The sequence below is a fragment of the Chroicocephalus ridibundus genome, chromosome 1, assembly GCF_963924245.1.
Source record: "Chroicocephalus ridibundus chromosome 1, bChrRid1.1, whole genome shotgun sequence".
NCBI classification, from domain to species: Eukaryota; Metazoa; Chordata; class Aves; order Charadriiformes; family Laridae; genus Chroicocephalus; species Chroicocephalus ridibundus.
Genome location: NC_086284.1, coordinates 10,494,166 through 10,550,919, shown reverse-complemented (window position 1 = coordinate 10,550,919; position 56,754 = coordinate 10,494,166). Strand labels below are relative to the sequence as shown.

Below are 56,754 nucleotides of genomic sequence, written 5' to 3'. Positions count from 1 at the left end.
AGCACAGGCCACATCCTTTAACTTTTTGGCCTTCGGTCTAGCTAAACAGTGAAATGGTCTCCGCTGCTGAAGTTCAAGTGCCCAGTCTGGGCAGGGCTGGGAGTGCTCAGCCTGGAGAAGAGGCGGCTCAGGGGGATCTCCTCCACGCACATCAATACCTGCAGGGAGGGTGCCAAGAGGACGGAGGCTGGAGCTGGTCATCACCACCGTGAGCAGTGGCAGCAGCTCGGGGCGCTGCTGAGTTCATGGGAGGTTTTGGGATGGTGTGAGACCCGTGAAGGGGTAATCCCAAGTCCTCCTGTCCCTTTGCTGAACATCTCCTTCTCTCCCTTTGGGGCGCACAGGCCTCAGACTTGTGCTCCCACACTTTTCTGTGGGCCCAGAAGGCAAATGTGTGGAGCCTCTGAAAGCATTTTGCCTGGAAGGGATCGACTCAAAGGTGTGTCTTCTCAGGGATGCCCGCACCTCCCCTTCTATCCCTTGCTGACCCTCCACCCCCTTCCCTTTCTGTCCGCAAGCCTTCCCTCTTGTGTCTGCTCTTCCCCAGGCTGCTCCTGCCTGCCCCTGTGTCCGTGTCCCTGTCCTTGTTCACGTCTGCATCTGCGTCCATGTCCCTGTCTGCCCCCAGCCCCAGTTGCTCCCTCCCAAGGCACTGGGGTGTCACGCTTTCGGCTGGGGTGGGGATGACTTCCTTGCGAGCAGGTGGTGTAGCGCTGTGTTTTGGATTTGGGATGAAAACAGTGTTGGTAGCGCACTGGTGGTTTTAGCTGTTGCTGAGCTCTCAAGGCCTTTTCTGCTCCTCACGCTGCCCGACCGACAGTGGCCTGGGGGGCACAGGGAGTTGGGAGGGGACAGAGCCAGGACAGCTGACCCCGACTGAGCAAAGGGACATTCCGTGCCATTTGACGTCACGCTCAGTATATAAAGCCGGGGAAAGAAGAAGGAAGGGCTGATGTTCAGAGTGATGGCGTTTGTCTTCCCAAGTCCCCCTCACGCTGCCGGAGCCCGGCTTTCCTGGAGACGGCTGAACCCCCGCCTGCAATGGGAAGCAGCCAACGGGTTCCTTGTTTGGCTTTGCTTGTGCGCGCGGCTTTTGCTTTGCGTATTAAACTGCCTTTCTCTCACGCCACGACTTTCCTCCCTTTCCCACTTCCCATTCTGTGTGTCCAGAGAAGGGCAAGGGAGCTGCTGAGGGCTCTGGAGCACAGGCCACGGCGCCGGGCCCTCAGCCGCCCCACAGCCGGGCGCAGCCCCGCCCCAGGCCCCGGCCCCGGCCCCGGTCCGGCCCGGCCCGGCCCGGCCCGGCCCACAGCGGCGGCCGATGGCGGCGCTCGGGGGTTCCCTCCCAGGAGGCGGCGGTGTTCCCCCCGCATATCCCTGCAACGTGATCAGGAACTAGTGCTGAAGGGCCGTCTGTGTCTTCTCGCGAATTCTCACTCGCCAAGGGACAGCTTCGGGGCAGGTACGTCCGCAAGGGAGCGGGGGTTGGTGGCGAAAAAAGGCAAAAAAGGGGCTATTCCGGAGCTGCCCGGGGCCGGGGAAAGGCCGGGAGGGCGCAGGCCGGCCGCGAGGGCCGGCAGCTGGCGGGGGGGCGCTGACGGGCCGGGCCGGGGCGAGCAGGAACGGCGCTCAATTTAAACGGGGTGTAACGGCCCCCACCGGTCGCTTCCCGAGGGACAGCTTCGGGGCAGGTACGTCCGCAAGGGAGCGGGGGTTGGTGGCGAAAAAAGGCAAAACAGGGGCTTTTCCGGAGCTGGGGAAAGGCCGGGAGAGCGCAGGCCGCCCAGCAGAGCCAGCAGCTCCCAGGGGGGCTGCTGACAAGATGGGGGACACAGCAGATTCCCCGCCCTCCCTCTGCCTAGCTGAAGAAGGTAACGAAGAGGACAGGGGGCTGTGGGAACATGTTCCTGCCCGGCGAAGCAGGCGTGTCTCCCCAGTAACTCCCTGGCCTTCCAGGTACCCTGAAAAACCAGGTACGAGGCTCTGCGAGGGGAACCTAATGCTGACGAGGAAGATAATGCAGTGTCCACAGAGGTGTTGCCAAGGTTAAGCCAAACCACACCTCGCATCAAAACGTCTTCAGTTAAGAAGAAAAGACGGGTCACTGTTGTAGGCGACTCCATCCTGAAGGGAGCGCAAGGCCCGATGTGCAGACCAGACCCACTTCTCAGGGAAGTGTGCTCAGGGAAGGGGCCCGGGTTAAAGATACCAGAAGAAAACTTCTCTCCCTGGTAAGCCCCTCCGATTATTAACCGCTCCTCATTTTTCAGACAGGCAGAGATGATCTGTTACCGAGAATCCCAAGGGAGATCAAGAGAGACTTCTGGGCCTTGGGATGACTAGGAAAGGGCTCAGGAGCGCAAGTCGTGCTCTCCTCTGTCGTTGCAGGCACAGGGAAGGATGAGGAAAGCAACAGGAAGAGCCCGCAGATCAATACCTGGCTGCGAGCCTGGTGTCAGCGGCAGGACTTTGGGGTTTTTGATCACAGCATGGTTTGACAGGACAGCAGGCCTGTTGGAGACAGATGGGATACACCTGCCTCAAAAGGGGAAAAGGATCCTTGCACAGGAGTTGGCAGGGCTCCTCAAAGGGGCTTTCAAGTAGATTTGAAGGGGGAAAGGGATGAATCCGGCAGCAGAGACGCAAGGGTCGTTGATGGGTTAGAAGCTACGGCTGCGCCTGGGAATGGTCAGGTAGGAGTGAAGCCTTCTTCCAGCAAAAAGGTGTCAGGATCAGCAGGCCAGCTGAAGTGCTTCCACACTCATGCCTGCAGCATGGGCAAGAAAGAGGAGGAGCTGGAAGCCATTGTGCAGCAGGACAGCTATGACATAGTCGCCGTCACGGAAACGTGGTGGGCTGAGTTGCACACCCTGCGGGAGCACAGCACTCGTTCCCTGTGCACCTTGAATATCCAGTGTCATATCCACGACCCTCATGGGCAACTGGTCAGGGGAATGTCATGGGCCAACTTGGCCAAGAGAGCCCCAAAACTGTGCGTGAACCTCTTCTTTGAAAGAGTCACGAAGCACGATCACCTAGCCAGGATCCTGCTAGCGGAGATGCCAGTCAGCAGCATAAGAGTCTGCGGAGCTACAGTTTCAGAGACCCAGGCTGGAGAATGAGACGCACCCTCACCAACCTCCTCCCAGCCTCCTGGCGTGTTCTGCAGGTACGGGAACCCAGAGTGACATCTCACCGCGGTATCACAAAGCTAAGCAAAGTGATCCTCCAGGCCTTCTGCATAGCAGCGCTCAGCAGGAGGAATTCCTGACCACTTCAGTGTTATGGCCAGAGGGTCATTTTCATAAGCGAGCCACTGCGGTGTTCCACTCTAGCCTGGTTGAGGTCGTTGTCCTTGTCCAGTTGCGATGCCCGTTACGCCAGTCTTCACTGTCAGGCTGATGTCAGGTTGCCCTCATAAAAAGCTAAAACGCCCAAAATACTGGTGCTGGGATGTCAGCTGTGAGCAAAAAGAGCTTTTCAGGCAGGAAAACCTCAATTTTGTGAAAAAGCTTTAGGCTTCTTCTAGTAACTGACAACTTTCTTATCCTTTCCGATTTTTCTGAACCCCACCCTTTTGCAGGGCAATCTGCTCATGAGGAGAGGAGTCCATGCGGCCTGTTTGCTTGCAGAGCTGTAGCCTGCGTCAGCCTGCACTCATGGTTCTGCTCCCTTTTGGCAAAACACAAACGTCTAGAGCAGATGTAAATTAAGTGGTGCCCATGTCAGAGCCCTTTGGTGTCACGGAAGATGTGTGTTCCTGGACCCACACTTCCCAGCCATTGGGGGAAATTGCTGAAGCAGACGCGGCGTGGCCGGCAGCAGCGTCTCCACCAGTCCTTCAGGCGGTGGCAGAGCCGGGTGCAGCAGTGACACAGGCACCGTCCTAGCGGGCACAGCCCTGGGGACGCCTGGTCACACTCCCTGTCCACGGGCTCGCTGTGGTGCTGCCCCTCCTCCTCCAAGGTCTTGACAGTGTCCAAGAGCTCCAAGTAGAGCTCCCTCTCGTCTGTGGCCTTGGCTGGGGGGCTGCTGCATGTTCACGGGGCTCTGCGCCCTGTCCATCCTCCCTTCCACATCCATGGGGGTGCTCCTGCCTGAGCCTGGGGGGCTGCTGGTGCTTGGCCCCATGGAGTTGTTCTCGCCCGGCCCCATCTTGCTGTTTCTCTTCACTTCTGCCAGGCTCCTCCTGCCGAGCTCCACGGGGCTGCTCCTTTCCTTCTCCTTCACACTTGTGTCTGCTCCCGTGTCCTTCTCCTTGTCCATGTCCCCATCCTCAGCCTTATCTGTGTTTGCATCCACTCACGGCCACTCCACTCCCAGGTGCTGGGGCTTCACTGTGGCCCCCAGCTGCTCCTGCACCACCATCCTGCCCAGGGGATGGAAGGGCTCCCCGGGGAATTTCTGGTCACAGGCTCCCGCTGCCCCTTGCCAACGGGCCTGCAGCACCTTCAGCATCTCACAGCACTGCCTGGCCATCTCCTGGGTGGACTCAAAAGGGTGGAGGAGCTCCATGATCAGCTCCCCTTGGTCTGTGGCCATGGCTGGGGGGCTGCAGGGTGAAGGCTGCGTGTGCACAGGGCTCTGCGCCCTGTCCCTGCTTTACTGGGGACCACTCTTGCTTAGTCCTTGTTGGCAGTTCCTGTGGGGACTCCTGGCAGAGGGCTGGCCCTGGCTCCTCCACCCTCCTCTTGACAGCCCTGGGGGTACAGCGGGGTCTTGAGCGGTTGAGCGCTGCCAGGTCCACCATCCCACCAGGCCAGGGCTCTGGGAAGGAGTAGAGGGAGCTGAAGGAAGAGGAGCCTCTGTCTGTCAGAGAGTCCATGGTGGCCAGCGGGGCCCATGGGGAGAGGGGCTTCCTGCTTGAGTCCTCCACACTCGCCCTGCAGAGGAGGAGAAAGAGACCCCGCTGCACCCCGGAGCCCAGCGGGACCCGCGGGCAGCACCCCTCCTTGGCCGGTGGGCAGGGCTGCCCAGCGCAGGCAGGGGCAGGGCACGGGGTGAGGGTCTGGGGCAGCATCTGGGGTCTCCCCCACACTCACCGCTTCTCCTGCTTGGGCCGGGATTTCCTAACTCCTCTATCCACTGGCTGAGAAGCTGCAGAGGGAGGAGACAGAGTGAGCGGCCAGCAGCTGCCGGCACAGCCCCGGCTCAGGGCTGCCGTGGGGTGTCGGCCGTTTGCAGGGTGCTCGATGCTGGGGCCACTCACCACTCTGCTTCTCTGTCTGGGCTCTTGTCTTCCTTTTCCGACGCTTCTTCTTGTTCTTCTTCCACCACTTCTGCAAGGTCCCTAGGAGCTGGGTGAGACGGGATCACCTCCCAGTCCCACACCACAGCCCCCCACGGCACCCCACACCACCCCACGCCATCCCTCGCCACCCCACGCTGCAGCACAGTGTGGTGCAACAGTCACCTACCTGAAGCCGCTTGCTCTGCAGCACAGATGAGAATACGCTGAGCCCCATCACAATCAGGAGGAGAGGGCCCAGGGGAGACACGGCGTCAGAGCGCCCCATGGCACCGACTCCGGTGTGGCTGCGGTGCTCCGAGTCACCAGCACAGAACCGCGATGCGGCTCCCCAGTGTCCTCCTGGGTCCCCAGTGACGGGACCCGCAAGACTGCTGGGGGGTCAGAGGCCGAGGCTGCAGTCTGCCCAGACAATGCCAGACTGCGGTGCCCAGCATCCGCTGACGGCTCCAGCGGGGACCGCGTCCCCCTTTTATAGTGTGGCAGGGGGGCACATCCCCCTTTGTGACATCATGGGGCAGTCAGAGCCCCCCTTGGTGACACTCAGCAGGGGATGAGGCAGAGCAAGAGAAGGAGGGCACTTGCCCCAAGCTGCCAACAGGACTATGTCATAGCATGAACATCACGTTCAATATAAATTATAAAGTCTGCTGTGTAGTTTGACTCTCCCGTGATGGCGGTGGTCCAGAGAACTCCTTGCCACAGTCTCGGAGCCCTGAGCCCTTCCCTTCCTCGTGAAGCTGCAGCGCTTGCAGTGCCCACCATTGGCTGTCCCCTGCTGGGAGTGCACGGCTTCCTGCTGATGGAATGGGCTGGGTGTAGTCCTTGGGTATTTTATATTGATATCGGGATTGACACTGCTTCTTTAGCATTATTAATGTTAATTCTTTAGTTTTATCCTATTAAATCGATTTCTATTGCAACCCTCCTGTTTCCTTGTTTTTCCCCAATTCCCCTTCCCCGGTGGGGAGGGGTCATCGGGTGAGAGAGTAATTGTCTAAAGGACAATAAATTGTGGTGGGTTTCTCAAACCATAACAAGAAGGGAGGGAGAAGGAGGAGAAAAGGAGAAGGAGAAGGGCCCCACCCATTCCGGGCATGGTTTGGGTAGGAACCGACCTTAAAGGCCACCCAGTGCCACCCCCTGCCCTGGGCAGGGACATCTCCCACCAGCCCAGCTTGCTCCAAGCCCTGTCCAACCTGGCCTTGATCCCCTCCAGGGATGGGGCAGCCACAGCTTCTCTGGGCAACCTGGGCCAGGGGCTCACCGCCCTCACAGCCAAGAATTTCTGCCCGAGATCTCAGCTCCATCTCCCCTCTTGCAGTGGAAACCCCTTCCCCCTCCTCCCATGGCTCCCCTCCCTCATCCAGAGTCCCTCCCCAGCTTTCCTTGAGCCCCCTGACGGACTGGAAGGGGCTCCAAGGTCTCCGCGGAGCCTTCTCTTCTCCAGGCTGAACTTTTATAGATATTATTCAGTATTCCTGCTAAAAAATGAGACCCTTGTCTGACCGTCTGGTTTCATTTCAGTCAGTATCTGGGAATGATTTCCCACAAAAGTGCTTTGACCATTCCTGGGGGATCAGCTTTCCTGGTAGGAAAAGCTTCTGCTCCTCCTGAGGGTGGATCCATGATTACCAGCAGGTGCTTAACGCCTTCCACAGGAGGCATGTCAGCATAACCCATCTGCAGCCTTTGGAATGTGTTTCTTTCCCATCTATAAGAAGGGTCGGAAGGAGGATCTGGGAAACTACAGGCCTGTGAGCCTGACGTCGGTACCAGAGAAGATCGTGGAGAGGATCATCTTGAGTGAGCTCTCACGGCAAGTGCAGGGCAGCCACGGAATCAGGGCCAGCCAGCATGGGTTTAGGAAAGGGAGGTCCTGCTTAACCAACCTGATCTCTCTCTCTATGACCATGTGAGCCGCCTGCTGGATGCGGGGAAGGCTGTGGACGTTGTCTCTCTGGACTTTGGTAAGGCCTTTGACACCGTCCCCCACAGCATTGTCCTGGAGAAGCTGGCGAATCGTGGCATAGACAAGTGCACTCTTTGCTGGGTTAAAAACTGACTGGATGGCCGTGCCCAGAGAGTTGCGATTAGTGGGGTGAAATCCTCTTGGTGGCCGGTCACCAGTGGTGTCCCTCAGGGCTCAGTTTTGGGGCCAGTTTTGTTTAAAATCTTTATCAATGATCTGGATGAGGGGATTGAGTGCACCCTCGGTAGGTTTGCAGATGACACCAAACTAGGTGGGAGTGTTGATCTGCTTGAGGGAAGGAAGGCTCTACAGAGGGCCCTGGACAGGCTGGAGGGATGGGCCAAGGCCAATTGGATGAGGTTTAATAAGGCCAAGGGCCGGGTCCTGCATTTTGGTCACAACAACCCCAAGCAACGCCAGGGGCTTGGGGAAGAGTGGCTGGAAAGCTGCCCCGCAGAAAAGGACCTGGGGGTGCTGGTGGCCGGCCAGCTTAACATGAGCCAGCAGTGTGCCCAGGTGGCCAAGAAGGCCAACAGCATTCTGGCTTGTATGAGGAATAGCGTGGCCAGCAGGAGTAGGGAAGGGATCGTGCCTCTGTACTCGGCACTGGTGAGGCCTCACCTCGAGTGCTGTGTTCAGTTCTGGGCCCCTCTGTACAAGAGGGACCTTGAAGTGCTGGAGCGTGTCCAGAGGAGAGCTACCAGGCTGGTGAGGGGTCTGGAGACCAAGTCCTATGAGGAGAGGCTGAGGGAGCTGGGCATGTTTAGTTTGGAGAAGAGGAGGCTGAGGGGAGACCTCATTGCCCTCCACAAGTCCCTGAAAGGAGGCTGGAGAGAGGTGGGTGTTGGCCTCTTCTCCCAGGTGAATAATGACAGGACCAGAGGAAATGGTCTGAAGCTGCAGCAGGGGAGGTTTAGATTAGATAGTAGGAAGAATTACTTCACTGAAAGAGTGGTCAGGCACTGGAATGACCTGCCCGGGGAGGTGGTTGAGTCACCATCCCTAGAGGTGTTTAAGAAACGCCTAGATTTGGCACTTCAGGGCATGCTCTAGTGACAGAGATTGTAGGGGGGGTTTGTGTGTGTGTATGGTTGGACTCGATGATCTCAAAGGTCCTTTCCAGCCATGAAGAGTCTCTGATTCTATGATTCCCAGTTAGGCTTACTTCCGCCTCCAGTACAGTCAACTCTTGGGATCCCCCTGTGACCCCAGAAATACAAATGGGTTCTGACCCTCTATAGCTTGACGGTATTAGAGCGCACTGTGCACCTGTGTCCGCTAGAGCCTTATACTCCTGAGGGTCTGATGTGCCAGGCCATCGAGCCCACACCGTCCAATAAACCCGGTTGTCCCTTTCTTCCACCTGGCCGGAGGCAGGGCCCCTCTAATACCAGTCATAGTATCCGTTACTCACTCACTTCTTGCAGAAATGACTTGGAAGTTCCTTCTAGAGGATCAGAAGCAAGATCAGGCCTTCTGCTCTGTCTGGGGAACTGCCCGCTGGAAAGTGGGGCGGCACTTTTCCTGGAGGGATCCCCTTTTGTGGTTGTCCTTCCTTGCAACTCCTGTACCCGTGTCCGCAGGATCCAAGTAGGTTGTCCATCCCACTTCCTCATGTCCTCCCCGTGGTCACGCAGGTAGAAGAACCACAGGGTGCCTCGTGGTGTGTACCTGAGATGCTGGCCCGTACAGGTGGGGAGTAGGACGTATTCTCTTCAAGTTGCTGGACCTTTCGGGACAGTTTCTCCACAGCTGGGACAAGGCGGGAAGAGAGACTTTCTTCATATCGCTGGAGCCGGCCAGCCACCTCATCCACCGTTGGTCCCTCTTCGCCTTTCCATTCCGTTACTGCCAGTGAGTTGGCATATGACGACGGTGCGCTTCGTACAAACTTCCGCCACATGGGCCTTGTGCATTGCACCTCATCAGGGTCTGTGGGTAAGTCTGCATTGTCCGAGTCATAATAAATCATCTCCCGCACGGCTAATTCTCTCAGGTACTGGATACCTCTTTCCATGGTAGTCCACTTGCTTGGTTGACATACAACATCTTCACTGAAGGGGTACCTCTCCCTCACGCCTGACAGGAGTCGTTGCCAGAGGCTGAGGGCTTGGGTCTTCTTTCCAATTGCCTTGTCAATGCCGCCTTCCCTAGAGAGGGATCCCAGCTGCCTGGCTTCCCTACCCTCTAATTCCAGGCTACTGGCCCCGTTATCCCAACACCGAAGCAGCCAGGTGACAATGTGCTCGCCTGAAAGTGGGCTAAAATCTTCTCGCATATCCCACGGCTCACTCAAGGATAGGGATCGGGTAATTATCTCTGGTTCTGCCCCTTCCTCCTCTTCTCATGATGGCCCTGGTTCATCATCATCTCTTACTAAGCGAACTGATTTCTTCATGTACTTCTTCTGTATGGGGGCAACTGATACTGGCACGGGTTGGTTCCCTGGTTCAGCGGCAGTGTCTGCCACAGGGCTTGCAGTAGCCACAGTGTCTGCCACAGGGCTTGCAGTAGCCGCAGTGTCTGTCACGGCATCGCGGAATCTTCAGAGTTGGAAGGGACCTCTAGAGATCATCTAGTCCAACTCCCCTGCTAGAGCAGGATTGCCTAAAGCACATCCCTCAGGGCTGCATCCAGGCGGGTCTTGAAAATCGCCAGAGAAGGGGACTCCACAACCTCCCTGGGCAGCCTGTTCCAGTGCTCTCTCACCCTCACCGTAAAGAAGTTTTTCCGTGTATTTGAACGGAACTTCCTATGTTCTAGCTTGTGCCCATTGCCCCTTGTCCTGTCACTGGGAACCATTGAAAAGAGCCTGGCTCCGTCCTCCTTAAACCCACCCTTTAGGTACTTGTAAACATTAATCAGGTCCCCCCTCAACCTTCTCTTCTCCAGGCTAAAGAGTGCCAGCTCTTTCAGCCTTTCCTCATAAGGGAGATGCTCCAGTCCCATAATCATCTTGGTTGCCCTACGCTGGACTCGCTCCAGTAGTTCCCTGTCCCTCTTGAACTGGGGAGCCCAAAACTGGACACAATACTCCAGTTGTGGCCTCCCCAGTGCAGAGTAGAGGGGGAGAATGACCTCCCTCGACCTACTGGCCACAGTCTTCAATATGCAGCCCAGGATGCCATTGGCCTTCTTGGCGACAAGGGCACACTGCTGGCTCATGGATAGTTTGCTGTCTACTAGGACCCCCAGGTCCTTCTCCTCAGAGCTGCTTCCCAGCATGTCCGCCCCTAACCTATACTGGTGCTGTCGGTCTGGTCTCCATCTCTTTCCCCTGAGGGTGCTGCATAACACTGAGCAGTGCCTGGTAGATAGTGGCCAGGGCCCCGCACAGTGCGGTGAGTTGTGCCTCTCTAGAAGAGCCCCGGTATTTCCCCTGCAGATATTCTACTCCTCTCTCAGGGTCCTGTAATTGTTCAGGGGTGAAGTCCCAGAGCATTGGAGGCGAGAAGTTCTCTAGGTACCTGCCCCTGTTCTCCCACATGCCATGCCACCCCTGCCTGTCCAGCCTCAGAGCTGGGGAGGGACTCTGGATGAGGGAGGGGAGCCATGGGACGAGGGGGAAGGGGTTTCCACTGCAAGAGGGGAGACTGAGCTGAGATCTCGGGCAGAAATTCTTGGCTGTGAGGGCGGTGAGCCCCTGGCCCAGGTTGCCCAGAGAAGCTGTGGCTGCCCCATCCCTGGAGGGGTTCAAGGCCAGGTTGGCCGGGGCTTGGAGCAAGCTGGGCTGGTGGGAGGTGTCCCTGCCCAGGGCAGGGGGGTGGAATGAGATGATCTTTAAGGTCCCTTCCCACCCAAACCATTCTGTGATTCTATATCTATATGTCACCACCGAGACAACTGCTCGGGGGGCCGTGACCCCTCAACCCTGCAGCTGGGGCAGCCTCGGCCGAGTCAGGTTCCCGCTCTCAGGCTCCTCTTCCTTGGCGCTGGTGGATCTTCCACCCTGCAGGTCCATGAAGGGCCAAGGGGGGCTCAGGACGAGCCACCCTCATGGGGCACCGGTGGCCACCACTGTCCCTAGGGGCAGTGAGTCCACAGGGCCATCATGCAGCATTGCCCAGGACCAGCACACTCATGAGGAAGACCATGAGGAAGAAGACCCACATGAAGAAGCGGTCCATCACCTTGGCCACCTTCTTCCACTCGCCGGTCCGGCGCTGGGAGGCTTGGTGATGCCGGAAGCAGCCGGCGACGTAGCCCACGTTCCTCAGCAGGTCATTGTGGTGGCACAGGCAGCGGTCCCGGGGACAGCCCCCTGCCTCGGCACCCACCTCCCCCTCCATGGGGCTCTCCCCCGGCCCCCCAGTGTCCTCCCTGCCCACCCGCCTGCCCAGCACCCGCTGGGGGCTCTTGCAGCTCTCGCCCACCTCGTAGACACAGCAGAGCCGGGCCATGTGGTGGAGGATGAGCCACCTGGCCCAGGGGGGCACGGGCCGGGGCCCCGGGCCGCAGTGGTGGACGTTCATGATGAAGATGGTCAGCGCGGTGGAGGCCGTGATCATGGTCATGGTGGCGATGTAGTACTTCCCTGCGTGGGTAATGGGTGGTGACGCCGCGGCGGGGTGGGGAGAGACCCCTGCCCACCTCCCCGCATCGAAACCTCCCCTGGCATGGAATCCATCGGGTCCCCGGTGTGCAGCCGGTTGCGGAGGTCGATCTGGTTCCCGTTGTAGGTCCAGGAGCCGAAGGTGAGGCGGCACCGCTGCCCGTCGAAGGGCAAGTAGGAGACATCCACCTTGCAGGAGCTCTTGGTGATGGCGGGCGAGTCCCACGTGATGTGCCCGTCGGAGCGCAGCACCACGTTGGTCTCCACCGAGCCGCCAAAGCCGTCGTCGGCGCTGGGGGAGGGATCGCTGTGAGGCCAGGATGGCCCCGAGCCCCACGTGGGGCAAGGGTCTGCGGGGCCGGGGCCGAGCACTGGTCCCCAACCCCGTGTCCCCTCCCCACGTCACCCCCAGGAAGAGGGGGCTCGCTGCCCCTGGTCACCCCCGGGGTGGCACATCCCAGCTGCCAGGTGGGTGGCACACCAGGCTGATGCCAGCACCTCCTGCCGCCGCCTTCTCACCCAGTCGAGGTGACCGTCTCCCCACATCCCCCACAGCAGGACCCCCCTGCTCCCTGTTGGCAACACCGCCAGCCCCAGCCTCAGCCCCCCCAGCTCCGGGAGCAGCCGGGGGTGGGGGAGGGCGAGCAGCACCCACTCGTTGTAGAGGATGATGATGGCCGGCCGCCAGACGTAGCTGCTGGGGATGCGGATGCTGTCGATGCCGCCGTAAGCGTCCTTGTCCCAGGCGAGGTGCGCGTCCAGCCAGGCCTGACGGACCCACAGGTAGGAGGTGAGGACCTGGTTCACCTTGTCCTGCCGAGGGCAGAGGGTGGGGGACGGGGACAGGGACAGACCTCGCTGCCCCCCTGTGGAATAAATACTACATTGGCTAAAAATACAAAAGTACAGCATTGTTCACACAGGAAGGAAAAGTAGAAAATCAAGAGGCTTCTGAGGGAGAAAGCAGCTGCAGGTGGCATGAAGGATACAACACCTGTGGTTCCCTGATAAGCTACATGACGTACGGGACGGGATGCAATTATTCCGCGGCTTTACCTTAGGACGTATAGCGGATACGGGAATGGGATGATACCAGGAAACAGATAAGCTGCCAATTAGCTGCCCGCTCCATACTCGGAGCCAACATTTTGCCAAATTTTCATGAAATGCTGTCCTTTGTGCGAACTTTGCTCGTTAGAATGTCATTATAATACCAAAACACACCTCCACCCCGAAGGCTACCCGCCTCCAAGGTGCGACCGCTCCTTCTTGAGCCTGCGCCCTGAGCTTCTCGTAAACTAGACCTTTAACTGTGAAGCGAGAAAAGTTTACACCACTCATGGTAAAAGTATGTACGACTAAAGTCACTCAAACTCCACCTCGAAGATAATAAATACAAAAACAGCCCGAGAGAGGGGGGATACCCAGGGAAGACACCATCGCAAAGAATTGCATCACTGGCTTCTGGGAGCAGGCGACGGGCTGAGCCTCCCTTCCCCCCCATAGGGACACCTTTGGGTAAGACCTAGATTATACCGAGGGCTCCCTCGGGAAACTCAGAAATTTCTCTAGAGACTCTCTTTTCTACATGTATAGCCAGGCTGTATCGTTAGAACTTTGTCCCGCGTTTTGTAGATGTAACAATACTTTCATTTGCACGTGCTTTGCAGACAGTGTATTTATCACCGGCTGCCCTAAGAACCTATCTATCTGTTGCTTAAATAAACTGCACTTTTTGAAGTAGCTCGTCCTTTTGGTTTCTCACCGAACGCGACCAAAGACTCGAGAGTGGCCGTGCTAGTTCATGAGCACGACTAGACGGAAGGTGCAGTCCACTATTACTGTGCCCAAATCGTAACACTTTAATACACATTAAACGCCATTGGGCTGATAGTGCTGAATTGGGCATCCCTCAGGATTTACACCCAGCCGCACCTGGCCTCCCACCTCGGTGAGGAGTGTTAGAACACAAGGGGGTTCCTTTTCTGCCAAAACCGCTTTGCCCCTTTTCACGCGACACCCCCGACCCGCCCCCTGGGCCCCAGCCTGGCGGCCTCTGCAAGGGTCCCGAGGGCTGGGCTGCCTTTGGGGGGTTGCGCTGGTCTGGGGGGGCTGGGCAGGGTTGAGCTGGACGCCAGCGGTCCCAGCTCATTTTGGGGAGGGCTGTGCTGCTTTGGGGGGGGTTGGAGAGAGCTGAGCCGGTTTCCAGTGATCCCAGCTCATCTGGGGGAGGACTGGCTCATGTTAAGCTGGCCGGCCACCAGCACCCCCGGGTCCTTTTCTGCGGGGCAGCTTTCCAGCCACTCTTCCCCAAGCCCCTGGCGTTGCTTGGGGTTGTTGTGACCGAAATGCAGGACCCGGCCCTTGGCCTTATTAAACCTCATCCCATTGGCCTTGGCCCATCCCTCCAGCCTGTCCAGGGCCCTCTGTAGAGCCTTCCTTCCCTCAAGCAGATCGACACTCCCTCCTAGCTTGGTGTCATCTGCAAACTCACTGAGGGTGCATTATTGTTACACATAATAACAGATGATCTGAGATAAAGATAGTAAACACAATAATAGACGTTGTCTCTCTCTTCGGGTGGGGTGTAATGCACAAGGGGCAAGGGCCCCCCCATCTCCACAGGAGAGTCGGCATTACTGTAGCACATACTGCTGTCATTACACAAAACTGATTCTCTGCTCCTGTCAAGGGACAAAACTGATCTGCTGACAGTCACAGGGATAGAGAAAATATTGACTTTTTTATTGGATCAGAAGTGGGGCACCCCAGGGGGTTCCCGGCCCCACACCTCCCAGCCATTAGGGGAAATTTCTGAAGCAGATGCAGCGCGGCCGGCAGCCGGCTCTCGCCATGGGCTGTCTGGCCATGGCAGTCTGGCCATGGGCTCGCCGCGCTGCTGCCTCTCCCCCCACGCCTTGAAAATGTGCAAGAGGTCAAGTAGACCTCTTGCGTGGTCCTTGTTGGCAGTTCCTGTGGGGGCTCCTCGCAGAGGGCTGGCCCTGGCTCCTGCACCCTCCCCTTGACAGCCCTGGGGGGATGGCGGGGTCCTGAGCGGTTGAGTGCTGCCAGCTCCGCCATCCCACCAGGACAGGCCTCCGGGAAGGGTAAAGGAAGCTGAGGAAGAGTAGCCTCTGTCTGTCATGGAGTCCATGGTGGCCAGCGGGGCCCGTGGGGAGAGGGGCTTCCGGCTCAAGGCCTCCGCACTCGCCCTGCAGAGGAGGAGAAAGAGACCCCGCTGCACCCCAGACCCCAGCGGGACCCGCGGGCAGCACCCCCCTTGGCTGGCCGTCAGGGCTGCCCAGCACAGGCAGGGGCAGGGCACGGGGTGAGGGTCTGGGGCAGCATCTGGGGTCTCCCCCACACTCACCGCTTCTCCTGCTTGGGCCAGGATTTCTCCACTCCTCCAGCCACTGTCTGAGAAGCTGCAGAGGGAGGAGACAGAGTGAGCGGCCAGCAGCTGCCGGCACAGCCCCAGCTCAGGGCTGCCTTCTCAGCTTTCTCAGAGCTCAGCTCTGCTTCTCCGGCTGGGCTCTTGTCTTCCTTGCCTGACGCTTCTTCTTCTCCTTCACTTCTGGAAGGTCCCCAGGAGCTGGGTGAGACGGGAGCCCCACCCAGTCCCACACCACAGCCACCCACACCACCCCACGCCATCCCTCGCCACCCCATGCCACAGCACAGTGTGCTGCAACAGTCAAGTCACCTACCTGAAGCAGCTTCCTCCACAGCACAGATGAGAATACGCTGAGCCCCATCACAATCAGGAGGAGAGGGCCCAGGGGAGACAAGGCATCAGAGCGCCCATGGCACGGACTCCAGTGTGGCTGCAGTGCTCCAAGTCACCATCACAGAACCGCAATGTAGCTCCCCAGTGTCCTCCTGGGTCCTTGTTTTTCCCCCAGTTCCCCTTCCCGGTTGGGGAGGGGTCATCGGGTGAGAGAGTAGTTCTCTAAAGGACAAGAAATTGTGGTGCGTTTCTCAAACCATAAGGAGAAGGAGAACAGGAGGGGGAGAACAGGAGGGGGAGAACAGGAGGGGGAGAACAGGAGGGGGAGAACAGGAGCGGGAGAACAGGAGCGGGAGAACAGGAGCGGGAGAACAGGAGCGGGAGAACAGGAGCGGGAGAACAGGAGCGGGAGAACAGGAGCGGGAGAACAGGAGCGGGAGAACAGGAGCGGGAGAACAGGAGCGGGAGAACAGGAGCGGGAGAACAGGAGCGGGAGAACAGGAGCGGGAGAACAGGAGCGGGAGAACAGGAGCGGGAGAACAGGAGCGGGAGAACAGGAGCGGGAGAACAGGAGCGGGAGAACAGGAGCGGGAGAACAGGAGCGGGAGAACAGGAGCGGGAGAACAGGAGCGGGAGAACAGGAGCGGGAGAAGCGCCCCACCCCTTCAGGGAATGGTTTGGGTAGGAACGGACCTTAAAGCCCACCCAGTGCCACCCCCTGCCCTGGGCAGGGACACCTCCCACCAGCCCAGCTTGCTCCAAGCCCCGGCCAACCTGGCCTTGAACCCCTCCAGGGATGGGGCAGCCACAGCTTCTCTGGGCAACCTGGGCCAGGGGCTCACCACCCTCACAGCCAAGAATTTCTGCCCGAGATCTCAGCTCAGTCTCCCCTCTTGCAGTGGAAACCCCTTCCCCCTCGTCCCATGGCTCCCCTCCCTCATCCAGAGTCCCTCCACAGCTTTCCTGGAGCCCCTTGAGGGACTGGAAGGGGCTCCAAGGTCTCCGCGGAGCCTTCTCTTCTCTTCTCCAGGCTGAACGTTTCATCGAATCACAGAATTTCAGAGTTGGAAGGGACCTCTAGAGATCATCTATCCAACTCCCCTGCTAAAGCAGCATTGCCCACAGCACATTACTCAAGACTGCAGCCAGGCACGTCTTGAAAGTCTCCAGAGAAGGAGACTCCACAACCTCCCTGGGCAGCCTCTTCCAGTGCGCTCTCACCCTCACCGTGAAGAAGTTTTTCCTCAGGTTTGATCGGAACTTCCTATGTTCCACCTTGTGCCCGTTACCCCTCGTCCTCTTACTGGCAGCCACTGAAAAGAGTCTGGCTCCATCCTCCTTCAGCCCACCCTTCAGATACTTGTAAACATTAAGAAGGTCTCCCCGCAGCCTTCTCTTCTCCAGGCTGAACAACCCCAACTCTCTGCTGCTCTGCCCTCTCCCTGACGCTCCGCAGCCTTTCTGCTCCCTCTTTGACCTCTGCCGCCAGGCCGAGCGCATCAGCCGCCTGCTCGCACCTCACGCACCCGCCATCCCTTCTACCCTCCGCTACCCGGGAGAGGTGAAGGCGCTCCCTGCAGACACAGCCCGGGGGGGCTGCAGGCGTCCAGGGGGGCTCTGTCTGCGTGGCCGCGTCTCCTCTGGAAAGTGCGCAACACGCGGGAGGCTGCGCCTTTCGGGCACAGGCCATGGCTGAGCTCCCCCGCCTCGCCCTGCCTCGGCGTCCCGCGCGAGCTCAACTCCCGCGCGAAATCCCGCGCGAGCTCCACTCTCGCGTGACCTCCCGCGCCCTGGCTGCTCGCCCCGCTCCCGCTCCCGCTCGCCGCCCTCCCCGGGGCCGCCTTTGACGGGGGTGGGGTCTGGCCGCGGCGGCTGCAGGCCCCGCCCCCGCCTCGCCCCCCGCCCTCGCGCCAGCTGCGGCCGAGCTGCGGGTGCCCGCGGGCGAGCTGCGCTTCCCCGCCGCTGCCCGGGCTTGTGCCGGCCTCAGCACAAGCCGCCTGGGTGATGCTGCCTCTGAGGGAGCCGGGAGAGACCTGGGAGCCGCCCCCCCCCGGCACTGCCTGGTGGCCCCCGCAGCCCCCGCCCTCTCTCCCCAGCTGTGGCTGAGCCCGTCCCCGCCGGACCGGGGCTGAGATGGGGCTGGGGACCCCCCTGCCGCTGCCGGGACCTGGCTGTGCCTGGGGGCCCTGCTGGGACCCCCCTGTGAGAAATAAGTTCTGGTCCGAGTGAAATAGGCTCAGGCAGAATCCTCTGGGAGGCACATTTTTATTCACGCTCTTGCAAGAGCGGGTGACCTAGCAAGTAGGCACACTTTCCGTTCTTGAAACACCACACCTTTTTATTTCCTAATCCCGGCCCAATTTTTCCCTCCCCTCTTTCCCGTTGGTTGGGTACTCCAGGGTTCACGGCCTGTGCGAGGCGCCTAAAATTCTTCCCGCATGTCCTGCTGCTGTTTGCTTTGTATGGGGGAGGGTCTACTTCCATTCGTTTCGTTAGGGCAGTTTCAATTAATCGTTGAACTAATCCTCGCACACAGGGAATGATACAGCGTCCGACAGCCGCTAACATTCCCGCTACCATTATAAGAGAAGTCAATATTGATACCACCATACCTTTCCGTTTCCCAAACCGGGAATCCAGCCAACTTGTCAGTGAGGTGTCTATTCCAGAGTTCTCAGCTAACTCATCAGCTAGACTGGTGAGCCCTCGAAGGGCTTTAGTTATAGCACCATCTGGAGCTGTATTGTTGGGGATGAAGGTGCAGCACCGGTTCCCTAACATTACACACACACCTCCCTTCTCTGCTAAGATCACGTCCGGGGCAATCCTATTTTCCCATGCCATCCGCTGGTTGCATCCAATCGTTCAGCTATTCCTTTCAATGCATCTCTGGTATAATTAATAAACCTCTGTTGGTTATAGTACATATAATTTATCCAATCTACATTTTTGCTTATAGTTATCCACCAGAAAAAGACAGACTCGAATCCTGCTCCTGTCTGATTCCTTGCTTTGTGTTCATCTGGGACTCCTCTAGGGACTCCAATGGGATCTATATATATCCGTTCATCAAAGGATACACCCACACTTCTTTTTACGCTACTGCCTGAGCTCAGGGTTCCTGTTCCTTTTTCAAATGCTAGGGTGAATGGTATTGCCAATTGTACCATTCCACATGTACCTTTCCAGTTAGCCGGCAACACAGATCGCAAGGTCTTCCCTCCACAATACCACCAGAGATCCACCCAAGGCACTCGTATCGCTGAGTAGTTTCCTTTTACATCCTTGGTCCCATTCAGAGTTTCAGTGCACAGGGTAAATCCCCCCCCAGGTTTGGTAGCATTCACACCCTGCCGTGAGAGGCACGCTGGATGGTTACCAATTGCTGTGGAAAATGCTGGTGGCACTTTAACATCTCTAGATTCCAAGGCAGGAAACAGTAAGGAAAGTGAATGACAAGCCTCGTTTCCCCAGGCCGTCCTTTCTTGGTATAATGCTATCATACACCACATCCCTAGGGAATCTTTCGTCCACCCTAAGGGAAAAGGGACAATCTGTGCTGTGGGCCTTCCTGAGGCACAAGCAGAGCAATTGCTTTGGTTCAAACTATTAACAGTATATTTTACCCATTCTACCCAAGCATTCGTCTCACCGTACCCTGTCTCAATCTCAAATGTTTGTCTAAGATCTGTAATCTCAGCAACCGTTACCAAAGCTGGGTCATTCAGTGGTTCCCACTGTTGTATTACTGGGAGTTTTAGTAGTCATAGCTGTCCCTTCTGCTTAACTGCTATTTTCCAGTAGGTCTATTCTAAATCTTCCCCTTGGCTCTCTTCCAGACACATCTGCTCCTATTCCATACCTCAGGTTAGCTGTATCGTCCCTCTGGGTTATAGTTATCAACCGAGGAGTCCATTCAAAAAGGCCACACTCTGGGGAAGGTGATCCTTTGTAAAAATGTATTTTCTTTTTGAGAGGGTAATAATAAGAAGACTTGAACCACTTGTCATCAATGGCCCACCCTCCAATTTGGGTGGTCCACCACGCTTCACTCCATCGGTCACAAGGTGCAGCCTCCTGATATCCCTCTGCGACCCTCCAAATTTCTGGGAACAGGTACCTGTTTTCACCACTCAACCGTCTTTGGGCCTCTAGCTTCCCACACTTCAGTACTTGACAGGCATCAAAGCGTACAGTCTGTGGGGTATCTCCTTTAGTGATATTTATGATAAGCCTAACCGGGTAATCTGGGTGTGCACTTCGTAGGTGATCTAGGTGTACACTCCAGCTTCCTAGTGGGAAGCTCAACACCGCCCCTATGACCAGTATCATCGCAAAACGCTTCTTAAAATTCATGGCATGCACAGATTTATGTCTCCCAACTGGATCATCCCGCCCCAACCCACGGCTTATTGTCTCTTTAGGGTTACTCGCAGTGGGCTGTCAGTAGAATGTACAGTCCACCGTTCTACCGGATCTGTTGGCGGGGGTTCAACTGCTCCTTTTTGCTGAGCGTAGTGAGCCCATCCTTTTTCTGCTGTCCTTACTGCGGTTTCAGTAGTGAGGAGGACTTGGAATGGTCCTTCCCACTCCGGTTGTAGCTTACTCTCCGTCCAGGATTTGACTAGTACCCAGTCCCCTGGTTTATACGGATGGACGACAAATTCCAACGGCGGAGTTTGAGCAAGAAATCCTTTATTTCTGAGGCGAGAGAAAGAAGACGACAACCCCAGTGTACGGTTCTTAAGAAACATATCTTTAGTTTCAAAAGTGGGCAAGTCTTCTCTGTTACCCATATAAGGTAGTCCAAAAAGCGTCTCACAGGGCGAGAGACCTGTATCTTTTCTAGAAGTCTGGATCCTCAACAATGCTATGGGCAAACATTTAGTCCGTGGTAATTTCGACAATTGTCTCTTACTGAATTGTCTCTTAATGGTCTGGTTCATCCTCAACTTTTCCTGATGACGGGGGATGCTAGGGGATATGAAATTCCCACACCATCCCTAAACTTTCCAGAATTCCTTGAAGGATTTTAGATAAAATGACTGCCCCGATCTGAGTTTCTATTCTCCACTAACCCGTATCTGGGAATAATCTGTTCGAGTATTATCTTAATTACCCCTGCTGCAGTAGCTGACACCAAGGGGTAGGCTTCCACCCATCCAGTCAGACGGTCCACTAGGACTAAAAGATCTTTTCGCCTGCCTGTTGGTGGTAGTTCACTGAAGTCTACCTGTATACTTTGGAATGGTCTCAAGCCGGGCTCTCCTCCTCCCGAAGATTGCTTTCTCAAGGCTTTCTTGTTTACTTTCTTACAAATAGCACATCCCTCACAAATTTGTTTGGCTATTGTGTATATGCCAAAGCACCTGTACTTCCACAAAACTATTCGCACGTTGCATGCGTTCCCCAATGGCTTCCCTGTTGTAACACTGTCACTGTTTCTCTCATTGTTTGTTGACCATTTCCCTTCCGCCAGGCAGAATCCATTTACCACCTTTCTCCACTGCCCCTGCTTCTGTCATTGCTTCTCCTGCCCCAAGGCTGCCTCTTTTGCCACCTTGTCCGCTAATCTGTTTCCCCTTGCGGTGATTGAATTGTCTCTCTGGTGACCTTTAACATGTAAAGCTGCTATTTCACTTGGTATTAATATATTAGCTAACACCTGCTGTGTAAGTTCTTTGTGTAAAAGTTCTTTCCCTTTGCTGTTTATTAGTCCTCGTTCTTCCCAAATTTTACCAAAGGTATGCACTACCCCAAAGGCATAGCGAGAGTCTGTGTATATTGTTCCTTCTCCTTTCTCCAGTTAATTTAAGTGCCTGCTTTAAGGTATACATCTCACATATTTGAGCGGACCATGCACTAGGGAATTTTTCAGATGCTTTTACTTGTTGGTGTATTTGTCTGTCAGAGTCCCGGACTTTCACTGATTTACTATCAGAGTCCCACCACAGGACTTTCACTGAATCAGATTCACAAATAATCGAAATTAGTTGTTTTACTGAGAGCGACAGAACAGACTTGAGATTGCCGTTGATAAATTCACTGACTACAATAGCGCTAATTACTTCAGGTTAACATTGCTAGCAAAAATAATGATAGTACAGCAACCCGGGGTAACATTCACCAGAGGGTGAAAGGCGCAGCGCTTACCCAGAAAGGCGTCCCTGCCTGGGGCGGAGGGAGAGAACACAGCCCGTCGACTGGTCCGTCACGTATCAAGTTTCTTCTCTCCCAATGTAACAGTCATTTTCTCCATCCTTTTATCCCCAGACTTACAAGGTTTATAGGATTTATTTTTTCGACTCCCTTCACTGACTACATGTCCCAAGTACTTCACTTCTGTTTCCACCTATTGCAATTTTTTTTTTATTTTTTTTTTGAGACCCTCAAACCTTACTGTCCCAAAAAGTTCAGTAACTCATTCGTGGCTTCTTTTACCCTGCCTTCTTCCTCCCCAGATACCAATAATCATCCACATACTGAAGCAGGGCTACTCCCAATGGAGGGCTGGATTGTTCAAGCACTTGTTCTAACACTCGCCAAGCAAATTAGGGGATTCTGTAAATCCCACAATGATAACACCCTACCGGTGAACCTCGAGCTGCTGGTAGGAGCGGTCGGGGCAGTCCTCGTCCCCTGTTATTCACCCCTCTCCCTCGCCCCCAAGTAACAGCCTAAGGGGTCCCACTTCGGGGATTCAATTTCTTTGTCGATTGAAACATCACCGACGGTCTGGGCTGCGAACATATAAAATGGATTTGGGCGTTCCTGAATCTATTCATCTTGACCCAGCAAAAAGCATATTCACCTTCTTTGACTTCCTCATTAGTCCTTATTATTCACATACATGTTTAAAGTCTGACAGACCCAGTGTTCATCAGATCCAAATTTGGGCCAAAATACACTAGGAGGTCTTATGGGTTCTTTGGTCCAAACAAATTCAAATGCAAATGCAAACGTGTCCCACCTGGGACACCTCTGGGATCCTCTAAGACAGACACAGGACCCCTAGGACACCCCTGAGACCCTTCCCAGGATGTCCACGGCCCCCCCGTCCGCCCCCGGCCCCTCCGGGATGCGGTCCGAACAAAACAAATCATTTTCTTTTTATCTTTATCCCTTGTACAAGAAGAATCATTCCGAAACCTCAGCATTCTCCCCTAAAGGACTGTCTGGGGGAATGTTCCCGGGGTCTTTCTTAGTATCCCCTTCTTCATCCCTAGGCCTAGAATCCTTATTTCCCATTCTGAACAGAGACTTTTCTTACACCCCTTCCTTTCGCTTCGTCCTTCTCCGGCTGCGCCCCTCGCGGGACTACAGAACCGCGGATCCCGACTCCACACTCGCTTCGTACCGCAGTACGTCTCAGTCACTCACACACAAGTCCCTTAGAATGTCCCGACCATCAAGGCAATACTTTAACGGTCCGATTTTTCTTACCTTGGTCCATGCACGGAGTTGCCTGCTCGTACTCTCTGTGCCGAATACACCTATCCCTTTTCCCCCTGTGGTTCACAGAGTCTGCTGCACAACTGGGTCTCGAGATCTTAGTCGATTCCTCCCGGAATCCCTGCCGACGATCCACGAGACCGTTGAAAACAACAGGACGCGTCTTCCCATCCTTCGGCAACACGGACTCCCAAAAAGATGACTTCTGCTCCCGGACGAGCCCCCAAATTGTGAGAAATAAGTTCCGGTCCGAATGAAATAGGCTCAGGCAGAATCCTCTGGGAGGCACATTTTTATTCACGCTCTTGCAAGAGCGGGTGACCTAGCAAGTAGGCACACTTTCCGTTCTTGAAACACCACACCTTTTTATTTCCTAATCCCGGCCCAATTTTTCCCTCCCCTCTTTCCCGTTGGTTGGGTACTCCAGGGTTCACGGTCTGTGCGAGGCGCCTAAAATTCTTCCCGCATGTCCTGCCGCTGTTTGCTTCTCTTTATGCTACACCTAAAGAGATTATCTGACTAGTTTATTTCCTTCCTTTTTGGTAACAAAAAAATTGCTCAATGTCATTAGCCCTGGTTAAATGTATGACTACCCTTCCAGACGCTAATGCAGTAGGAATCAGTTTGTCCTTTTGTCTGTGTGATAAGAGATGTTCTACAAGCCTTTGCTGGAGCCTCTTTGTCTCAGTCATTCCCTTATCGTGTCACCTCTGATGGAAACGGCTTTTCTCCTCTGCAAAAGCAACACCTGCCTTTCTTACACCCCTGAGCGGAGTCGGCACAGGGCTGGGGTCTCGGTGGGACCCCCGTCCGCGCTGCTCTGCGCTTTCCATGCTGCCTGGCCCCTTTGCCTTCCTCCTCGGCCCCTGGGTCTGCCCTGGCCGGGCTCCCTCCTCGCCCCGGGGCTCCCCGCGGGGACAGCGGCTCCTTCCCCTTGCCATGTCCCCCCAGCCGGGTCCCTGCACTCAGCCGGGGGCGGTGCTGCTGGCCCCCCGCGCTCCCCTCGCTACGGCCATCCCTGCTGCCAGCGTCTGTGCGCCATCCCAGCCAGCCCGAGGGCACTCCGTGTCCCCCGCACCCTGTTCCGGCTGCCCCAGCGCCTCCGGCTCTCATCCCCCAGTTCCCCCATCACCCACGGGTGTCCCCCCGGGTTTGGCCACGCTCCCCCTCCCCACCAGCTGATCGGTCCCCTCCACCGGTGACAAGATGGCATGAGCCCCGAGGCCTCCGACAGCCACTCTGTGGGGTGTGGGGCAGGGATGGGGACGAGGGGCCCAGCCCCCCCCAGCACAGGCTGTCGGGCAGGGTGAGCGTGGACCAGCCGCCGTCGCTGTCGCAGGAGAAGAGCCAGAGGTCACTCAGCCAGAGCTGATGGAGTCGTTATTTTATTGAGGACGGATCAGTAAATGCAGGGGGGTGAGATATTCCGTAAGGCCAGATGTATCGGCAGGAAATGCTCCGCTATTTACCGCACGCAGGGTTTGGGTGGGATACAAAGGTCATGGCGTCGGTTTCCCGTATGTATCTTAAATGTCACAGGTATGCAAAGGTACGGTGTCTCTCAGCCTCGAGGGGTCCCCTTGAGAGGGGTCCCTGCTCCAGGGGACAGTCCCCACCTGGGCAGGGGGAGCTCCACAGACCCCGATGGCTGCGGGTATTTAGAGCATCGAGGGGTTGAGTCGTAGTCGGGTTTTCTGCTGCGTTCAGGCTGTTTCAGCCACTTACCAGCCCGATCTCCAGCCGAAACAGGGCTGGTTTTTGGTTTTGGTGCTGAGCTCTCGCTGACGGCCTCACGCAAGAGCATTAACTTGGGTTTGGCTGAGCATCTGCCTGCACCCAAGTGCGGTTCGCTCACACAGCAGGGGTGCACCCCTCACTGTCCCCTACCCGCGCAACAACCTGCACCCGCCCCTGAACGTGGCGGCTTCCCCTTGTGCGGCTCCAACGGCAGCTTCCCCTTCAAATTCCCCCACTCCAACCCGGCGAGAGCCCTGCAGCTGCTGCGGGACCCTGCCAGCCACCCGCGGCACCCAAGTGCTGCCCCACACCCGCCATGGGTGCTATGGTGGTGCACTGACCTGCCCTGCCCTGGGTGGGCAGCAGCCCCAGAGCTCCACGAGCCCCGCGCTCTGTCACCAAAGGCGTCGAGGGCCAGACCCCTCCGTCCCTCCTGGGCACCATCCTGGCCCCAGCCAGCACCCGGAGGGGCCATGGGGGGCTGCCCTACTCCCCTGGGACCCTCAGCAGGGCTGCCGGACACTGGAGTGGCGTCTCGGGGGGCTGCAGCAGACCCGGCCCCTGGCCAGGCAGGGTGGCAGGCACTGGTGGGGACACAGGAGGAGCGGAAGGTGTCTCTTTATATATATATATAAATATATATATATGGTCCAGAGGAGGCCCCGGAGATGCTGGGAGGGCTGGAGGCCCTCTGCTGTGAGGACAGGCTGAGAGAGTTGGGGGCGTTCAGGCTGGAGAAAGAAAGGTCCGTGGAGACCTTGGAGCCCCTTCCAGTCCCTCAAGGGTCTCCAGGAAAGCTGGGGAGGGACTCTGGATGAGGGAGGGGAGCCATGGGACGAGGGGGAAGGGGTGAAGGGGGGACGAGGGGTGAAGGGGACGAGGGGGGAAGGGGGGGGCCGTGACCTCTCAACCCTTCAGCCGGGGCAGCCCCAGCCGAGTCAGGTTCCCGCTCTCAGGCTCCTCTTCCCTGGCGCTGCTGGATCTTCCATGCTGCAGGACCACAAAGGGCCAAGGGGGGCTCAGGACGAGCCACCCCCATAGGGCACCCGTGGCCACCACTGCCCCTGGGGGCAGTGAGTCCCCAGGGCCATCATGCAGCATTGCCCAGGACCAGCACACTCATGAGGAAGACCATGAGGAAGAAGACCCACATGAAGAAGCGGTCCATCACCTTGGCCACCTTCTTCCACTCGCCGGTCCAGCGCTGGGAGGCTTGGTGATGCCGGCAGCAGCTGGCGACGTAGCCCATGTTCCTCAGCAGGCCATCGTGGTGGCACAGGCAGCAGTCCCGGGGACAGCCCCCTGCCTCGGCACCCACCTCCCCCTCCATGGGGCTCTCCCCCAGCCCCCCAGTGTCCTCCCTGCACGCCTGCCTGCCCAGCACCCGCCGGGGGCTCTTGCAGCTCTCGCCCACCTCGTAGACACAGCAGAGCCGGGCCATGTGGTGGAGGATGAGCCACCTGGCCCAGGGGGGCACGGGCCGGGCCCCCGGGCCGCAGTGGTGGACGTTCATGATGAAGATGGTCAGCGCGGTGGAGGCCATGATCATGGTCATGGTGGCGATGTAGTACTTCCCTGCGTGGGTAATGGGTGGTGATGCCGCGGTGGGGTGGGGAGAGACCTGTGCCCACCTCCCCCCATCGAAACCCCCCCTGGCATGGGGGGGTGCCCACCACCCCGGTGCAAACGCCCTGGTCCCATGGGAGGGTCCTGGGTGCCATCAAGGCTCACCGATGAACGGGACGCTCTCCGAGGGCTGCGTGCTCTCCACCACCAGCAGCTGGAAGACGGTGAGGGCCAGCAGCACTGTCACCCCCAGTGAGACCTTCTCCCCGGAGTCGGCCGGCAGGTAGAAGCCAAGGGGTGCCAGGAAGGAGACCATGATGCAGGGCAGGAGCAGGCTGAAGATGTGAACATAGTGACCAAGGATGAGGAAAAGGCTGAGGTACTTAATGCAGTCTTTGCCTCAGTCTTCAGCAGTAGGACCAGTTGTTCCCTGAGTACCCAGACCCCTGAGCTAGAAGACAGGGATGGGGAGCAGAATGAAGCCCCTGTAATCCAAAGGGAAACGGTGAGGGACCTGCTTCAGCACCTGGAGCTGCACAAATCTATGGGGCCGGATGGGATCCACCCAAGGGTATTGAAAGAGCTGGCGGAAGTGCTCGCCAGGCCACTTTGCATCATTTATGAGCAGTCCTGGACAACCGGGGAGGTCCCAGCTGACTGGAGGTTAGCAAATGTGACACCCATCCACAAGAAGGGCCGGAAGGAGGATCCGGGGAACTACAGGCCAGTCAGTCTGACCTCGGTGCCTGGGAAGGTCATGGAACAGATCCTCCTCAGTGCCATTACACGGCACATGCAGGAGAACAGGGTGATCAGGCCCAGTCAGCATGGGTTTGTGAAGGGCAGGTCATGCCTATCAAACCTAATATCCTTCTACGATAAGGTGACCCACTTAGTGGATGAGGGAAAAGCTGTGGATGTTATCTACTTGGACTTTTGCAAAGCTTTTGACACCGTTTCCCACAGCATTCTCCTGGAGAAACTGGCTGCTCATGGCCTGGACAGGTGTACTCTTCGCTGGGTAAAAAACTGGCTGGATGGCCGTGCCCAGAGAGTGGTGGTAAATGGAGTTCAATCCAGTTGGTGTCCGGTCACAAGTGGTGTCCCCCAGGGCTCGGTGCTGGGGCCGGTTCTCTTTAATATCTTTATCAATGATCTGGATGAGGGGATCGAATGCACCCTCCGTAAGTTTGCAGATGACACTAAGCTGGGCGGGCGTGTTGATCTGCTTGAGGGGAGGTTGGCTCTGCAGAGGGATGTGGACAGGCTGGACCGATGGGCTGAGACCAATGGTATGAGGTTCAACAAGGCCAAGTGCCGGGTCCTGCACTTGGGTCACAACAACCCCATGCAGCGCTACAGGATTGGGGCAGAGTGGCTCGAAAGCAGCCCGTCAAAAAAGGACCTGGGGGTGTTGGTTGACTGCCGGTTGAATACGAGCCAGCAGTGTGCCCAGGTGGCCAAGAAGGCCAACAGCATCCTAGCCTGTATCAGGAATAGTGTGGTGAGCCGGACTAGGGAAGTGATCATCCCCCTGTACTCGGCACTGGTGAGGCCCCACCGCGAGTACTGCGTTCAGTTTTGGGCCCCTCGCTACAAGAGGGACATTGAGGTGTTGGAGCGTGTCCAGAGAAGGGCTACAAAGCTGGTGAGGGGTCTGGAGGACAAACCTTATGAAAAACGACTGAGGGAGCTGGGGTTGTTTAGCCTGGAGAAGAGGAGGCTGAGGGGAGACCTTCTCGCTCTCTGCAACTCCCTGAAAGGAGGTTGTAGAGAGATGGGGGCTGACCTCTTCTCCCTGGTGACAAGTGATAGGATGAGAGGAAACGGGTTCAAGTTATGTCAGGGGAGGTTTAGATTGGATATTAGGAAACATTTTTTCACTGAAAGGGTTATTAAACATTGGAATAGGCTGCCCAGGGAGGTGGTGGATTCACCATCCCAGGAGGTGTTTAAAAAAAAGGGTAGATGGGGCACTTCGGGACATGTTTAGAAGTGGCTTTTGTCAGGGTAGGTTAAAGGTTGGACTTGATGATCTTAAAGGTCCCTTCCAACCTCAGCGATTCTATGATTCTATGTAGAAGGAGGCGCGACGGCGGAGGAGGAGCAGCGTGTAGGTGACGTCAGGGTAGGGCTCGGAGCAGCAGCCGTAGGTGATGACGTTCCTCGTGGCCGGTGTTATAGATTGTGGCCCAATAATTGACGGGAACCAGTCCAATTAATCAAATTAGTTTATTAAGCAAGCGGCAGCAAGCAAAACAGCGCTGGGCGGCCGGGGAGTCTTTGCTCCGCCAACGGTGCACACCCACTTCCCAAAAGTAGTTGATTATATACTCTTCTGGTTCCCGTATATGTGTCAATCCTGGTATATTCTGTGTCTGAGCGACGTGTTGCTAGGGGGTCGGTCTTGTCCCGCCTCCTGATGGTGGTGGGGCTGAAGGCTCCTCATCTTTATCAGTGTCCTTGGGGAGACTCTTTTCAGCTTATCTCACAACTTACCTCTTCCCTTTGAAGTGTTAAAACACACCAGATGCCTGTGATTTAGGCCTTGAGGTATCAAAGTGCACCAGACAGCACGCTGGATGCCTGCGATTTAAGTATGTGAAGAGTCGAAAAAGTGTAAGTTTTCACCAGCCTTTAAGAAAGCCTGATTTGATTAACAAACATGATTCTACTTATTACAGCCGGCATGCCCAGTGCCTCCCACTCCACGTTCTCCACGAAGTCCGTCAGGTCCCCGGTGTCCAGCCGGTTGCGGAGGTCGATCTGGTTCCCATTGTAGGTCCAGGAGCCGAAGGTGAGGCGGCACCGCTGCCCGTCGAAGGGCAAGTAGGAGGCATCCACCTTGCAGGAGCTCTTGGTGATGGCGGGCGAGTCCCACGTGATGTGCCCGTCGGAGCGCAGCACCACGTTGGTCTCCACCGAGCCGCCAAAGCCGTCGTCGGCGCTGGGGGAGGGATCGCTGTGGGGCCAGGATGGCCCCGAGCCCCACGTGGGGCAAGGGTCTGTGGGGCCGGGGCCGAGCACTGTCCCCAACCCCGTGTCCCCTCCCCACGTCACCCCCAGGAAGAGGGGGCTCGCTGCCCCTGGTCACCCCCGTGGTGGCACATCCCAGCTGCCAGGTGGGTGGCACACCAGGCTGATGCCAGCACCTCCTGCCGCCGCCTTCTCACCCAGTCGAGGTGACCGTCTCCCCACATCCCCCACACCAGGACCCCCCTGCTCCCCATTGGCAACACCCCCAGCCGCAGCCTCAGCCCCCCCAGCTCCGGGAGCAGCCGGGGGGTGGGGGAGGGCGAGCAGCACCCACTCGTTGTAGAGGATGATGATGGCCGGCCGCCAGACGTAGCTGCTGGGGATGCGGATGCTGTCGATGCCGCCGTAAGCGTCCTTGTCCCAGGCGAGGTGGGCATCCAGCCAGGCCTGACGGACCCACAGGTAGGAGGTGAGGACCTGGTTCCTCTCCTCCTGCTGAGGGCAGAGGGTGGGGTGGGGGACGGGGACGGGGACAGGGACAGACCTCGCTGCCCCCCTGTGGAATAAATACTACATTGGCTAAAAACACAAAAGTACAGCATTGTTCACACAGGAAGGAAAAGTAGAAAATCAAGAGGCTTCTGAGGGAGAAAACAGCTGCAGCTGGCATGAAGAATACAACACCTGTGGTTCCCTGATAAGCTACATGAGGTACGGGACGGGATGCAATTATTCCGCGGCTTTACCTTAGGATGTATAGCGGATACGGGAATGGGATGATACCAGGAAACAGATAAGCTGCCAATTAGCTGCCCGCTCCATACTCGGAGCCAACATTTTGCCAAATTTTCATGAAATGCTGTCCTTTGTGCGAACTTTGCTCGTTAGAATGTCATTATAATACCAAAACACACCTCCACCCCGAAGGCTACCCGCCTCCAAGGTGCGACCGCTCCTTCTTGAGCCTGCGCCCTGAGCTTCTCGTAAACTAGACCTTTAACTGTGAAGCGAGAAAAATTTACACCACTCATGATAAAAGTATGTACGACTAAAGTCACTCAAACTCCACCTCGAAGATAACAAATAGTAGAAAAACAGCCCGAGAGAGGGGGGATACCCAGGGAAGACACCATCGCAAAGAATTCCATCACTGGCTTCTGGGAGCAGGCGACGGGCTGAGCCTCTCTTCCCCCCCATAGGGACACCTTTGGGTAAGACCTAGATTATACCGAGGGCTTCCTCGGGAAACTCAGAAATTTCTCTCGAGACTCTCTTTTCTACATGTATAGCCAGGCTGTATCATTAGAATGTTGCCCCGTGTTTTGTAGATGTAACAATACTTTCATTTGCACGTGCTTTGCAGACAGTGTATTTATCACCGGCTGCCCTTAGAACCTATCTATCTGTTGCTTAAATAAACTGCACTTTTTGAAGTAGCTCGTCCTTTTAGTTTCTCACCGAACGCGACCAAAGACTCGAGAGTGGCCGTGCTAGTTCATGAGCACGACTGGACTGAAGGTGCAGTCCAGTAGTAGTGTATCCATCCATGCAGCCAGCCAGCCTGTCCAGGGCCTTCTGTAGAGCCTTCCTTCCCTCAAGCCAATCAACACTCCCACCTAGTTTGGTGTCGTCTGCGAACTTACTGAAGGTGCACACAATCCGCTCATCCAGATCATTGATAAAGATATTAAACAAAACTGGCCCCAAAACTGAGCCCTGAGGGACACCACTGGTGACCGGCCGCCAAGAGGATTTCACCCCACTAATCACAACTCTCTGGGCATGGCCATCCAGTCAGTTTTTAACCCAGCAAAGAGTACACTTGTCTATGCCACGATTCGCCAGCTTCTCCAGGAGAATGCTGTGGGGGACGGTGTCAAAGGCCTTACCAAAGTCCAGAGAGACAACGTCCACAGCCTTCCCCGCATCCAGCAGGCGGCTCACATGGTCATAGAGAGAGATCAGGTTGTTAAGCAGGACCTCCCTTTCCTAAACCCATGCTGGCTGGCCCTGATTCCGTGGCTGCCCTGCACTTGCCGTGAGAGCTCACTCAAGATGATCCTCTCCACGATCTTCCCTGGTACCGACGTCAGGCTCACAGGCCCGTAGTTCCCCGGATCCTCCTTCCGACCCTTCTTGTAGATGGGCATCACATTAGCCACCCTCCAGTCATCTGGTACCTGCCCTGTTGACCAGGATTGTTGATAAATGATGGAGAGAGGCGTGGTGAGCTCTCTCGCCAGCTCCCTGAGTACTCTTGGGTGAATCAGTCGGGACGGACAAACGACAAGACTCTCCTTGAAGAGTTAAGTTAAGCTCTCTCTTTATTACAAACTTGGCTTTCTTATATATCTAATCTTTTTTTCATGTGTTCTTTCTACGCATTAGCGTAGCTTCCTCAAATAATGTCTGCCCTAGGTTCGTCCATTGCGTTACACTAAATGCCGTAACCGACGTTACTTCTCCTCCCTCTTCCTTTCCCCACAATAGCATTTTTCGCAAGGTCACTTCAGGGAGGATTACGCCCTGCCGCTTTAACAGCAGCGTCCATGTGGAGAGTACAGTCTGCTCTTCCTTAGTTAACTTCTCTCCCATGTCCCCAGTGGCTCACCTACTACAGGTGTCTTCTGAAATATGATCTGGATCCGTCAACAGCTCTGCCCGCTGTCTTCAGCTTCACTGGGCTCCGTCCCCACGACTATTTCCAGTCGTCTTCTTCCTCAGTATCACGTCGGGGTCACCAATTGTCGTTTCAGTCGGGGACGGACAAACGACAAGACTCTCCTTGAAAAGTTAAGTTAAGCTCTCTCTTTATTACAAACTTGGCTTTCTTATATATCTAATCTTTTGTTCACGCTCCGTTCACGTGTTCTTTCTACGCTTTCAATTGGTTAGGTTACATAGCACACGCGCTCGTAGCTACAATACGATTGGTTATTGAAATCCTGTTCGCATTGCTCAAAATCTGGCTTCCTCACAGCCTAACTCTCCTTGTTCTCTGAAGCGATCTTCTTCTTTCTCCTTTTTGTTACTTTGCCCTTATATGACGCAACTCGCGGCCTTCTTACGGCTACACTGCAATCTCTATCTCTTCTGTCAAAGGGTCTACGGGCCCGCCGCATCCCCCAACATGTATGTTATTGCATGCCTTAGTAGATTGCTCTGTGTTATGCCCTGTGAGACTAAAATGAACCCAGCAGAAGCGGTCTCTTGAGCAAGGGGGTGGAATATGGGAAAGCAACGGCAGATCGGCGAGGAGGATTGTAAATACACTCAAGGGACTCGCACCTGGGTGCTGGAAAACACATATATCACACCAATCGTTATTCAGTCTCGGGTGCTGGCAAGAAAAACGTTTGGATGACATAAGCCTGTGATGGACTCACAGACACCTCATCTAGCTGCTTGAGGATCTTGGCCTGTTGTGGAAGAAGATCAAAGCACAGTACCAGCAAGAACAGGGAGTCCGCATGCGCTCTTGCTAACGAGGACTCTTTTGCTGCCAAGGATTCGTGATAACAAGGACTCTCTTGCTGCCAAGGATAAGTTTAACAATGCTACTAGTACCGCTATTTCTGAGTTGTTGCTGGATGTAGATAGTATTCGATATGCGATGTTGCAAAACAGAACTGCTACTGATTTTTTGCTTTCAGCTCACAGACACGGTTGTCAAGATTTTAAAGGACTGTATTGTATGAATCTAAGTGACCACTCCAAATCCATCCATGCCCAGTTGCAGGAACTGCACCGACCGAACCAGCAACTTGTGGAGACCACTGGGTGAAATCTCTTTGCTGGATGGACTTGGGGGTGGGGTTGGTTGAAGCAAATTATACTCATTGCCTGTGTGGAAGGAATTTGTCTGTTATGTTTAGTATGCTGTTTGCCGTGTTTAATAAGCATCATACGATCAGTTGTAAATGCCGCTTTGCATCGTACCCTCGTACGAGTTGTAGAATATGTTGCTCTAAAAACTATGTGTGTATCCATGAGAACCCGACCTTCACAGAAGAAGCTAAGACGGGATTACAACAATGGAGTCACGTATCAGACAGCCGCTGTTAGCAAAGCTGGATCATGAGTTTGGTGAGACTCGCTGCATACGCTGGCCACGCGTGCAGCGACTCTGGCCTGTACTTTTCTACTCAGTCCAGTGCAGGAGAGTCTGGTGGGACTTGCTGCGTGCACTGGCCACGCGTGCAGCGGCTCGAGCCTGTACTTCTCCACTCAATCCAGTGCAGGATATAAGGGGGCTGTCTCGGGTCAGAGACGGGGAGAGAGACATGAGCGAGGGGGAGAGAGACATGAGCGCACTTTGAAGATACAGGGGATGCCCTGAAGCACTGTGTCTGCCCCCGCCCCCCCCCATAAGTTCTATGTTCATTAACCCCAACAGCTCCGAAGGCATTACAGCATGTTGCAAGATAAGATATAGTCTACTACTGCTGCAAGACGCATTGAACACCTTCCTACAAGAATTTCAACTTTATGCCCTGATAGGACAGTGGGATGATGCACTCGCAAAGAGCCTGACTGCACTAGAGTGGGTATTTTTGCCACATACCTTTTCAAAACCAGTAACTACGATGATTGAAATGTTACCGCGATTGTTTTTCCAGGGTCGTCTGTGCTGTCAGCAGCTTTCTGGAATGGATCCAAGCCACATACATGTCCCCACCAGAAAGGATGACCTTGACCCTTGGTTATCACAAAGTCTTAACCTCCTTAGTACATTATATTGGGCAAATAAATTATTCTTTCCCCTGGCACAGACTATTACAGTCACTTTCACAAATTCCTTTACAGCCGCGCATCCTGCTAGCACCAAAGCCTCTTGATGGCACCTGTTCGGTGTTTGCAGATGGTTCAGGGACACAGTAAAGGCTTTGGACTTATTTCAACAGGAACTGCTAAATGTAGGCAGAATCTCAATGTGTTACTGGTATTGTTCAAAGACTTGAAGGAGCATTTATAAAACAAGTAGAGAACCAATGGTTATTTAGTCTCTTACTGCAATTACTGTTGCTTTTATGAAAAAGACAGTTTCCTTATTTTATTGTCCACATACGCTCTCATAGCTGTTTACTTGGCCCGTTAACTGAGGGAAACACAGTTGCGGATTATCACACTGTTGGTAACAACTCCCAACATTATGCCGCAAGCTAAAATGTCGCATGATTTTTTTTCATCAACATGCGAAGGCATTGAGGAAGCAATTTTCTTTGACACAACAAGAAGCACGTGATACTGTGTGAACGTGTGCCGGTTGTCAGCAGCTGGCTCCTCTGCCATCCTTTGCGGGGGTTAACCCGCGAGGGCTTACACCTGATGAACTTTGGCAATCCGATGTTACGCGCATTATGGAATTTGGACATGTTTCAGTTGATTTGTTTTCACACTTTGTTGTAGCTACTGCTCATACAGGAGAGAAGGCTTGTGATGTTATTCGACATTGGTTGCAATGCATCGCAGTCGTGGGAGTACCGAAAACTATAAAAACTGATAATGAACCAGCTTATGTGTCCGCTAAAGTACAGGTCTTTTTTTTTTTACAGATATGAGGTATTAAACATGTCACCAGTATTCCTCATTCCCCGACTGGGCAAGCAATTGTGGAGCGTATGCATCATACTTTAAAAACCATGCTTGCTAAACAAAAAAGGGGGAATCCCGTAGGTATGACACCTCAAGAGTGAGTGTATAAAGCAACTCATGTTTTAAGTTTTCTAAACATGTCTTCTTTGTCATCCACAGCAGTAGAGCGACATTTTGTAAGAAGTGTTGAATGGCCTGAACAACCGAAGGTGTATTATAAGCACCCTAAATCGGGGTGCATGCTAACCACAGATAATACTGCAACAAATAGAAGTTGTGAGCAAGACAATTCTGTAATGATTTGTACTTCTCATCCGTCTGTTTGCTTCGGCTCAAAATGCAAGTATACAAGAATGTAATCAATCTTGTTGTGTAAAGTTAACGCTAGTAAGGTATAAAACAGCAGTAATATGGACAGGGAATCGGCAAAACGCATTAAAAACACGTCTTTCTCTGTATTGTGATTGGGAGTACAACTCTCGAAGACTTTGTGTTACATCTCTCCCCTGGAATACGTTGCTACATGGCTGAGAAATGGTTAAACACCATCTTCAAGGTGCTTTTGACATGTCGTTGCAAGAAAATATTCGTCCTTTACATGACCAGCTAAAAGCTCAAATACTAAACATTCAAGACTTAATGAACCGCAATGTATTTGAAATATTACAAAAGGATTTCTCGTGGGTAAATCCAAAGAAATTGGCTTTCTGGGCTAAATTTAGGAATCTGGGTATTTATTGCCTTAGCAGGGTTCTTCTTGATTCTGTTTTTAATTGTGTTTAGTATGATATATAACCTGCTAAGAGCGTCACAACGAGTAGAAGCACAAGTCATGGCCACCTTGTTAATAAATGGTCTGGTGTTAAACAAAAAAGGGGGAGATGGGGCAGATCTACGAGCAGAGGCCTGCGTACGGCCAAAGACACAGTGAGCAGAGCACACAGTAAACACAGAGCCAAGAGAACAGTTCGTACCTTCACTCCATCCTGTGACGACCATATAACGTTCCCGAATCTCGGACAAAGAATAGGGCTAAGTATTCTTCCTTCGCTGGGAACAGCCATGGCATTGAATATGTTGAATAAGATAGGGTGTTGGGCAAGTAAACAGATAAACCTTACAACTGAAATCATATCTAGCTTGCTCACTGATGCTGATAGCATTCAGCATGCTACGCTGCAAAATCGAGCGGCTATTGATTTTTTGCTGTTAGCTCAGGGTCATGGATGTGAAGATTTTGAAGGTATGTGTTGCATGAACCTTTCCAACCACTCATCATCCATTCATAAGCAGTTGCGGGATCTGAAGGATAACATGTCCAAATTAAAAGTGGTCAAAAAGGTTTCGATGATTGGTTAAGCTCATGGGGTATAACGGGATGGTTATCAGATTTACTAAAGCAAGGGCTCATGCTATTGTTGGTTATATTACTATTGGTTATGGTAGCCTCGTGTGTTCTCCGCAAAGTGACTGACATGATAGAAAATGCCATGCATAAGGTCTGGCTGGCTCAAGAAGAAAAAGAGGGGATTGTAGGAATGTGTCTGAGAGAAAATGGTCATGTGAGCCAGCCTCCCTACTATGAGAGATTAGAGTAAGAGCAAAACAGGTGGTAGAAGATGGAATTAGTACATGGCAAAAACGGGAACTGAGAAGGCAGAAAACATGTTGTGCTAATGACTAAGCAATTTACTATGCGAATTCTTGTAACCAATCTGCTGTGTGAACGAACTGCATGGACAGCGCGTGGACAGCGTAACTAGCTAATCAGAAATAAGCGAGTCGCGTGTACGGCGACAACACAGGGTATAAAAGGTGATGATCTGTGCTTAATAAACGGCTTCTGTTGGTTCACATTGGACCGTCTGGAGGCCAGTTATTTCTCCTCACCTAGCCAGCCTCGGAGCAGATCTCTGGGCGGTAGTCTTAAATAGTCGTTTAGCCCTAAAAAAGACCTGCAACGTATTCAGGAGACATAACACTAGGAACATGCTGGTTTGAGCATCCCAAGGATATTCAAAATTCTCAAAAGCTGTCACGCCTGACCCAAAGGAGAAAAGCCGTTTCCATCAGAGGTGACATGATAAGGGAATGACTGAGACAAAGGGGCTCCAGCAAAGGCTTGTAGAACATCTCTTATCACACAGACAAAAGGACAGACTGATTCCTACTGGATTAGTGTCTAGAAGGGTGGTCAAACATTTAACCAGGGCTAATGACATTGAGCAATTTTTTTGTTACCAAAAAGGAAGGAAATCAACCAGTCAGATAATCCCTTTAGGTGTAGCATAAAGAGAAGTAAACAGCGGCAGGACATGCGGGAAGAATTTTAGGCGCCTCGCACAGACCGTGAACCCTGGAGTACCCAACCAACGGGAAAGAGGGGAGGGAAAAATTGGGCCGGGATTAGGAAATAAAAAGGTGTGGTGTTTCAAGAACGGAAAGTGTGCCTACTTGTTAGGTCACCCGCTCTTGCAAGAGCGTGAATAAAAATGTGCTTCCCAGAGGATTCTGCCTGAGCCTATTTCATTCGGACCGGAACTTATTTCTCCCACCATTCTGTGTGTCCAGAGAAGGGCAAGGGAGCTGCTGAGGGCTCTGGAGCACAGGCCACGGCGCCGGGCCCTCAGCCGCCCCACAGCCGGGCGCAGCCCCGCCGCAGGCCCCGGCCCCGGCCCCGGCCCCGACCCCGGCCCGGCCCACAGTGGCGGCCGATGGCGGCGCTCGGGGGTTCCCTCACAGGACGCGGCGGTGTTCCCCCCCCTCCGATTATTAACCACTCCTCATTTTTCAGACAGGCAGAGATGATCTGTTACCGAGAATCCCAAGGGAGATCAAGAGAGACTTCTGGGCCTTGGGATGACTAGGAAAGGGCTCAGGAGCGCAAGTCGTGCTCTCCTCTGTCGTTGCAGGCACAGGGAAGGATGAGGAAAGCAACAGGAAGAGCCCGCAGATCAATACCTGGCTGCGAGCCTGGTGTCAGCGGCAGGACTTTGGGGTTTTTGATCACAGCATGGTTTACAGGACAGCAGGCCTGTTGGAGACCGATGGGATACACCTGCCTCAAAAGGGGAAAAGGATCCTTGCACAGGAGTTGGCAGGGCTCCTCAAAGGGGCTTTCAAGTAGATTTGAAGGGGGAAAGGGATGAATCTGGCAGCAGAGACACAAGGGTCGTTGATGGGTTAGAAGCTACGGCTGCGCCTGGGAATGGTCAGGTAGGAGTGAAGCCTTCTTCCAGCAAAAAGGTGTCAGGATCAGCAGGCCAGCTGAAGTGCTTCCACACTCATGCCTGCAGCATGGGCAAGAAAGAGGAGGAGCTGGAAGCCATTGTGCAGCAGGACAGCTATGACGTAGTCGCTGTACGGAAACATGGTGGGCTGACTCGCACGACTGGAGTGCTGCATTAGATGGCTACAAACCCTTCAGAAGGGACAGGCAAGGAAGGAGAGGAGGTGGGGTGGCCCTGTATGTTGGGGAGTGTTGTGAACATTGAGACCTTAATGATGGTAAACACTGGGGTTGAGTGTTTCTGGGTAAGAATGAGGGGGAGGGCCAAGAAGGCTGATATGACGGTCTGTTATAGACTGCCCAACCAGGACGGAGAGGCAGGTGAAATATTCTGTAAGCAGGTGGGAGAAATCTCACGATCACTGGCCCTTGCCCTGGTGGGAGACTTCAACCTACCAGGTATCAGCTGGGAACACAATAGAGCTGAGAGGGAAGAGTCTTGGAGGTTTCTGGGATGTGTGGGGATAAATTCCTGACACAGCTGGTGAGGGAACGCACTAGGGAAGGAGCCCTGCTGGACCTGCTGTGTGTGAACAGAGAAGGACTTGTGGGGGATGTGATGTTGGAGGCCGTCTTGGGCACAGTGACCATGAAATGACAGAGTTTTTGATTCTTAGAGAAGCAAGGAAGGGCGTCAGCAGAACTGCCACCATGGACTTCCGGAGGGCAGGCTTTGGTCTTTTCAGGAGCCTGCTGGAGAGAGTCTTCCTCTAGGTTTGGCTCAACACCCAGAAGAGAAGTGAAAAACTGTCTTCTCAATGGAAGACGACAGCGAAGCTGAGCAGAATCGCTGGGCTCACCTACCTGATGTCTGTCTGAGACGTGTCTTCCATCGGTCAGACGACAGGGACAGATGTAACGCTGCCTTGCTCTGTAAAAATGGAATGGGGCCCTGCACTCGGGATCCCTCCCTCCTCCACGAAAGATGAAACTGGAATTTGGACTACTGGGGGAAGCCCCGTCTTACCAAGAAAATACTCAATGGCTTTGGCTAGGCAGTTTTGTGATAAAACACATGGAGGGATGACAATTTTTAATCAGATTGAGAAAATGTGGACAGCCCCCGGAAGACATGTGGCAGTAAAGGGGATTGTGAGTTCTTGGCCCACATGTTGGAAGTTTTCCGGTGCAAAACCCAAGCAGGAGGCTGGAGGGCAACCATGGTCATACTTCCCATTCCAAAGGCTGCAGATGGGTTAGGCTGACGTGCCTCCTGTGGAAGGCGTTAAGCACCTGCTGGTAATCATGGATCAACCCTCAGGAGGAGTAGAAGCTTTTCCTACCAGGAAAGCTGATCCCCCAGGAATGGTCAAAGCACTTTTGTGGGAAATCATTCCCAGATACTGACTGAAATGAAACCAGAGGATCAGACAGGGGTTCTCATTTTTCAGCAGGAATACTAAATAATATCTATAAAAGTTCAGCCTGGAGAAGAGAAGGCTCCGCGGAGACCTTCCAGCCCCTTCCAGTCCGTCAGGGGGCTCCAGGAAAGCTGTGGAGGGACTCTGGATGAGGGAGGGGAGCCATGGGACGAGGGGGAAGGGGTTTCCACTGCAAGAGGGGAGATTGAGCTAAGATCTTGGGCAGAAATTCTTGGCTGTGAGGGCGGTGAGCCCCTGGCCCAGGTTGCCCAGAGAAGCTGTGGCTGCCCCATCCCTGGAGGGGTTCAAGGCCAGGTTGGACGGGGCTTGGAGCAAGCTGGGCTGGTGGGAGGTGTCCCTGCCCAGGGCAGGGGGTGGCACTGGGTGGGCTTTAAGGTCGCTTCCCACCCAAACCATTCCCTGAAGGGGTGGGGCCCTTCTCCTTCTCCCTCCCTTCTTGTTATGATTTGAGAAACCCACCACAATTTCTTGTCCTTTAGACAACTACTCTGTCGCCCGATGACCCCTCCCCACCGGGGAAGAGGAATTGGGGAAAAACAAGGAAACATGAGGGTTGCAATAGAAATAGATTTACTAGGATAAAATTAAAGAATTTACACTAATAATGCTAAAGAAGCAGCGTCAATCCCGATATCAATATAAAATACCCAAGGACTACACCCAGCCCATTCCATCAGCAGGAAGCCGTGCACCCCCAGCAGGGGACAGCCAATGGGGGACACCGTGAGCGCTGCGGCTATGGGAGGAAGGGAAGGGCTCAGGGCTCCGGCACCGCAGCAAGGAGTTCTCTGCACCGCCGCCATCAAGGGAGAGTCGAACTACACAGCAGACTTTATAATTTGTACTGAATGTGATGTTCGTGCTATGAAATAGTCCTGTTGGCAGCCTGGGGCAAGTGCCCTCCTTGTCTTGCTCTTCCTCATCCCCTGCTGCATGTCACCAAGGGGGGCTCTGACTGCCTGTGATGTCACAAAGGGCGGCTCTGACTGCCCCATGATGTCACAAAGGGGGGACGTGCCCCCCTGCCACACTATAAAAGGGGGACGCGGTCCCCACTGGAGCCGTCAGCGGATGCTGGGCACCGCAGTCTGGCATTGTCTGGGCAGACTGCAGCCTCGGCCTCTGACACCCCAGCAGTCTTGCGGGTCCCGTCACTGGGGACCCAGGAGGACACTGGGGAGCCGCATCGCGGTTCTGTGCTGGTGACTCGGAGCACCGCAGCCACACCGGAGTCAGTGCCATGGGGCGCTCTGACGCCGTGTCTCCCCTGGGCCCTCTCCTCCTGATTGTGATGGGACTCAGCGTGTTCTCAGCTGTGCTGCAGAGCAAGCGGCTTCAGGTAGGTGACTGTTGCACCACACTGTGCTGCAGCGTGGGGTGGCGAGGGATGGCGTGGGGTGGTGTGGGGTGCCGTGGGGGGCTGTGGTGTGGGACTGGGAAGTGCTCCCGTCTCACCCAGCTCCTGGGGACCTTGCAGAAGTGGTGGAAGAAGAAGAGTAAGGAGAAGCGTCAGACAAGCAAGACAGGAGCCCGGCCAGAGAAGCAGAGCGGTGAGTGGCCCCAGCATGGAGCACCCTGCAATCGGCTGACACCCCAGGGCAGCCCTGAGCCGGGGCTGTGCCGGGGGCTGCCAGCCGCTCAATCTGTCTCCTCCCTCTGCAGCTTCTCGGGCAGTGGATGGAGAAGTGGAGAAATCCCATTCGAAGCAGGAGAAGCGGTGAGTGTGGGCGAGACCCCAGATGCTGCCCCAGACCCTCACCCTGTGCCCTGCCCCTGCCTGCGCTGGGCAGCCCTGAGGGCCAGCCAAGGGGGGTACTACCCGTGGGTCCCGCTGGGGTCTGGGGTGCAGCGGGGTCTCTTTCTCCTCCTCTGCAGGGCGAGTGCGGAGGCCTTGAAGAGGAAGCATCGCTCCCCACGGGCCCCGCTGGCCACCATGGACTCTGTGACTCACAGAGGCTCCTCTTCCCTCAACTCCCTCTACTCCTTCCCGGAGCCCCGGCCTGGTGCGATGGTGGAGCTGGCAGCACTCGACCGCTCAGGACTCCGCCATCCCCCAAGGGCTGTCAACGGGAGGGTGCAGGAGCCAGGGCCAGCCCTCTGCCAGGAGTCCCCACAGGAACTGCCTACAAGGACCAAGCAAGAGCCGGTCCCCAGGGAAAGCAGGGACAGGGCGCAGAGCCCTGTGCACACGCAGCCTTCACCCTGCAGCCCCCCAGCCATGGCCTCGGACCAAGGGGAGCTCGTCATGGAGCTCCTCCGCTGTTTCGAGTGCACCCAGGAGATGGCCAGGCAGTGCTGTGAGATGCTGAAGGTGCTGCAGGCCCGTTGGCAAGGGGCAGCGGGAGCCTGTGACCAGAACCTCCCCGGGGAGCCCTTCCATCCCCTGGGCAGGATGGAGGCGCAGGAGCAGCTGGGGTCCACAGTGAAGCCCCATCACCTGGGAGCGGAGCGGCCGTGGGTGGATGCAAACACGGATAAGGCTGAGGATGGGGACATGGTCAAGGAGAAGGACACAGGACCAGAGAGAAATGTAAAGGAGAAGGAAAGGAGCAGCCCTGTGGAGCTCGGCAGGGGGAGCCTGGCGGAAGTGAAGAGAAACAGCAAGACGGGGCCGTGTGAGAACAACTCCATGGGGCCAAGCACCAGCAGCCCCCCAGGCTCAGGCAGGAGCACCCCCATGGATGCGGAAGGGAGGAGGGACAGGGCGCAGAGCCCCGTGAATGTGCTTCCGCTGCCCAGCAGCCCCCCAGCCAAGGCCACGGACGACAAGTTGCTCTACTTGGAGCTCTTGGACACTGTCAAGATCTTGGAGGAGGAGAGGCAGCAGCGCAACGAGGTCGTGGACAGGGAGTGTGACCAGACGTCCCCAGGGCTGTGCCCGCTAGGACGGTGCCTGTGTCAGTGCTGCACCCGGCTCTGGCACCGCCTGAAGGACTGCTGGAGACGCTGCTGCCGGACGCGCCGCGTTGCTTCAGCAATTTCCCGCAATGGGTGGGAAGGGTGGGGCCAGGAAACCCCTAGAATGCCCCTCTTCTGAACCAATAAAAAAGTCAATATTTTCTCTATCCCTGTGACTGTCAGCAGATCAGTTTTGTCCCTTGACAGGAGCAGAGAATCAGTTTTGTGTAAGGACAACAGTATATGCTACAGTAATCCCAACTCTCCCATGGAGATCATAGAATCGTAGAATCTTCATGGTTGGAAACGACATTTGAGATCATGGAGTCCAATCATTGTGCAGCAGGACACCTATGACGTAGTTGCCGTCACGGAAACTTGGTGGGCTGACTCGCACTCCCTGCGGGAGCACAGCGCTCGTTCCCTGTGCACCTTGAATATCCAATGTCATATCCATGACCCTCATGGGCAAGTGGTCAGGGGAATGTCATGGGCCAACTTGGCCAAGAGAGCCCCAAAACTGTGCGTGAACCTCTTCTTTGAAAGAGTCACGAAGCACGATCACCTAGCCAGGATCCTGCTAGCGGAGATGCCAGTCAGCAGCATAAGAGTCTGCGGAGCTACAGTTTCAGAGACCCAGGCTGGAGAATGAGACGCACCCTCATCAACCTCCTCCCAGCCTCCTGGCCTGTTCTGCAGGTACGGGAACCCAGAGTGACATCTCACCGCGGTATCACAAAGCTAAGCAAAGTGATCCTCCAGGCCTTCTGCATAGCAGCGCTCAGCAGGAGGAATTCCTGACCACTTCAGTGTTATGGCCAGAGGGTCATTTTCATAAGCGAGCCACTGCGGTGTTCCCGTTATGCCAGTCTTCACTGTCAGGCTGATGTCAGGTTGCCCTCATAAAAAGCTAAAACACCCAAAATACTGGTGCTGGGATGTCAGCTGTGAGCAAAAAGAGTTTTTCAGGCAGGAAAACCTCAGTTTGGTGAAACCGCTTTAGGCTTCTTCTAGTTAGACATGTTCACGTTTAGTAACTGGTAACTTGCTTATCCTTTCCGATGTTTCTGAACCCCACCCTTTTGCAGGGAAATCTGCGTATGAGGAGAAGAGTCTGTACACCCTGTTTGCTTGTGGCGCTGTAGCCTGCATCGGCCTGCACTCGTGGTTCTGCTCCCTTTTGGCAACACACAAACGTCTAGAGCGGATGTAAATTAACTGGTGGCCATGTCAGAGCCCTGTGGTGTCACGCAGGATGTGCCACCAAAGGTGTGCGACAGCCTTGACCCGCGTCAAGGAGCATCAGGTCTTTGCACGCCTGAGGGAAGCACACGGCCTGATGGTTGCTGACAGCGCTCTTTAGGTTCTGTTGCGCTGCAGAGCTTCCAATGAACAGCCGGGATCTGCAAAGCTTTCTAGAAATTGTCTTTGGATCTACTCTCGTACCGGGGATAATTTCCAATATGTCAAATAAGATCATGGCATGAGCTGAGGGTGCAGCATCTTCTAATGGTAACAGAAGTTGTCTATCTCTTAGGGTGGGGTGCAATGCGTAAGGGCCCCCCCATCTCCACGGGAGAGTTGGGATTACCGTAGCGTCTACCGTTGTCGTTACCCAAAACTGATTCTCTGCTCCTGTCAAGGGACAAAATTGATCTGCTGCCAGTCCCTTCTGTTGGTAGTATTGGGAAACTTGTTTATTGAATTCTAGTTACTGCGCTCACCAGTTCTGTTGAGCAGCACTAACAACATTTGTTCTTTTTTGAAGGAATTAACACTTCAGTGGAACAATGACCGTGAGCTGCTGGACGATGAGCTGCTACAGCTCACCTTGTCATGCCACAGGCTGTTCTTTCTGGAAGTGTGGGCCTTTCTAAGTGTCACCCCCGTGGAGGGGCTGCTCCAAAACCGGGCAGAAAGGAAATGCAGTTTGGCTACTCTAAAGGTAAGACTTTGTGCTTCAAAACTCCCATTCCCTTCCTCTCTCCAATAGCCAGAGAAAGGTGAGGTCCCCAGGCCCAGAGAAAGGTCGCTTACGGAAATGCTAACATAACTACCTTCCCTAGATTACGTTTTAGCATTGTAACGAGCCTGAGAACCACTCGCAGAAACGGGGCTTTCCGACCTCCTCAGCCAGGTACAGAATGCTGCAGAGGCTGAACAACAAGCCCCAGCAGTTCCACGAGTCCTTCCTAGGCTGGGCTTCCCTCTGTCTCCTCTAGTTCAAGCTGGGGATTCTGAGTCACCTGCCAGCCCCGGCGCTTACGTCTACGCTTAAGTCGAGGCCGGGGAGTTGAATCCCACTAAACTGCAAAAAGATGGAAGCACATCTCACTCTTTAGGGATGCTGTGTTGAACTGGGCCAGACCACGACTGTGGCTGGTGTACACCATGCTGTCATGCTGCTTTGCATGCCAGATGCTGAATTCAGTGGATCCTCCCCGATGTGTGCAGCTCCCAGGGGTGCCTCGCTTCTGGGGGTAAAAGGAACCTGGCTCTCCCCAGAGATTCTTCAGCAGGAGATGGTGTTTTCCGTCAGTTTGGAGTGAAAACAGTCACACCTCAAGATTTTACTCCAAGCCAAGGCATTTGGCTTCTCTGGGTTCCTCATTAGTCACAGAGGCTTCTTGTTGTCATGAAATTTAATGGGCTGAGCGTGCTCCGTGTATCTGAGAGACACGACCCTCATTCATTCGTACAGGTCGGGATTTACACAGCCCGACAAGAGCCTAGTGAAGAGGCCCACAGAATCACAGAATGGTAGGGTTCATAGAATCATAGAATCATAGAATCATAGAATCATAGAATCATAGGGTTGGAAGGGACCTCTGGAGATCATCTAGTCCAACCCCCCTGCCAGAGCAGGGTCACCTAGAACAGGTTACACAGGAACACGTCCAGGTGGGTTTTGAATGTCTCCAGAGATGGAGACTCCACCACCTCTCTGGGCAGCCTGTTCCAGTGCTCTGCCACCCTCAGGGTAAAGAAGTTCCTCCTCATGTTTAGGTGGAACTTCCTATGTTCCAGTTTGTGCCCATTGCCTCTTGTCCTGTCCCCGGGCACCACTGAAAAGAGCCTCGCCCCATCGTCCTGACACCCACCCTTTAAGTATTTATAAGCGTTGATAAGGTCACCCCTCAGACGTCTTTTTTCCAGACTGAAGAGACCCAAATCCCTCAGCCTTTCCTCATAAGAGAGGTGTTCCAGTCCCCTAATCATCCTCGTAGCCCTCCGCTGCACCCTTTCCAGCAGTTCCCTGTCCCTCTTGAACCGGGGAGCCCAGAACTGGACACAGTACTCCAGGTGCGGTCTCACCAAGGCAGAGTAGAGGGGGAGGATGACCTCCCTTGACCTGCTGGCCACGCTCCTCTTGATGCACCCCAAGATGCCATTGGCCTTCTTGGCCACAAGGGCACATTGCTGACTCATGGTCATCCTGTTGTCCACCAGGACTCCCAGGTCTCTTTCCACAGAGCTGCTCTCCAGCAGGTCAGCACCCAACCTGTACTGGTGCATGGGGTTGTTCCTCCCCAGGTGCAGCACCCTACACTTGCCCTTGTTGAACTTCATAAGGTTTCTCTCTGCCCAGATCTCCAACCTGTCCAGGTCTCTCTGTATGGCGGCACAGCCTTCCGGTGTGTCAGCCACCCCACCCAGCTTGGTGTCATCAGCAAACTTGCTGAGGGTGCACTCTATCCCTTCGTCCAGGTCATTGATGAATATATTGAAGAGGACTGGACCCAGTACTGACCCCTGGGGAACACCACTCGTCACTGACCTCCAACTAGACTCTTTGCCCCTAATCACGACCCTCTGAGCTCTGTCTTTTAACCAGTTATCTGTCCACCTTATCTATGTCCATTTATCTAACCCACACCTCCTAAGCTTCCCTATGAGGATGCTGTGGGAGACCGTGTCGAACGCCTTGCTCAGCTCTTGCACGCTAGTTAGAGGAGGTTCAAATACCTGATTGACTCAGAGATTAATCATTTTGCTGTCGTCTACCCAATGGTATAAGCCAGAGGAAGCGAGAAGAACACCCAGTGCCATCTGCACGCAATGAATGCATCCTTTGGAGGGCTCTAGGAAGGGATTTGAATCTCGACAGCAGTGCCTCTGAACGAGAGAGACCTTTACAGCAAGACAGAGGCAAGGGACAAGGTTGCACTCCACGCGTTAAAATGTTGGACTTGGGAACGGGCCTCCTACATCTCCAGCATCATTTCTTCTTACCCTTGCTTTGTTTTTCCTCGCCAGAACCAAAGGAAGCAGCGAGCCCTTTTCCACCCTTACGGGCATCTCTAGGAAAAATAAGGCCCCCTCTTTCTTCAGCACCTCTCATTGTAGAGCTTCAAACACCTTACCAATGAAGCCCAGCGCGCTGTTTCCAATTTACAAAGAGGGAAACTGAGACGTGGGGTGATGTCCTGGTTTAACTTCAGCCACCAACAAAGAAACAGGCGGCCGCTCGCTCGCTTCCCCCCTGCCACGGGAGAGGGGTAGAATGGGAAGAAAAAGGCAAAACTTGTGGGTTGAGATCAAGGCAGTTTAACAGAACAGCGAAGGAAAGCAGAAAACCACAACAATAACACTGTTAGAGGAATGTACAAAACACCATGAATGTACCACTGCTCACCGACCGGACCCGGGAAGTACCGCTGTCCCGTGACAGCTCCTTGGGAAAACTGACCCTATTGCTGGCAGAACCGGGTGTTATCCACCCTTTGTTCTATACTTTCAACGTCATGCCCAGATCTTACACTTTCCAATGAATTACCACCGCTTTTCCCTGTCTTTGATATATACACACATCTATAGACATACAGCTATCATAGAACGGTCGAGGTTGGAAGGGACCTTTCAGATCATCAAGTGCAACCATCAACCCAACACTGACAAAAACCACCGCTAACCCACGTCCCTCAGCACCACGTCTGCCTGGCTTGTAAATCCCTCCCGGGACGGTGACTCCACCACTGCCCTGGGCAGCCTCTTCCAATGACAACCCTGTTGGTGAAAACATTTTTCCTAATATCCATTCTAAACCTCCCCTGGTGCAACTTGAGGCCGTTTCCTCTTGTCCTGTCGCCTGTTCCTTGAGAGAAGAGACCGACCCTTAGTCTCTGGGCCATCCCTCGACAATGTCCGTTGAGGTTGAGTTCATTTAACCCATGGCTTTGGGCTCCCTCTGTCAGAGCCGTCTCTCAGGGCAGGGGAGATGGTGTGTGGTGCTGGACTCCTGCATGCTGTATCCAGAGCTCGCCGCTGGTGTAGCTGGTGCGGACCCTGCCCAGGTTCCGCAGGTTGAAGATGTCAATCTTCAGGAAGTTGCTGGGCGCCAGTTGCTGAGGTCAGGTGTGATCCCATCACCGCTGCGCTTTACTCACGTTCATCAAAGTCCATCTGCCATTGTTTTGGGTGATTCTTACTGGAGTCCCATTGGTATGGCATCTAGCAATTCTAATAATGATGACACAGAGTGGCAGGGCTATATAGCAATTAACATCACACAAATGGATTCATTGGCTTGTCTCACCCACAGTCAGATCACCATGACCATGTGAGCCGCCTTCTGGATGCGGGGAAGGCTGTGGACGTTGTCTCTCTGGACTTTGGTAAGGCCTTTGACACCGTCCCCCAGAGCGTTCTCCTGGAGAAGCTGGCGAATCGCGGCATAGACAAGTGTACTCTTTGCTGGGTAAAAAACCGGCTACATGGCCGTGCCCAGAGAGTTGTGATTAGTGGGGTGAAATCCTCTTGGCGGCCGGTCACCAGTGGTGTCCCTCAGGGCTCAGTTTTGGGGCCAGTTTTGTTTAAAATCTTTTATCAATGATCTGGATGAGGGGACTGAGTGCACCCTCAGTGAGTTTGCAGATGACACCAAACTAGCAGCACTCAACCACTCAGGACCCCGCCATCCCCCCAGGGCTGTCAAGGGGAGGGTGGAGGAGCCAGGGCCAGCCCTGTGCCAGGACCCCCCACTGGAACTGCCAACAAGGACCACGCAAGAGGTCTACTTGACCTCTTGCGCATTGTCAGGTCGTGGGGGGAGAGGCAGCAGCGCGGCGAGCCCATGGCCAGACTGCCATGGCCAGACAGCCCATGGCCAGAGCCGGCTGCCGGCCGCGCTGCATCTGCTTCAGAAATTTCCCCTAATGGCTGGGAGGTGTGGGGCCGGGAACCCCCTGGGGTGCCCCTCTTCTGAACCAATAAAAAAGTCAATATTTTCTCTATCCCTGTGAGTGTCAGCAGATCAGTTTTGTCACTTGACAGGAGCAGAGAATCAGTTTTGTGTAATGACAGCAGTATGTGCTACAGTAATGCCGACTCTCCTGTGGAGATGGGGGGGCCCTTGCCCCTTGTGCATTACACCCCACCCGAAGAGAGAGACAACGTCTATTATTGCGTTTACTATCTTTATCAGATCATCTATTCTTATGTGTAACAATAATGCACCCTCAGTAAGTTTGCAGATGACACCAAACTAGCTGGGAGTGTCGATCTGCTTGAGGGAAGGAAGGCTCTACAGAGGGCCCTGGACAGGCTGGAGGGATGGGCCAAGGCCAATTGGATGAGGTTTAATAAGGCCAAGGGCCGGGTCCTGCATTTCGGTCACAACAACCCCAAGCAACGCCAGGGGCTTGGGGAAGAGTGGCTGGAAAGCTGCCCCGCAGAAAAGGACCTGGGGGTGCTGGTGGCCGGCCAGCTTAACATGAGCCAGTCCTCCCCCAGATGAGCTGGGATCACTGGAAACCGGCTCAGCTCTCTCCAACCCCCCCCAAAGCAGCACAGCCCTCCCCAAAATGAGCTGGGACCGCTGGCGTCCAGCTCAACCCTGCCCAGCCCCCCCAGACCAGCGCAACCCCCCAAAGGCAGCCCAGCCCTCGGGACCCTTGCAGAGGCCGCCAGGCTGGGGCCCAGGGGGCGGGTCGGGGGTGTCGCGTGAAAAGGGGCAAAGCGGTTTTGGCAGAAAAGGAACCCCCTTGTGTTCTAACACTCCTCACCGAGGTGGGAGGCCAGGTGCGGCTGGGTTTAAATCCTGAGGGATGCCCAATTCAGCACTATCAGCCCAATGGCGTTTAATGTGTATTAAAGTGTTACGATTTGGGCACAGTAATAGTGGACTGCACCTTCCGTCTAGTCGTGCTCATGAACTAGCACGGCCACTCTCGAGTCTTTGGTCGCGTTCGGTGAGAAACCAAAAGGACAAGCTACTTCAAAAAGTGCAGTTTATTTAAGCAACAGATAGATAGGTTCTTAGGGCAGCCGGTGATAAATACACTGTCTGCAAAGCACGTGCAAATGAAAGTATTGTTACATCTACAAAACGCGGGACAAAGTTCTAACGATACAGCCTGGCTATACATGTAGAAAAGAGAGTCTCTAGAGAAATTTCTGAGTTTCCCGAGGAAGCCCTCGGTATAATCTAAGTCTTACCCAAAGGTGTCCCTATGGGGGGGAAGAGAGGCTCAGCCCGTCGCCTGCTCCCAGAAGCCAGTGATGGAATTCTTTGCGATGGTGTCTTCCCTGGGTATCCCCCCTCTCTCGGGCTGTTTTTCTACTATTTGTTATCTTCGAGGTGGAGTTTGAGTGACTTTAGTCGTACATACTTTTACCATGAGTGGTGTAAATTTTTCTCGCTTCACAGTTAAAGGTCTAGTTTACGAGAAGCTCAGGGCGCAGGCTCAAGAAGGAGCGTTCGCACCTTGGAGGCGGGTAGCCTTCGGGGTGGAGGTGTGTTTTGGTATTATAATGACATTCTAACGAGCAAAGTTCACACAAAGGACAGCATTTCATCAAAATTTGACAAAATGTTGGCTCTGAGCATCGAGCGGGCAGCTAATTGGCAGCTTACCTGTTTCCTGGTATCATCCCATTCCCGTATCTGCTATACATCCTAAGGTAAAGCCGCGGAATAATTGCATCCCGTCCCGTACCTCATGTAGCTTATCAGGGAACCACAGGTGTTGTATCCTTCATGCCAGCTGCGGCTGTTTTCTCCCTCAGAAGCCTCTTGATTTTCTACTTTTCCTTCATGTGTGAACAATGCTGTACTTTTGTATTTTTAGCCAATTTAGTATTTATTCCACACCCTGCAATCAAGCGAGTCAGGTGGTGAAAGCCTCGGTGGTATGGAGGCCGATGGCTGAAATATCAATATGGGGAGGCCTGGCAGATTGACGATACCACACTGCCACAAACCCACCAAGGTAAGGACCATGTGCTCACAGTGGTGGAAGCAAGCACTGGATGGCTGGAAACGTACCCTGTGCCCCGTGCCGCTGTGGGACCTTAAAACAATGGGATACACAGTTAGCAAAGGCCACCTGGCTAGTTAACACCAGGGGATCTAATAATTGAGCTGGTCCTGCCCAATCAGAACTTCCACGTACCGTAGAAGGGGATAAAGTCTCAAACTGAAGGAGGGTAGATTTAGATTGGCTCTCAGGAAGAAATTCTTGACTGTGAGGGTGGTGAGGCACTGGCACAGGTTGCCCAGGGAAGTTGTCAGTGGCCCATCCCTGGAGGTGTTCGAGGCCAGGCTGGGTGAGGCTTTGGGCGGCCTGGTCTAGTGGGAGGTGTCCCTGCCCAGGGCAGGGGGGTTGGAACTGGATGATCTTTAAGGTCCCTTCCAACCCGAACCATTCTGCAGTTCTGTGATGTCGTCTACCTTGACTTGAGCAAGGCTTTTGACACTGTCTCTCATAACATCGTCCTTAGGAGACTGAGGAAGTGTGGACTAGACGAGGGGACAGTGAGGTGGATGGAGAGCTGGCTGCGTGACAGGACTCAGAGGGTCGTCATTAATGGAGCAGGGTCGAGTTGGAGGCCTCTAACCAGTGGTGTCCCGCAGGGGTCAATACTTGGACCAGTATTGTTTAAAGTATTCATCAACAGCCTGGACGAGGGGAGAGAGTGTATGCTCAGCAAGGTCGCTGCTGATACCAAACTGGGGGGGGTGGCTGAGACCCCAGAGGGCCGTGCTGCCATCCAGCGTGAGCCAGACAGGCTGGGGAGCTGGGCAGAGAAGAACCTAATGAGGTTCAACAAGGACAAGGGCAGGGTCCTGCAGCTGGGGAGGAAGAGTGTCAGGCAGCAGTATGGGTTAGGGGTGGACCTGCTGGAAAGCAGCTCTGAAGAAAAGGATCTGGGGGTCTTGGTAGACAGTAAATTATCCATGAGCAAGCCATGTGCCCTTGTCGCCAAGAAGGCCAGCGGAATTCTGGGCTGCACAGGGAAGAGCGTGGCCAGCAGGTCAAGGCAGGTCATTCTCCCCCTCTGCTCTGCACTGGTGAGGCCACAACTGGAGTACTGTGTCCAGCTCTGGGCTCCCCGGATCAAGAGAGACGGGGAAGTTCTGGAGAGAGTCGAGCGTAGGGCAGCAAAGATGATTGAGGGATTAGAGCATCTCCCTTATGAGGAAAGGCTGAGAGAGCTGGGACTCTTTAGCCCGGAGAAGAGAAGGCTGAGGGGGGACCTTCTTAATGTTTACAAGTATCTGAAGGGTGGGCTGAAGGAGGATGGAGCCAGGCTCTTTTCAGTGGTTGCCAGTAAGAGGACGAGGGGTAACGGGCACAAGGTGGAACATAGGAAGTTCCGATCAAACATGAGGAAAAACTTCTTCACGGTGAGGGTGAGAGCGCACTGGAAGAGGCTGCCCAGGGAGGTTGTGGAGTCTCCTTCTCTGGAGACTTTCAAGACGTGCCTGGATGCAGTCTTGAGTAATGTGCTGTGGGCAATGCTGCTTTAGCAGGGGAGTTGGATAGATGATCTCTAGAGGTCCCTTCCAACTCTGAAATTCTGTGAGTCCATGAAAAGTTCAGCCTGGGGAAGAGAAAGCTCCACGGAGACCTTGGAGCCCCTTCCAGTCCCTCAAGGGGCTCCAGGAAAGCTGGGGAGGGACTCTGGATGAGGGACGGGAGCCATGGGACGAGGGGGAAGGGGTTTCCACTGCAAGAGGGGAGACTGAGCTGAGATCTCGGGCAGAAATTCTTGGCTGTGAGGGCGGTGAGCCCCTGGCCCAGGTTGCCCAGAGAAGCTGTGGCTGCCCCATCCCTGGAGGGGTTCAAGGCCAGGTTGGCCGGGGCTTGGAGCAAGCTGGGCTGGTGGGAGGTGTCCCTGCCCAGGGCAGGGGGTGGCACTGGGTGGGCTTTAAGGTCCCTTCCCACCCAAACCATGCCCGGAAGGGGTGGGGCCCTTCTCCTTCTCCTTTTCTCCTTCTCCTTCTCCCTCCCTTCTTGTTATGATTTGAGAAACCCACCACAATTTCTTGTCCTTTAGACAAGTACTCTCTCACCTGATGACCCCTCCCCACCCGGGAAGGGGAATGGGGGAAAAACAAGAAAACAGGAGGGTTGAAAGAGAAATAGATTTACTAGGATGAAACTAAAGAATTTACACTAATAATGCTAAAGAAGCAGTGTCAATCCCGATAATGATATAAAATACCCAAGGACTACACCCAGCCCATTCCATCAGCAGGAAGCCGTGCACTCCCAGCAGGGGATAGCCAATGGGGGACACCGTGAGCGCTGTGGCTTTGCGAGGAAGGGAAGGGCTCAGGGTTCCGGCACCGCAGCAAGGAGTTCTCTGCACCGCCGCCATCAAGGGAGAGTTGAACTACACAGCAGACTTTATAATTTGTACTGAATGTGATGTTCGTGCTATGAAATAGTCCTGTTGTCAGCCTGGGGCAAGTGCCCTCCTTGTCTTGCTCTTCCTCATCCCCTGCTGCATGTCACCAAGGGGGGCCCTGACTGCCCTGTGATGTCACAAAGGGCGGCTCTGACTGCCCCATGATGTCACAAAGCGGGGACGTGCCCCCCTGCCACACTATAAAAGGGGGACGCGGTCCCCACTGGAGCCGTCAGCGGATGCTGGGCACTGCAGTCTGGCATTGTCTGGGCAGACTGTAGCCTCGGCCTCTGACACCCCAGCAGTCTTGCGGGTCCCGTCACTGGGGACCCAGGAGGACACTGGGGAGCCGCATCACGGTTCTGTGCTGGTGACTGGGAGCACCGCAGCCACACCGGAGTCGGTGCCATGGGGCGCTCCGACGCCGTGTCTCCCCTGGGCCCTCTCATCCTGATCGTGATGGGGCTCAGCGTATTCTCATCTGTGCTGCAGAGCAAGCGGCTTCAGGTAGGTGACTGTTGCACCACACTGTGCTGCGGCGTGGGGTGGCGAGGGATGGCATGGGGTGGTGTGGGGTGCCGTGGGGGGCTGTGGTGTGGGACTGGGAGGTGCTCCCGTCTCACCCAGCTCCTGGGGACCTTGCAGAAGTGGTGGAAGAAGAATAAGAAGAAGCGTCAGACAAGCAAGACAGGAGCCCGGCCAGAGAAGCAGAGCGGTGAGTGGCCCCAGCACCGAGCACCCTGCAAACGGCCGACACCCCATGGCAGCCCTGAGCCGGGGCTGTGCCGGGGGCTGCCGGCCGCTCACTCTGTCTCCTCCCTCTGCAGCTTCTCGGGCAGTGGATGGAGAAGTGGAGAAATCCCATTCGAAGCAGGAGAAGCGGTGAGTGTGGGCGAGACCCCAGATGCTGCCCCAGACCCTCACCCCGTGCCCTGCCCCTGCCTGCGCTGGGCAGCCCTGCCCACCGGCCAAGGAGGGGTGCTGCCCGCGGGTCCCGCTGGGCTCCGGGGTGCAGCGGGGTCTCTTTCTCCTCCTCTGCAGGGCGAGTGTGGAGGACTCAAGCAGGAAGCCCCTCTCCCCATGGGCCCCACTGGCCACCATGAACCCAATGACAGACAGAGGCTGCTCTTCCTTCAGCTCCCTCTACTCCTTCCCAGAGCCCTGGCCTGGTGCAATTGCGGAGCTGGCAGCACTCGACCGCTCAGGACCGTGCCATCCCCCCAGGGCTGTCAAGGGGAGGGTGCAGGAGCCAGGGCCAGCCCTCTGCCAGGAGTCCCCACTGGAAATGCCTACAAGGACTAAGCAAGAGCCGGTCCCCAGGGAAAGCAGGGACAGGGTGCAGAGCCCTGTGCACACACAGCCTTCACCCTGCAGCCCCCAAGCCATGGCCACGGACCAAGGGGAGCTGATCATGGGGCTCCTCCACCCTTTTGAGTCCACCCAGGAGATGGCCAGGCAGTGCTGTGAGATGCTGAAGGTGCTGCAGGCCCGTTGGCAAGGGGCAGTGGGAGCCTGTGACCAGAAATTCCCCGGGGAGCCCTTCCATCCCCTGGGCAGGATGGTGGTGCAGGAGCAGCTGGGGGCCACAGTGAAGCCCCAGCACCTGGGAGTGGAGTGGCCGTGAGTGGATGCAAACACGGATAAGGCTGAGGATGGGGACATGGAGAAGGAGAAGGACACAGGACCAGACAGAAGTGTGAAGGAGAAGGAAAGGAGCAGCCCTGTGGAGCTCGGCAGGGGGAGCCTGTCAGAAGTGTAGAGAAACAGCAACGTGGGGCCAGGCGAGAACAACTCCATGGGGCCAAGCACCAGCAGCCCCCCAGGCTCAGGCAGGAGCACCCCCATGTATGCAGAAGGGAGGAGGGACAGGGCGCAGAGCCCCATGAATGTTCTTCTGCCGCCCAGCAGCCCCCTAGCCAAGGCCACGGACGAGAGGGAGCTCTTCTTGGAGCTCTTGGACACTGTCAAGACCTTGGAGGAGGAGAGGCAGCAGCATGGCAAGCCTGTGAATAGGGAGTGTGACCAGGCGTCCCCAGGGCTGTGCCCGCTAGGACGGTGCCTGTGTCACTGCTGCACCCGGCTCTGCCACCGCCTGAAGGACTGGTGGAGACGCTGCTGCCGGCCACGCCGTGTCTGCTTCAGAAATTTCCCCCAATGGGTGGGAAGTGTGGGGCCAGGAACCCCCTGGGGTGCCCCTCTTCTGAAACAATAAAAAAGTCAGTATTTTCTCTATCCCTGTGACTGTCAGCAGATCAGTTTTGTCCCTTGACAGGAGCAGAGAATCAGTTTTGGGTAACGACAACAGTAGATGCTACAGTAATGCCCACTCTCCCGTGGAGATGGGGGGGCCCTTGTGCATTGCACCCCACCCTAAGAGATAGACAACTTCTGTTACCGTTAGAAGATGCTGCACCCTCAGCTCATGCCATGATCTTATTTGACATATTGGAAATTATCCCCGGTACGAGAGTAGATCCAAAGACAATTTCTAGAAAGCTTTGCAGATCCCGCCTGTTCATTGGAAGCTCTGCAGCGCAACAGAACCTCAAGAGCGCTGTCAGCAACCATCAGGCCGTGTGCTTCCCTCAGGCGTGCAAAGACCTGATGCTCATTGACACGGGTCAAGGCTGTCGCACACCTTTGGTGGCACATCCTCCGTGATACCAAAGGACTGTGACATGGGCACCAGTTAATTTACATCCGCTCTAGATGTTTGTGTATTGCCAAAAGGGAGCAGAACCACGAGTGCAGGCTGACGCAGGCTACAGCTCTGCAAGCAAACAGGCCGCACGGACTCCTCTCCTCATAAGCACATTTCCCTGCAAAGGGTGAGGTTCAGAAAAATCGGAAAGGATAAGAAAGTTCCCAGTTACTAAACGCCTAAAAAAACCCCAACAAAACAACCAAAACCAGCCCAACGAGTGAAAAAGAATCACGGTACAAGCACAGGCCACATCCTTTAACTTTTTGGCCTTCGGTCTAGCTAAACAGTGAAATGGTCTCCGCTGCTGAAGTTCAAGTGCCCAGTCTGGGCAGGGCTGGGAGTGCTCAGCCTGGAGAAGAGGCGGCTCAGGGGGATCTCCTCCACGCACATCAATACCTGCAGGGAGGGTGCCAAGAGGACGGAGGCTGGAGCTGGTCATCACCACCGTGAGCAGTGGCAGCAGCTCGGGGCGCTGCTGAGTTCATGGGAGGTTTTGGGATGGTGTGAGACCCGTGAAGGGGTAATCCCAAGTCCTCCTGTCCCTTTGCTGAACATCTCCTTCTCTCCCTTTGGGGCGCGCAGGCCTCAGACTTGTGCTCCCACACTTTTCTGTGGGCCCAGAAGGCAAATGTGTGGAGCCTCTGAAAGCATTTTGCCTGGAAGGGATCGACTCAAAGGTGTGTCTTCTCAGGGATGCCCGCACCTCCCCTTCTATCCCTTGCTGACCCTCCACCCCCTTCCCTTTCTGTCCGCAAGCCTTCCCTCTTGTGTCTGCTCTTCCCCAGGCTGCTCCTGCCTGCTCCTGTGTCCGTGTCCCTGTCCTTGTTCACGTCTGCATCTGCGTCCATGTCCCTGTCTGCCCCCAGCCCCAGTTGCTCCCTCCCAAGGCACTGGGGTGTCACGCTTTCGGCTGGGGTGGGGATGACTTCCTTGCGAGCAGGTGGTGTAGCGCTGTGTTTTGGATTTGGGATGAAAACAGTGTTGGTAGCGCACTGGTGGTTTTAGCTGTTGCTGAGCTCTC

At 55.0% G+C, this 56,754-nt stretch overlaps 2 protein-coding genes across 2 annotated transcripts; both read right to left on the bottom strand.

The window, feature by feature from the left end:
* Positions 1-11,269: 11,269 nt before the first annotated feature.
* LOC134512108 (neuronal acetylcholine receptor subunit alpha-10-like) lies at positions 11,270-14,290 on the bottom strand. The gene is made up of 4 exons (XM_063327174.1): positions 14,267-14,290; positions 12,428-12,579; positions 11,857-12,064; positions 11,270-11,749 (listed from the first exon to the last, which is right to left on the bottom strand). The coding sequence occupies exons 1-4, from the start codon at positions 14,288-14,290 to the stop codon at positions 11,270-11,272; spliced, it is 864 nt and encodes a 287-aa protein (XP_063183244.1).
* Positions 14,291-25,778: 11,488 nt separating this feature from the next.
* On the bottom strand, positions 25,779-55,709 carry LOC134511992 (neuronal acetylcholine receptor subunit alpha-10-like). The gene is made up of 6 exons (XM_063326888.1): positions 55,668-55,709; positions 29,565-29,716; positions 28,943-29,201; positions 28,332-28,430; positions 26,420-26,597; positions 25,779-26,263 (listed from the first exon to the last, which is right to left on the bottom strand). The coding sequence occupies exons 1-6, from the start codon at positions 55,707-55,709 to the stop codon at positions 25,779-25,781; spliced, it is 1,215 nt and encodes a 404-aa protein (XP_063182958.1).
* Between the last annotated feature and the right edge of the window lie 1,045 nt (positions 55,710-56,754).

Bases quoted from the DNA above. Each gene is read 5' to 3' on its own strand.
- LOC134512108 (XM_063327174.1), bottom strand. From the start codon at position 14,290: ATGTGTAACAATAATGCACCCTCA. The intron at 12,065-12,427 runs GTGGGTGCTGCT...TCCCTCCCCCAG, and splicing joins ATCATCATCCTCTACAACGA to CGCCGACGACGGCTTTGGCG. The intron at 11,750-11,856 runs GGGGACCCGATG...CACGCAGGGAAG, and splicing joins TCCGCAACCGGCTGCACACC to TACTACATCGCCACCATGAC.
- LOC134511992 (XM_063326888.1), bottom strand. From the start codon at position 55,709: ATGTCACAGTCCTTTGGTATCACGGAGGATGTGCCACCAAAG. The intron at 26,598-28,331 runs ATAGAATCATAG...CACTATGTTCAC, and splicing joins GCCGTCGCGCCTCCTTCTAC to ATCTTCAGCCTGCTCCTGCC. The intron at 26,264-26,419 runs GTGAGCCTTGAT...TTACCCACGCAG, and splicing joins GGAGAGCGTCCCGTTCATCG to GGAAGTACTACATCGCCACC.